A 71,607-nucleotide genomic window follows, 5' to 3' on the forward strand; every position below is an offset into this window, starting at 1 on the left:
GAAAAAGATTGGTATGGAAAAAGTCAGGCCAATATTCATGGGAAAAACTGTTTGGAAAAAGTCTGGTATGGAAAAAGAGAGGTCAAGTGTCAAGATAAATGTCTGAAGAAAAAGACTGGCCAAGTGTCAAGAAAAAAAAAGGAAACTGAAAAGGAAAATTTGATGGAAAAAAATGACAAGCCAAAATTCATGGGAAAAAACTGTTTGGAAAAAGAATGTATTATAAAAAGAATGGTATGGAAAAAGTCAGGCCAAGATTTATGGGGAAAACAGGCCAAGTTTAAGGGGAAAAAACTGGGGAAAGTCTGGTATGGAAAGAGAGAGGTCAAGTGTCAAGATAAACGTCTGAAGAAAAAGTCTGGCCAAGTGTCAAGAAAAAAAAAAGGAAAAAGACAGGCCAAATTTCATGGGAAAGAAATGATTGGAAAAATATTGGTATGGAAAAAGACAAGCCAATTGTCAAGACCAAAGAAAAATCACAAGGAACATTTTGTGGGGAAAACTATTTGGAAAAAGTCTGGTATGGAAAGAGAGAGTTCAAGTGTCAAGATAAAAGTCTGAAGAAAAAGACTGGCCAAGTGTCAAGAATAAAAAAGGAAACTGACAAGGAAATTTTCATGGGAAAAACTGTATGGAAAAAGACTGGTAAGGGAAAACTCAGGCCAAGTTTCAGAGGAAAAAAACTGGAAAAAGTCTGGTATGGAAAGAGAGAGGTCAAGTGTCAAGATAAATGTCTGAAGAAAAAGACTGGCCAAGTGTCAAGAAAAAAGAGAAAAGGAAAAAGGCAGGCCAAATTTCATGGGAAAGAAATGATTGGAAAAATATCGGTATGGAAAAAGACAAGCCAATTGTCAAGACAAAAGGAAAATCACAAGGAAAATTTTGTGGGGAAAAACAGTTTGGAAAAAGACTGGTAAGGAAAAAGACAGCCCAATTGTCAAGAAAAAGAGAAAAGGAAAAATTCAAGGAAAATTTCATGGGGAAATCTGTTTGGAAAAAGTCTGGTATGGAAAAAGAGGAGTGAAGTGTCAAGATAAATGTCTGAAGAAAAAGACTGGCCAAGTGTCAAGAAAAAAAAAGGGAACTGACAAGGAAAATTTCATGGAAAAAACTGTTTTGAAAAAGTTTGGAACGGAAAAAGAGTGGTCAAGTGTCAAGACAAACGTCTGAAGAAAAAGACTGGCCAAGAAGAAAGAGAAAAGGAAAAAGACATGGAAAATTTCATGGAAAAAACTGTTTGGAAAAAGACTGCCAATGAAAATGACAGGCCAAGATTTATGGGTAAAAGGAGTTTGGAAAAAGAATGGCAAGAAAAAAATTTCATGGGAAAAAACTCTTTGGAAAAAGAATATATTTTAAACAGACTGGTATGGAAAAATTCAGGCCAAGATTTATGGGAAAAACGGTTTGGAAAAAGAATGGCAAAAAAAATTTCATGGGAAAAAACTGTTTGGAAAAAGAATATATTGGAAAAAGACTGGTATGGAAAAAGTCAGGTCAAGATTTGTGGGAGAAAACGGTTTGGAAAAAGAATGGCAAGGAAAAAATTTCATGGTAAAAAAACTGTTTGGAAAAAGAATATATTGGAAAAAGACTGGTATGGAAAAAGTCAGGCCAAGATTTATGGGAAAAAACGGTTTGGAAAAAGACTGGTAAGGAAAAAGACAGACCAATTGTCAAGAAAAATAATGAAAAATAAATGAAATTTTCATGGGGAAAACTGTTTGGAAAAAGACTGGTAAGGGAAAACTCAGGCCAAGTTTCAGGGGAAAAAAACTGGAAAAAGTCTGGTATGGAAAGGGAGAGGTCAATGCAAAGATAAAAGTCTGAAGAAAAAGACAGGCCAAGTGTCAAGAAAAAAGAGAAAAGGAAAAAGACAACTAAATTTCATGGAAAAAATGTTAGGAAAAAGACTGGCAAGGAAAAAAGAATATATTGGAAAAAGACTGGTATGGAAAAAGTCAGGCCAAGATTTATGGGAAAAAACGGTTTGGAAAAATAATGGTAAGGAAAAAGACAGGCCAAAATTCATGGGGAAAAACTGTTTGGAAAAAGAATGTATTATAAAAAGAATGGTATGGAAAAAGTCAGGCCAAGATTTATGGGGAAAAAGGTTTGGAAAAAGTCTGGTATGGAAAGAGAGAGGTCAAGTATCAAGATAAAAGTCTGAAGAAAAAGACTGGCCAAGTGTCAAGAAAAAAGAGAAAACGAAAAAGACTTGCCAAGTGTCAAGAAAAAAGAGAAAACGAAAAAGACAGGCCAAATTTCATGAAAAGAAATGATTGGAGAAATATTGGTATGGAAAAAGGCCAATTGTCAAGACAAAAGGAAAATCACAAGGAAAATTTCATGGGGAAAACTGTTTGGAAAAATACTGGTAAGGGAAAGGTCAGGCCAGGTTTCCTGGGAAAAAACTGTTTGGAAAAAGTCTGGTACGGAAAAAGAGAGGTCAAGTGTTAAGATAAATGTCTGAAGAAAAAGACAGGCCAAGTGTCAAGAAAAAGAGAAAAGGAAAAATATAAGGAAAATTTCATTGGGAAAACTATTTGGAAAAAGTCTGGTATGGAAAAAGAGAGGTCAAGTGTCAAGATAAAAGTCTGAAGAAAGAGACAGGCCAAGTGTCAAGAAAAAAGAGAAAAGGAAAAAGACAACTCAATTTCATGGAAAAAATGTTAGGAAAAAGATTGGCTAGGAAAAAAATTCATGGGAAAAAACTGTTTGGAAAAAGAATGTATTGGAAAAAGATTGGTATGGAAAAAGTCAGGCCAATATTCATGGGAAAAACTGTTTGGAAAAAGTCTGGTATGGAAAAAGAGAGGTCAAGTGTCAAGATAAATGTCTGAAGAAAAAGACTGGCCAAATGTCAAGAAAAACAGAAAAGGAAAAAGACAAGGAAAATTTCATGGAAAAATTGTTTGGAAAAAGACTGCCAAGGAAAATGACAGGGCAAAATTCATGGGAAAAAACTGTTTGGAAAAAGAATGTATTGTAAAAAGACTGGTATGGAAAAAGTCAGGCCAAGATTTATGGGAAAAAACGGTTTGGAAAAAGAATATATTGGAAAAAGACTGGTATGGAAAAAGTCAGGCCAAGATTTTTGAAAAAAAAAACGGTTTGGAAAAATACTGGTAAGGAAAAAGACAGGCCAATTGTCATGAAAAAATGAAAAATACAAGGAAATTTTCATGGGAAAAACTGTATGGAAAAAGACTGGTATGGGAAAACTCAGGCCAAGTTTCAGGGGAAAAAACTGGAAAAAGTCTGGTATGGAAAGAGAGAGGTCAAGTGTCAAGATAAATGTCTGAAGAAAAAGACTGGCCAAGTGTCAAGAAAAAAAAGGAAACTGACAACGAAAATTTCATGGAAAAAACTGTTTGGAAGAAGTCTGGAACGGAAAAAGAGGTCAAGTGTCAAGATTAATGTCTGAAGAAAAAGTCTGGCCAAATGTCAAGAAAAAAGAGAAAAAGAAAAAGACAAGGAAAATTTCATGGAAAAATCTGTTTGGAAAAAGACTGCCAAGGAAAATGACAGGGCAAAATTCATGGGAAAAAACTGTTTGGAAAAAGAATGTATTGTAAAAAGACTGGTATGGAAAAAGTCAGGCCAAGATTTATGGGAAAAAACGGTTTGGAAAAATAATGGTAAGGAAAAAGACAGGCCAAAATTCATGGGGAAAAACTGTTTGGAAAAAGAATGTATTATAAAAAGAATGGTATGGAAAAAGTCAGGCCAAGATTTATGGGGAAAAAGGTTTGGAAAAAGTCTGGTATGGAAAGAGAGAGGTCAAGTATCAAGATAAAAGTCTGAAGAAAAAGACTGGCCAAGTGTCAAGAAAAAAGAGAAAACGAAAAAGACTTGCCAAGTGTCAAGAAAAAAGAGAAAACGAAAAAGACAGGCCAAATTTCATGAAAAGAAATGATTGGAGAAATATTGGTATGGAAAAAGGCCAATTGTCAAGACAAAAGGAAAATCACAAGGAAAATTTCATGGGGAAAACTGTTTGGAAAAATACTGGTAAGGGAAAGGTCAGGCCAGGTTTCCTGGGAAAAAACTGTTTGGAAAAAGTCTGGTACGGAAAAAGAGAGGTCAAGTGTTAAGATAAATGTCTGAAGAAAAAGACAGGCCAAGTGTCAAGAAAAAGAGAAAAGGAAAAATATAAGGAAAATTTCATTGGGAAAACTATTTGGAAAAAGTCTGGTATGGAAAAAGAGAGGTCAAGTGTCAAGATAAAAGTCTGAAGAAAGAGACAGGCCAAGTGTCAAGAAAAAAGAGAAAAGGAAAAAGACAACTCAATTTCATGGAAAAAATGTTAGGAAAAAGATTGGCTAGGAAAAAAATTCATGGGAAAAAACTGTTTGGAAAAAGAATGTATTGGAAAAAGATTGGTATGGAAAAAGTCAGGCCAATATTCATGGGAAAAACTGTTTGGAAAAAGTCTGGTATGGAAAAAGAGAGGTCAAGTGTCAAGATAAATGTCTGAAGAAAAAGACTGGCCAAATGTCAAGAAAAACAGAAAAGGAAAAAGACAAGGAAAATTTCATGGAAAAATTGTTTGGAAAAAGACTGCCAAGGAAAATGACAGGGCAAAATTCATGGGAAAAAACTGTTTGGAAAAAGAATGTATTGTAAAAAGACTGGTATGGAAAAAGTCAGGCCAAGATTTATGGGAAAAAACGGTTTGGAAAAAGAATATATTGGAAAAAGACTGGTATGGAAAAAGTCAGGCCAAGATTTTTGAAAAAAAAACGGTTTGGAAAAATACTGGTAAGGAAAAAGACAGGCCAATTGTCATGAAAAAATGAAAAATACAAGGAAATTTTCATGGGAAAAACTGTATGGAAAAAGACTGGTATGGGAAAACTCAGGCCAAGTTTCAGGGGAAAAAACTGGAAAAAGTCTGGTATGGAAAGAGAGAGGTCAAGTGTCAAGATAAATGTCTGAAGAAAAAGACTGGCCAAGTGTCAAGAAAAAAAAGGAAACTGACAACGAAAATTTCATGGAAAAAACTGTTTGGAAGAAGTCTGGAACGGAAAAAGAGGTCAAGTGTCAAGATTAATGTCTGAAGAAAAAGTCTGGCCAAATGTCAAGAAAAAAGAGAAAAAGAAAAAGACAAGGAAAATTTCATGGAAAAATCTGTTTGGAAAAAGACTGCCAAGGAAAATGACAGGGCAAAATTCATGGGAAAAAACTGTTTGGAAAAAGAATGTATTGTAAAAAGACTGGTATGGAAAAAGTCAGGCCAAGATTTATGGAAAAAAACGGTTTGGAAAAAGAATGGCAAGGAAAAAATTTCATGGGAAAAACCGGTTTGGAAAAAGAATATATTGGAATAATACTAGTATGGAAAAAGTCAGGCCAAGATTTATGGGAAAAAACGGTTTGGAAAAATACTGGTAAGGAAAAAGACAGGCCAATTGTCAAGAAAAAATGAAAAATACAAGGAAATTTTCATGGGAAAAGCTGTAAGGAAAAAGACTGGTAAGGGAAAACTCAGGCCAAGTTTCAGGGGAAAAAACTGGAAAAAGTCTGGTATGGAAAGAGAGAGGTCAAGTGTCAAGATAAATGTCTGAAGAAAAAGACTGGCCTAGTGTCAAGAAAAAAAAAGGAAACTGACAAGGAAAATTTCATGGGAAAAACTGTTTGGAAAAAGACTGGTAAGGGAAATGACGGGGCAAAATTCATGGGAAAAAACTGTTTGGAAAAAGAATGTATTGTAAAAAAACTGGTATGGAAAAAGTCAGGTCAAGATTTATGGGAAAAAACGGTTTGGAAAAAGAATGGCAAGGGAAAACTCAGGCCAAGTTTCAGGGGGAAAAACTGGAAAAAGTCTGGTATAGAAAGAGAGAGGTCAAGTGTCAAGATAAATGTCTGAAGGAAAAGACTTGCCAAGTGTCAAGAAAAAAGAGAAAAGGAAAAAGACAGGCCAAAATTCATGGGAAAAAATTGTTTGGAAAAAGACTTGTAAGGGAAAACAGGCCAAGTTTCAGGGGAAAAAACTGGGAAAAGTCTGGTATGTAAACAGAGAGGTCAAGTGTCAAGATAAACGTCTGAAGAAAAAGACTGGCCAAATGTCAAGAAAAAAGAGAAAAGGAAAAAGGCAAGGAAAATTTCATGGAAAAAACTGTTTGGAAAACAACTGCCAAGGAAAATGACAGGCCAAAATTCATGGGGAAAAACTGTTTGGAAAAAGAATGTATTATAAAAAGAATGGTATGGAAAAAGTCAGGCCAAGATTTATGGGGAAAAAGGTTTGGAAAAAGTCTGGTATGGAAAGAGAGAGGTCAAGTATCAAGATAAAAGTCTGAAGAAAAAGACTGGCCAAGTGTCAAGAAAAAAGAGAAAACGAAAAAGACTTGCCAAGTGTCAAGAAAAAAGAGAAAACGAAAAAGACAGGCCAAATTTCATGGAAAGAAATGATTGGAGAAATATTGGTATGGAAAAAGGCCAATTGTCAAGACAATTGTCAAGTCTGGTATGGAAACAGAGAGGTCAAGTGTCAAGATAAACGTCTGAAGAAAAAGACTGGCCAAGAAGAAAGAGAAAAGGAAAAAGACAAGGAAATTTTCAAGGAAAAAATTGTTTGGAAAAAAACTCCCAAGGAAAATGACAGGCCAAAATTCATGGGAAAAAAATGTTTGGAAAAAGAATGGCAAGGAAAAAATTTCATGGGAAAAAACTGTTTGGAAAAAGAATATATTGGAAAAAGACTGGTATGGAAAAAGTCAGGCCAAGATTTATGGGAAAAAACGGTTTGGAAAAAGACTGGTAAAGAAAAAGACAGCCCAATTATCAAGAAAAAATGAAAAAAACAAGGAAATTTTCATGTGAAAAACTGTTTGGAAAAAGACTGCCAAGGAAAATGACAGGCCAAAATTCATGGGAAAAAACTGTTTGGAAAAAGAATGTATTATAAAAAGAATGGTATGGAAAAAGTCAGGCCAAGATTTATGGGGAAAACAGACCAAGTTTCAGGGGAAAAAACTGGGGAAAGTCTGGTATGGAAAGAGAGAGGTTAAGTGTCAAGATAAACGTCTGAAGAAAAAGTCTGGCCAAGTGTCAAGAAAAAAAAAAGGAAAAAGACAGGCCAAATTTCATGGGAAAGAAATGATTGGAAAAATATTGGTATGGAAAAAGACAAGCCAATTGTCAAGACCAAAGGAAAATCACAAGGAACATTTTGTGGGGAAAACTATTTGGAAAAAGTCTGGTATGGAAAGAGAGAGTTCAAGTGTCAAGATAAAAGTCTGAAGAAAAAGACTGGCCAAGTGTCAAGAATAAAAAAGGAAACTGACAAGGAAATTTTCTTGGGAAAAACTGTATGGAAAAAGACTGGTAAGGGAAAACTCAGGCCAAGTTTCAGGGGAAAAAAACTGGAAAAAGTCTGGTATGGAAAGAGAGAGGTCAAGTGTCAAGATAAATGTCTGAAGAAAAAGACTGGCCAAGTGTCAAGAAAAAAGAGAAAAGGAAAAAGGCAGGCCAAATTTCATGGGAAAGAAATGATTGGAAAAATATCGGTATGGAAAAAGACAAGCCAATTGTCAAGACAAAAGGAAAATCACAAGGAAAATTTTGTGGGGAAAAACAGTTTGGAAAAAGACTGGTAAGGAAAAAGACAGCCCAATTGTCAAGAAAAAGAGAAAAGGAAAAATTCAAGGAAAATTTCATGGGGAAATCTGTTTGGAAAAATTCTGGTATGGAAAAAGAGAAGTGAAGTGTCAAGATAAATGTCTGAAGAAAAAGACTGGCCAAGTGTCAAGAAAAAAAAAGGAAACTGACAAGGAAAATTTCATGGAAAAAACTGTTTTGAAAAAGTTTGGAACGGAAAAAGAGTGGTCAAGTGTCAAGACAAACGTCTGAAGAAAAAGACTGGCCAAGAAGAAAGAGAAAAGGAAAAAGACATGGAAAATTTCATGGAAAAAACTGTTTGGAAAAAGACTGCCAATGAAAATGACAGGCCAAGATTTATGGGTAAAAGGAGTTTGGAAAAAGAATGGCAAGAAAAAAATTTCATGGGAAAAAACTCTTTGGAAAAAGAATATATTTTAAAAAGACTGGTATGGAAAAATTCAGGCCAAGATTTATGGGAAAAATGGTTTGGAAAAAGAATGGCAAAAAAAATTTCATGGGAAAAAACTGTTTGGAAAAAGAATATATTGGAAAAAGACTGGTATGGAAAAAGTCAGGTCAAGATTTGTGGGAGAAAACGGTTTGGAAAAAGAATGGCAAGGAAAAAATTTCATGGTAAAAAAACTGTTTGGAAAAAGAATATATTGGAAAAAGACTGGTATGGAAAAAGTCAGGCCAAGATTTATGGGAAAAAACGGTTTGGAAAAAGACTGGTAAGGAAAAAGACAGACCAATTGTCAAGAAAAATAATGAAAAATAAATGAAATTTTCATGGGGAAAACTGTTTGGAAAAAGACTGGTAAGGGAAAACTCAGGCCAAGTTTCAGGGGAAAAAACTGGAAAAAGTCTGGTATGGAAAGAGAGAGGTCAATGCAAAGATAAAAGTCTGAAGAAAAAGACAGGCCAAGTGTCAAGAAAAAAGAGAAAAGGAAAAAGACAACTAAATTTCATGGAAAAAATGTTAGGAAAAAGACTGGCAAGGAAAAAGAATATATTGGAAAAAGACTGGTATGGAAAAAGTCAGGCCAAGATTTATGGGAAAAAACGGTTTGGAAAAAAACTGGTAAAGAAAAAGACAGACCAATTGTCAAGAAAAAAATGAAAAATAAATGAAATTTTCATGGGGAAAACTGTTTGGAAAAAAATTTATTGGAATATACTGGAAAAAGACTGGTATGGAAAAAGTCAGGCCAAGATTTATGGGAAAAAACGGTTTGGAAAAATAATGGTATAGAAAAAGACAGGTCAATTGTCAAGAAAAAATGAAAAATACAAGGAAATTTTCATGGGAAAAGCTGTAAGGAAAAAGACTGTTAAGGGAAAACTCAGGCCAAGTTTCAGGGGAAAAAACTGTTTGGAAAAAGAATGTATTGTAAAAACACTGGTATGGAAAAAGTCAGGTCAAGATTTATGGGAAAAAACGGTTTGGAAAAAGAATGGCAAGGGAAAACTCAGGCCAAGTTTCAGGGGAAAGAACTGGAAAAAGTCTGGTATAGAAAGAGAGAGGTCAAGTGTCAAGATAAATATCTGAAGGAAAAGACTGGCCAAGTGTCAAGAAAAAAGAGAAAAGGAAAAAGACAACTAAATTTCATGGAAAAAATGTTGGGAAAAAGACTGGCAAGGAAAAAAATTCATGGGAAAAAACTTTGAAAAAAGAATGTACTGTAAAAAGATTGGTATGGAAAAAGTCAGGCCAATATTCATGGGTAAAAACTGTTTAGAAAAAGTCTGGTATGGAAAAAGAGAGGTCAAGTGTCAAGATAAATGTCTGAAGAAAAAGACTGGCCAAGTGTCAAGAATAAAAAAGAAAACTGACAAGGAAAATTTCATGGAAAAAACTGTTTGGAAAAAGACTTGTATGGAAAAAGACAGGCCAAGATTCATGGGAAAAAACGATTTGGAAAAACAATGGCAAGGAAAAAATTTCATGGGAAAAAACTGTTTGGAAAAAGAATATATTGGAAAAAGACTGGTATGGAAAAAGTCAGGCCAAGATTTATGGGAAAAATGGTTTGGAAGAAGTCTGGTATGGAAAGAGAGAGGTCAATGCAAAGATAAAAGTCTGAAGAAAAAGACAGGCCAAGTGTCAAGAAAAAAGAGAAAAGGAAAAAGACAACTAAATTTCATGGAAAAAATGTTAGGAAAAAGACTGGCAAGGAAAAAGAATATATTGGAAAAAGACTGGTATGGAAAAAGTCAGGCCAAGATTTATGGGAAAAAACGGTTTGGAAAAAAACTGGTAAAGAAAAAGACAGACCAATTGTCAAGAAAAAAATGAAAAATAAATGAAATTTTCATGGGGAAAACTGTTTGGAAAAAAATTTATTGGAATATACTGGAAAAAGACTGGTATGGAAAAAGTCAGGCCAAGATTTATGGGAAAAAACGGTTTGGAAAAATAATGGTATAGAAAAAGACAGGTCAATTGTCAAGAAAAAATGAAAAATACAAGGAAATTTTCATGGGAAAAGCTGTAAGGAAAAAGACTGTTAAGGGAAAACTCAGGCCAAGTTTCAGGGGAAAAAACTGTTTGGAAAAAGAATGTATTGTAAAAACACTGGTATGGAAAAAGTCAGGTCAAGATTTATGGGAAAAAACGGTTTGGAAAAAGAATGGCAAGGGAAAACTCAGGCCAAGTTTCAGGGGAAAGAACTGGAAAAAGTCTGGTATAGAAAGAGAGAGGTCAAGTGTCAAGATAAATATCTGAAGGAAAAGACTGGCCAAGTGTCAAGAAAAAAGAGAAAAGGAAAAAGACAACTAAATTTCATGGAAAAAATGTTGGGAAAAAGACTGGCAAGGAAAAAAATTCATGGGAAAAAACTTTGAAAAAAGAATGTACTGTAAAAAGATTGGTATGGAAAAAGTCAGGCCAATATTCATGGGTAAAAACTGTTTAGAAAAAGTCTGGTATGGAAAAAGAGAGGTCAAGTGTCAAGATAAATGTCTGAAGAAAAAGACTGGCCAAGTGTCAAGAATAAAAAAGAAAACTGACAAGGAAAATTTCATGGAAAAAACTGTTTGGAAAAAGACTTGTATGGAAAAAGACAGGCCAAGATTCATGGGAAAAAACGATTTGGAAAAACAATGGCAAGGAAAAAATTTCATGGGAAAAAACTGTTTGGAAAAAGAATATATTGGAAAAAGACTGGTATGGAAAAAGTCAGACCAAGATTTATGGGAAAAAATGGTTTGGAAAAAGTCTGGTATGGAAAGAGAGAGGCCAATTGTCAAGAAAAAATGAAAAAAACAAGGAAATTTTCATGTGAAAAACTGTTTGGAAAAAGACTGGTAAGGGAAAAAAGGCCAAGTTTCAGGGAAAAAAACTGGGGAAAGTCTGGTATGGAAAGAGAGAGGTCAAGTGTCAAGATAAAAGTCTGAAGAAAAAGACTGGCCAATAAGAAAGAGAAAAGGAAAAAGACATGGAAAATTTCATGGAAAAAACTGTTTGGAAAAAGACTGCCAATGAAAGTGACAGGCCAAAATTCATGGGAAAAAACTGTTTGGAAAAAGAATGGCAAGGAAAAAATTTCATGGGAAAAAACTGTTTGGAAAAAGAATATATTGGAAAAAGACTGGTATGGAAAAAGTCAGGCCAAGATTTATGGGAAAAAACGGTTTGGAAAAAAACTGGTAAAGAAAAAGACAGACCAATTGTCAAGAAAAAAATGAAAAATAAATGAAATTTTCATGGGGAAAACTGTTTGGAAAAAGTCTGGTAAGGGAAAACTCAGGCCAAGTTTCAGGGGAAAAAACTGGAAAAAGTCTGGTATGGAAAGTGAGAGGTCAAGTGCCAAGATAAAAGTCTGAAGAAAAAGACAGGCCAAGTGTCAAGAAAAAAGAGAAAAGGAAAAATACAGGACAAATTTCATGGGAAAAAACTGTTTTGAAAAAGTCTGGTATGGAAAAAGAGAGGTCAAGTGTCAAGATAAATGTCTGAAGAAAAAGACTGGCCAAGTGTCAAGAATAAAAAAGGAAACTGACAAGGAAAATTTCATGGAAAAAACTGTTTGGAAAAAGACTTGTATGGAAAAAGTCAGGCCAATATTCATGGGTAAAAACTGTCTCCAGATTCTAGCAGCAGGTTTTCTTACACTCTGACTTCTAGTGTGTTCTCAATACCCCAAGCCCATAGCAGGCATCCACTTCTCTCTGGGGCAACATAGGTGAGTGCTTTGTGATGTCATTTCATAGGTTTCCAGTTTCTAGCTGGAGGTTTTCTTACACTCTGACTACTAGTGTGTTCTGATATACCCCTAGCCCATAGCAGGCATCCACTTCTCTCTGGGGCAACATAGGTGAGTGCTTTGTGATGTCATTTCATAGGTCTCCAGATTCTAGCTGCAGGTTTTCTTACACTCTGACTTCTAGTGTGTTCTCAATACCCCAAGCCCATAGCAGCATCCACTTCTCTTTGGGGCAACATAGGTGAGTGCTTTGTGATGTCATTTCATAGGTCTCCAGATTCTAGCTGCAGGTTTTCTTACACTCTGACTTCTAGTGTGTTCTCAATACCCCAAGCCCATAGCAGGCATCCACTTCTCTTCGGGGCAAATGATGTGAGTGCTTTGTGACATCATTTCATAGGTCTCCAGATTCTAGCTGCAGGTTTTCTTACACTCTGACTTCTAGTGTGTTCTCAATACCCCAAGCCCATAGCAGGCATCCACTTCTCTTCGGGGCAAATGATGTGAGTGCTTTGTGACATCATTTCATAGGTCTCCAGATTCTAGCTGGAGGTTTTCTTACACTCTGACTTCTAGTGTGTTCTGATATACCCCAAGCCCATAGCAGGCATCCCCTTCTCTCCGGGGCAACATAGGCAAGCACTTTGTGATGTCATTTCATAGGTCTCCAGATTCTAGCTGCAGGTTTTCTAACTCTCTGACTTCTAGTGTGTTCTGTTATACCCCTAGCCCATAGCAGGCATCCCCTTCTCTCCGGGGCAACATAGGCAAGCACTTTGTGATGTCATTTCATAGGTTTCCAGTTTCTAGCTGGAGATTTTTTTACACTCTGATTTCTAGTGTGTTCTGATATACCCCAAGCCCATAGCAGGCATCCCCATCTCTCCCGGGCAACATAGGCAAGCACTTTGTGATGTAATTTCATAGGTCGCCAGATTCTAGCTGCAGGTTTTCTTACACTCTGACTTCTAGGGTATTCTCAATACCCCAAGCCCATAGCAGGCAAGCCCTTCTCTCCGGGGCAACTTAGGTGAGCACTTTGTGATGTCATTTCATAGGTCCCCAGTTTGTAGCTACGGGTTTTCTTTCACTCTGACTTCTAGTGTGTTCTGAATACCCCAAGCCCATAGCAGGCATCCCCTTCTCTCCGGGGCAACATAGATGTGTGCTTTGTGATGTCATTTCATAGGTTTCCAGTTTCTAGCTGGAGGATTTCTTACACTCTGACTACTAGTGTGTTCTGATATACCCCAAGGCCATAGCAGGCATCCCCTTCTATCCGGGGCAACATAGGTGAGTGCTTTGTGATGTCATTTCATAGGTCTCCAGATTCTAGCTGCAGGTTTTCTTACACTCTGACTTCTAGTGTGTTCTCAATACCCCAAGCCCATAGCAGGCATCCACTTCTCTTCGGGGCAAATGATGTGAGTGCTTTGTGACATCATTTCATAGGTCTCCAGATTCTAGCTGGAGGTTTTCTTACACTCTGACTTCTAGTGTGTTCTGATATACCCCAAGCCCATAGCAGGCATCCCCTTCTCTCCGGGGCAACATAGGCAAGCACTTTGTGATGTCATTTCATAGGTCTCCAGATTCTAGCTGCAGGTTTTCTAACTCTCTGACTTCTAGTGTGTTCTGATATACCCCTAGCCCATAGCAGGCATCCCCTTCTCTCTGGGGCAACTTAGGTGAGCACTTTGTGATGTCATTTCATAGGTTTCCAGTTTCTAGCTGGAGATTTTTTTACACTCTGATTTCTAGTGTGTTCTGATATACCCTAAGCCCATAGCAGGCATCCCCTTCTCTCCGGGGCAACATAGGCAAGCACTTTGTGATGTCATTTCATAGGTCGCCAGATTCTAACTGCAGGTTTTCTTACACTCTGACTTCTAGTGTGTTCTCAATACCCCAAGCCCATAGCAGGCATCCACTTCTCTCTGGGGCAACATAGGTGAGTGCTTTGTGATGTCATTTCATAGGTTTCCAGTTTCTAGCTGGAGGTTTTCTTACACTCTGACTTCTAGTGTGTTCTGATATACCCCTAGCCTATAGCAGGCATCCCCTTCTCTCCGGGGCAACTTAGGTGAGCACTTTGTGATGTCATTTCATAGGTTTCCAGTTTCTAGCTGGAGATTTTTTTACACTCTGATTTCTAGTGTGTTCTGATATACCCCAAGCCCATAGCAGGCATCCCCTTCTCTCCGGGGCAACATAGATTTGTGCTTTGTGATGTCATTTCATAGGTCTCCAGATTCTAGCTGGAGGTTTTCTTACACTCTGACTTCTAGTGTGTTCTGATATACCCCAAGCCCATAGCAGGCATCCCCTTCTCTCCGGGGCAACATAGGCAAGCACTTTGTGATGTCATTTCATAGGTCTCCAGATTCTAGCTGCAGGTTTTCTTACACTCTGACTTCTAGTGTGTTCTCAATACCGAGGCAACATAGGTGAGTGCTTTGTGATGTCATTTCATAGGTCTCCAGTTTCTAGCTGGAAGTTTTCTTACACTCTGACTACTAGTGTGTTCTGATATACCCCTAGCCCATTGCAGGCATCCCCTTCTCTCCAGGGCAACGTAGGCGAGGGCGTTGTAATGTCATTTCATAGGTCTCCAGTTTGTAGCTGGAGGTTTTCTTACACTCTGACTACTAGTGTTTTCTGATATACCCCTAGCCCATAGCAGGCATCCCCTTCTCTCCTGGGCAACATAGGTGAGTGCTTATTGATGTCATTTCATAGGTCTCCAGTTTGTAGCTGGAGGTTTTCTTACACTCTGACTACTAGTGTGTTCTGATATACCCCTAGCCCATAGCAGGCATCCCCTTCTCTCCGGGGCAACATAGGTGAGTGCTTTGTGATGTCATTTCATAGGTCTCCAGATTCTAGCTGGAGGTTTTCTTACACTCTGACTTCTAGAGTGTTCTGATATACCCCTAGCCAATAGCAGGCATCCCCTTCTCTCTGTGGCAACGTAGGTGAGGGCTTTGTGATGTCATTTCATAGGTCTCCGGTTTCTAGCTGGAGGTTTTGCTACACTCTGACTACTAGTGTGTTCTGATATACCCCACGTCCATAGCAGGGATCCCCTTCTCTCTGTGGCAACGTAGGCGAGCACTTTGTGATGTCATTTCATAGGTCTCCAGTTTCTAGCTGGAAGTTTTCTTACACTCTGACTACTAGTGTGTTCTGATATACCCCTAGCCCATAGCAGGCATCTCCTTATCTCCGGGGCAACATAGGTGAGTGCTTTGTGATGTCATTTCATAGGTTTCCAGTTTCTAGCTGGAGGTTTTGCTACACTCTGACTACTAGTGTGTTCTGATATACCCTAAGCCCATAGCAGGCATCCCCTTCTCTCCGGGGCAACATAGGTGAGTGCTTTGTGATGTCATTTCATAGGTTTCCAGTTTCTAGCTGGAGGTTTTCTTACACTCTGAATTCTAGTGTTTTCTGATATACCCCTAGCCCATTGCAGGCATCCCCTTCTATCCGGGGCAACATAGGTGAGTGCTTTGTGATGTCATTTCATAGGTTTCCAGTTTCTAGCTGGAGATTTTCTTACACTCTAACTTCTAGTGTGTTCTGATGTACCCCAAGCCCATAGCAGGCATCCCGTTCTCTCCGGGGCAACATAGATGAGTCCTTTGTGATGTAATTTCATAGGTTTCCAGTTTCTAGCTGGAGATTTTCTTACACTCTGACTACTAGTGTGTTCTGATACACCCCTAGCCCATACCCCTCCTCTCCGGGGCAAATTAGGCGAGCCCTTTGTGATGTCATTTCATAGGTCTCCAGTTTCTAGCTGGAGGTTTTCTTACGCTCTGACTACTAGTGTGTTCTGATATACCCCAAGCCCATAGCAGGCATTCCCTACCCTCCGGGGCAACATAGATGTGTGCTTTGTGATATCATTTCATAGGTTTCCAGTTTCTAGCTGGAGGTTTTCTTACACTCTGACTACTAGTGAGTTCTGATATACCCAGAGCCCATAGCAGGCATCCACTTCTCTCTGGGGCAACGTAGGCGAGGGCGTTGTGATGTCATTTCATAGGTCTCCAGTTTTTAGCTGGAGGTTTTCTTACACTCTGAATTCTAGTGTGTTCTGATATACCCCAAGCCCATAGCAGGCATCCCCTTCTCTCCGGGGCAACATAGGTGAGTGCTTTGTGATGTCATTTCATAGGTTTCCAGTTTCTAGCTGGAGGTTTTCTTACACTCTGACTTCTAGAGTGTTCTGATATACCCCTAGCCAATAGCAGGCATCCCCTTCTCTCTGTGGCAACGTAGGTGAGGGCTTTGTGATGTCATTTCATAGGTCTCCGGTTTCTATCTGGAGGTTTTGCTACACTCTGACTTCTAGTGTGTTCTGATATACCCCAAGTCCATAGCAGGCATCCCCTTCTCTCTGTGGCAACGTAGGCGAGCGCTTTGTGATGTCATTTCATAGGTCTCCAGTTTCTAGCTGGAGGTTTTCTTACACTCTGACTACTAGTGTGTTCTAATATACCCCTAGCCCATAGCAGGCATCCCCTTCTCTCCGGGGCAACGTAGGGGAAGGCGTTGTAATATCATTTCATAGGTCTCCAGTTTCTAGCTGGAGGTTTTCTTACACTCTGACTACTAGTGTGTTCTGATATACCCCTAGCCCATAGCAGGCATCCCCTTCTCTCCAGGGCAACGTAGGCGAGTGCTTTGTGATGTCATTTCATAGGTCTCCAGTTTCTAGCTGGAGATTTTCTTACACTCTAACTTCTAGTGTGTTCTGATGTACCCCAAGCCCATAGCAGGCATCCCCTTCTCTCCGGGGCAACGTAGGCGAGCGCTTTGTGATGTCATTTCATAGGTCTCCAGTTTCTAGCTGGAGGTTTTCTTACACTCTGACTTCTAGTGTGTTCTGATATACCCTAAGCCCATAGCAGGCATCCCCTTCTCTCCGGGGCAACATAGGTGAGTGCTTTGTGATGTCATTTCATAGGTTTCCAGTTTCTAGCTGGAGGTTTTCTTACACTCTGAATTCTAGTGTTTTCTGATATACCCCTAGCCCATTGCAGGCATCCCCTTCTATCCGGGGCAACATAGGTGAGTGCTTTGTGATGTCATTTCATACGTTTCCAGTTTCTAGCTGGAGGTTTTCTTACACTCTGACTTCTAGAGTGTTCTGATATACCCCAAGCCAATAGCAGGCATCCCCTTCTCTCTGTGGCAACGTAGGTGAGGGCTTTGTGATGTCATTTCATAGGTCTCCGGTTTCTATCTGGAGGTTTTGCTACACTCTGACTTCTAGTGTGTTCTGATATACCCCAAGTCCATAGCAGGCATCCCCTTCTCTCTGTGGCAACGTAGGCGAGCGCTTTGTGATGTCATTTCATAGGTCTCCAGTTTCTAGCTGGAAGTTTTCTTACACTCTGACTACTAGTGTGTTCTGATATACCCCTAGCCCATAGCAGACATCCCCTTCTCTCCGGGGCAACATAGGTGAGTGCTTTGTGATGTCATTTCATAGGTCTCCAGTTTCTAGCTGGAGGTTTTCTTACACTCTGACTACTAGTGTGTTCTGATATACCCCTAGCCCATAGCAGGCATCCCCTTCTCTCCGGGGCAACGTAGGCGAGCGCTTTGTGATGTCATTTCATAGGTCTCCAGTTTCTAGCTGGAGGTTTTCTTACACTCTGACTTCTAGTGTGTTCTGATATACCCCTAGCCCATAGCAGACATCCCCTTCTCTCCGGGGCAACATAGGTGAGTGCTTTGTGATGTCATTTCATAGGTCTCCAGTTTCTAGCTGGAGGTTTTCTTACACTCTGACTACTAGTGTGTTCTGATATACCCCTAGCCCATAGCAGGCATCCCCTTCTCTCCGGGGCAACGTAGGCGAGCGCTTTGTGATGTCATTTCATAGGTCTCCAGTTTCTAGCTGGAGGTTTTCTTACACTCTGACTTCTAGTGTGTTCTGATATACTCCAAGCCCATAGCAGGCATCCCCTTCTCTCCGGGGCAACATAGGTGAGTGCTTTGTGATGTCATTTCATAGGTTTCCAGTTTCTAGCTGGAGATTTTCTTACACTCTAACTTCTAGTGTGTTCTGATGTACCCCAAGCCCATAGCAGGCATCCCGTTCCCTCCGGGGCAACATAGATTAGTCCTTTGTGATGTAATTTCATAGGTTTCCAGTTTCTAGCTGGAGATTTTCTTACACTCTGACTACTAGTGTGTTCTGATATACCCCTAGCCCATACCCCTCCTCTCTGGGGCAAATTAGGTGAGCCCTTTGTGATGTCATTTCATAGGTCTCCAGTTTCTAGCTGGAGGTTTTCTTACACTCTGACTACTAGTGTGTTCTGATATACCCCTAGCCCATAGCAGGCATTCCCTTCCCTCCGGGGCAACATAGATGTGTGCTTTGTGATGTCATTTCATAGGTTTCCAGTTTCTAGCTGGAGGTTTTCTTACACTCTGACTACTAGTGTGTTCTGATATACCCAGAGCCCATAGCAGGCATCCACTTCTCTCTGGGGCAACGTAGGCGAGGGCGTTGTGATGTCATTTCATAGGTCTCCAGTTTTTAGCTGGAGGTTTTCTTACACTCTGAGTTCTAGAGTGTTCTGATATACCCCTAGCCCATAGCAGGCATTCCCTTCCCTCCGGGGCAACATAGATGTGTGCTTTGTGATGTCATTTCATAGGTTTCCAGTTTCTAGCTGGAGGTTTTCTTACACTCTGACTACTAGTGTGTTCTGGTATACCCAGAGCCCATAGCAGGCATCCCCTTCTCTCCGGGGCAACATAGGTGAGTGCTTTGTGATGTCATTTCATAGGTCTCCAGTTTCTAGCTGGAGGTTTTCTTACACTCTGACTTCTAGTGTGTTCTGATATACCCCTAGCCCATAGCAGACATCCCCTTCTCTCCGGGGCAACATAGGTGAGTGCTTTGTGATGTCATTTCATAGGTCTCCAGTTTCTAGCTGGAGGTTTTCTTACACTCTGACTACTAGTGTGTTCTGATATACCCCTAGCCCATAGCAGGCATCCCCTTCTCTCCGGGGCAACGTAGGCGAGCGCTTTGTGATGTCATTTCATAGGTCTCCAGTTTCTAGCTGGAGGTTTTCTTACACTCTGACTTCTAGTGTGTTCTGATATACTCCAAGCCCATAGCAGGCATCCCCTTCTCTCCGGGGCAACATAGGTGAGTGCTTTGTGATGTCATTTCATAGGTTTCCAGTTTCTAGCTGGAGATTTTCTTACACTCTAAGTTCTAGTGTGTTCTGATGTACCCCAAGCCCATAGCAGGCATCCCGTTCCCTCCGGGGCAACATAGATGAGTCCTTTGTGATGTAATTTCATAGGTTTCCAGTTTCTAGCTGGAGATTTTCTTACACTCTGACTACTAGTGTGTTCTGATATACCCCTAGCCCATACCCCTCCTCTCTGGGGCAAATTAGGTGAGCCCTTTGTGATGTCATTTCATAGGTCTCCAGTTTCTAGCTGGAGGTTTTCTTACACTCTGACTACTAGTGTGTTCTGATATACCCCTAGCCCATAGCAGGCATTCCCTTCCCTCCGGGGCAACATAGATGTGTGCTTTGTGATGTCATTTCATAGGTTTCCAGTTTCTAGCTGGAGGTTTTCTTACACTCTGACTACTAGTGTGTTCTGATATACCCAGAGCCCATAGCAGGCATCCACTTCTCTCTGGGGCAACGTAGGCGAGGGCGTTGTGATGTCATTTCATAGGTCTCCAGTTTTTAGCTGGAGGTTTTCTTACACTCTGAGTTCTAGAGTGTTCTGATATACCCCTAGCCCATAGCAGGCATTCCCTTCCCTCCGGGGCAACATAGATGTGTGCTTTGTGATGTCATTTCATAGGTTTCCAGTTTCTAGCTGGAGGTTTTCTTACACTCTGACTACTAGTGTGTTCTGGTATACCCAGAGCCCATAGTAGGCATCCACTTCTCTCTGGGGCAACGTAGGCGAGGGCGTTGTGATGTCATTTCATAGGTCTCCAGTTTCTAGCTGGAAGTTTTCTTACACTCTGACTACTAGTGTGTTCTGATATACCCCTAGCCCATAGCAGACATCCCCTTCTCTCCGGGGCAACGTAGGGGAAGGCGTTGTAATGTCATTTCATAGGTCTCCAGTTTCTAGCTGGAGGTTTTCTTACACTCTGACTACTAGTGTGTTCTGATATACCCCTAGCCCATAGCAGGCATCCCCTTCTCTCCGGGGCAACGTAGGCGAGCGCTTTGTGATGTCATTTCATAGGTCTCCAGTTTCTAGCTGGAGGTTTTGTTACACTCTGACTTCTAGTGTGTTCTGATATACTCCAAGCCCATAGCAGGCATCCCCTTCTCTCCGGGGCAACATAGGTGAGTGCTTTGTGATGTCATTTCATAGGTTTCCAGTTTCTAGCTGGAGATTTTCTTACACTCAAACTTCTAGTGTGTTCTGATGTACCCCAAGCCCATAGCAGGCATCCCGTTCCCTCCGGGGCAACATAGATGAGTCCTTTGTGATGTAATTTCATAGGTTTCCAGTTTCTAGCTGGAGATTTTCTTACACTCTGACTACTAGTGTGTTCTGATATACCCCTAGCCCATACCCCTCCTCTCCGGGGCAAATTAGGTGAGCCCTTTGTGATGTCATTTCATAGGTCTCCAGTTTCTAGCTGGAGGTTTTCTTACACTCTGACTACTAGTGTGTTCTGATATACCCCTAGCCCATAGCAGGCATTCCCTTCCCTCCGGGGCAACATAGATGTGTGCTTTGTGATGTCATTTCATAGGTTTCCAGTTTCTAGCTGGAGGTTTTCTTACACTCTGACTACTAGTGTGTTCTGATATACCCAGAGCCCATAGCAGGCATCCACTTCTCTCTGGGGCAACGTAGGCGAGGGCGTTGTGATGTCATTTCATAGGTCTCCAGTTTTTAGCTGGAGGTTTTCTTACACTCTGAGTTCTAGAGTGTTCTGATATACCCCTAGCCCATAGCAGGCATTCCCTTCCCTCCGGGGCAACATAGATGTGTGCTTTGTGATGTCATTTCATAGGTTTCCAGTTTCTAGCTGGAGGTTTTCTTACACTCTGACTACTAGTGTGTTCTGGTATACCCAGAGCCCATAGCAGGCATCCACTTCTCTCTGGGGCAACGTAGGCGAGGGCGTTGTGATGTCATTTCATAGGTCTCCAGTTTTTAGCTGGAGGTTTTCTTACACTCTGAATTCTAGTGTGTTCTGATATACCCCAAGCCCATAGCAGGCATCCCCTTCTCTCCGGGGCAACATAGGTGAGTGCTTTGTGATGTCATTTCATAGGTTTCCAGTTTCTAGCTGGAGGTTTTCTTACACTCTGACTTCTAGAGTTTTCTGATATACCCCTAGCTAATAGCAGGCATCCCCTTCTCTCTGTGGCAACGTAGGTGAGGGCTTTGTGATGTCATTTCATAGGTCTCCGGTTTCTAGCTGGAGGTTTTGCTACACTTTGACTTCTAGTGTGTTCTGATATACCCCAAGTCCATAGCAGGCATCCCCTTCTCTCTGTGGCAACGTAGGCGAGCGCTTTGTGATGTCATTTCATAGGTCTCCAGTTTCTAGCTGGAAGTTTTCTTACACTCTGACTACTAGTGTGTTCTGATATACCCCTAGCCCATAGCAGACATCCCCTTCTCTCCGGGGCAACGTAGGGGAAGGAGTTGTAATGTCATTTCATAGGTCTCCAGTTTCTAGCTGGAGGTTTTCTTACACTCTGACTACTAGTGTGTTCTGATATACCCCTAGCCCATAGCAGGCATCCCCTTCTCTCCGGGGCAACGTAGGCGAGCGCTTTGTGATATCATTTCATAGGTCTCCAGTTTCTAGCTGGAGGTTTTCTTACACTCTGACATCTAGTGTGTTCTGATATACCCCAAGCCCATAGCAGGCATCCCCTTCTCTCCGGGGCAACATAGGTGAGTGCTTTGTGATGTTATTTCATAGGTTTCCTGTTTCTAGCTGGAGGTTTTCTCACACTCTGAATTCTAGTGTTTTCTGATATACCCCTAGCCCATAGCAGGCATCCCCTTCTCTCCGGGGCAAATTAGGTGAGTGCTTTGTGATGTCATTTCATAGGTCTACAGTTTCTAGCTGAAGGTTTTCTTACACTCTGAGTTCTAGAGTGTTCTGATATACCCCTAGCCCATAGCAGGCATCCCCTTCTCTCCGGGGCAACGTAGGCGAGGGCGTTGTGATGTCATTTCATAGGTCTCCGGTTTCTATCTGGAGGTTTTGCTACACTCTGACTTCTAGTGTGTTCTGATAGACCCCAAGTCCATAGCAGGCATCCCCTTCTCGATGTGGCAACGTAGGCGAGCGCTTTGTGATGTCATTTCATAGGTTTCCAGTTTCTAGCTGGAGGTTTTCTTACACTCTGACTACTAGTGTGTTCTGATATACCCCTAGCCCATAGCAGGCATCCCCTTCTCTCCGGGGCAACGTAGGCGAGCGCTTTGTGATGTCATTTCATAGGTCTCCAGTTTCTAGCTGGAGGTTTTCTTACACTCTGACTTCTAGTGTGTTCTGATATACTCCAAGCCCATAGCAGGCATCCCCTTCTCTCCGGGGCAACATAGGTGAGTGCTTTGTGATGTCATTTCATAGGTTTCCAGTTTCTAGCTGGAGATTTTCTTACACTCTAACTTCTAGTGTGTTCTGATGTACCCCAAGCCCATAGCAGGCATCCCGTTCCCTCCGGGGCAACATAGATGAGTCCTTTGTGATGTAATTTCATAGGTTTCCAGTTTCTAGCTGGAAATTTTCTTACACTCTGACTACTAGTGTGTTCTGATATACCCCTAGCCCATACCCCTCCTCTCCGGGGCAAATTAGGTGAGCCCTTTGTGATGTCATTTCATAGGTCTCCAGTTTCTAGCTGGAGGTTTTCTTACACTCTGACTACTAGTGTGTTCTGATATACCCCTAGCCCATAGCAGGCATTCCCTTCCCTCCGGGGCAACATAGATGTGTGCTTTGTGATGTCATTTCATAGGTTTCCAGTTTCTAGCTGGAGGTTTTCTTACACTCTGACTACTAGTGTGTTCTGATATACCCAGAGCCCATAGCAGGCATCCACTTCTCTCTGGGGCAACGTAGGCGAGGGCGTTGTGATGTCATTTCATAGGTCTCCAGTTTTTAGCTGGAGGTTTTCTTACACTCTGAGTTCTAGAGTGTTCTGATATACCCCTAGCCCATAGCAGGCATTCCCTTCCCTCCGGGGCAACATAGATGTGTGCTTTGTGATGTCATTTCATAGGTTTCCAGTTTCTAGCTGGAGGTTTTCTTACACTCTGACTACTAGTGTGTTCTGGTATACCCAGAGCCCATAGCAGGCATCCACTTCTCTCTGGGGCAACGTAGGCGAGGGCGTTGTGATGTCATTTCATAGGTCTCCAGTTTTTAGCTGGAGGTTTTCTTACACTCTGAATTCTAGTGTGTTCTGATATACCCCAAGCCCATAGCAGGCATCCCCTTCTCTCCGGGGCAACATAGGTGAGTGCTTTGTGATGTCATTTCATAGGTTTCCAGTTTCTAGCTGGAGGTTTTCTTACACTCTGACTTCTAGAGTTTTCTGATATACCCCTAGCTAATAGCAGGCATCCCCTTCTCTCTGTGGCAACGTAGGTGAGGGCTTTGTGATGTCATTTCATAGGTCTCCGGTTTCTAGCTGGAGGTTTTGCTACACTTTGACTTCTAGTGTGTTCTGATATACCCCAAGTCCATAGCAGGCATCCCCTTCTCTCTGTGGCAACGTAGGCGAGCGATTTGTGATGTCATTTCATAGGTCTCCAGTTTCTAGCTGGAAGTTTTCTTACACTCTGACTACTAGTGTGTTCTGATATACCCCTAGCCCATAGCAGACATCCCCTTCTCTCCGGGGCAACGTAGGGGAAGGAGTTGTAATGTCATTTCATAGGTCTCCAGTTTCTAGCTGGAGGTTTTCTTACACTCTGACTACTAGTGTGTTCTGATATACCCCTAGCCCATAGCAGGCATCCCCTTCTCTCCGGGGCAACGTAGGCGAGCGCTTTGTGATATCATTTCATAGGTCTCCAGTTTCTAGCTGGAGGTTTTCTTACACTCTGACATCTAGTGTGTTCTGATATACCCCAAGCCCATAGCAGGCATCCCCTTCTCTCCGGGGCAACATAGGTGAGTGCTTTGTGATGTTATTTCATAGGTTTCCTGTTTCTAGCTGGAGGTTTTCTCACACTCTGAATTCTAGTGTTTTCTGATATACCCCTAGCCCATAGCAGGCATCCCCTTCTCTCCGGGGCAAATTAGGTGAGTGCTTTGTGATGTCATTTCATAGGTCTACAGTTTCTAGCTGAAGGTTTTCTTACACTCTGAGTTCTAGAGTGTTCTGATATACCCCTAGCCCATAGCAGGCATCCCCTTCTCTCCGGGGCAACGTAGGCGAGGGCGTTGTGATGTCATTTCATAGGTCTCCGGTTTCTATCTGGAGGTTTTGCTACACTCTGACTTCTAGTGTGTTCTGATAGACCCCAAGTCCATAGCAGGCATCCCCTTCTCGATGTGGCAACGTAGGCGAGCGCTTTGTGATGTCATTTCATAGGTTTCCAGTTTCTAGCTGGAGGTTTTCTTACACTCTGACTACTAGTGTGTTCTGATATACCCCTAGCCCATAGCAGGCATCCCCTTCTCTCCGGGGCAACGTAGGCGAGCGCTTTGTGATGTCATTTCATAGGTCTCCAGTTTCTAGCTGGAAGTTTTCTTACACTCTGACTACTAGTGTGTTCTGATATACCCCTAGCCCATAGCAGACATCCCCTTCTCTCCGGGGCAACGTAGGGGAAGGAGTTGTAATGTCATTTCATAGGTCTCCAGTTTCTAGCTGGAGGTTTTCTTACACTCTGACTACTAGTGTGTTCTGATATACCCCTAGCCCATAGCAGGCATCCCCTTCTCTCCGGGGCAACGTAGGCGAGCGCTTTGTGATATCATTTCATAGGTCTCCAGTTTCTAGCTGGAGGTTTTCTTACACTCTGACATCTAGTGTGTTCTGATATACCCCAAGCCCATAGCAGGCATCCCCTTCTCTCCGGGGCAACATAGGTGAGTGCTTTGTGATGTTATTTCATAGGTTTCCTGTTTCTAGCTGGAGGTTTTCTCACACTCTGAATTCTAGTGTTTTCTGATATACCCCTAGCCCATAGCAGGCATCCCCTTCTCTCCGGGGCAAATTAGGTGAGTGCTTTGTGATGTCATTTCATAGGTCTACAGTTTCTAGCTGAAGGTTTTCTTACACTCTGAGTTCTAGAGTGTTCTGATATACCCCTAGCCCATAGCAGGCATCCCCTTCTCTCCGGGGCAACGTAGGCGAGGGCGTTGTGATGTCATTTCATAGGTCTCCGGTTTCTATCTGGAGGTTTTGCTACACTCTGACTTCTAGTGTGTTCTGATAGACCCCAAGTCCATAGCAGGCATCCCCTTCTCGATGTGGCAACGTAGGCGAGCGCTTTGTGATGTCATTTCATAGGTTTCCAGTTTCTAGCTGGAGGTTTTCTTACACTCTGACTACTAGTGTGTTCTGATATACCCCTAGCCCATAGCAGGCATCCCCTTCTCTCCGGGGCAACGTAGGCGAGCGCTTTGTGATGTCATTTCATAGGTCTCCAGTTTCTAGCTGGAGGTTTTCTTACACTCTGACTTCTAGTGTGTTCTGATATACTCCAAGCCCATAGCAGGCATCCCCTTCTCTCCGGGGCAACATAGGTGAGTGCTTTGTGATGTCATTTCATAGGTTTCCAGTTTCTAGCTGGAGATTTTCTTACACTCTAACTTCTAGTGTGTTCTGATGTACCCCAAGCCCATAGCAGGCATCCCGTTCCCTCCGGGGCAACATAGATGAGTCCTTTGTGATGTAATTTCATAGGTTTCCAGTTTCTAGCTGGAAATTTTCTTACACTCTGACTACTAGTGTGTTCTGATATACCCCTAGCCCATACCCCTCCTCTCCGGGGCAAATTAGGTGAGCCCTTTGTGATGTCATTTCATAGGTCTCCAGTTTCTAGCTGGAGGTTTTCTTACACTCTGACTACTAGTGTGTTCTGATATACCCCTAGCCCATAGCAGGCATTCCCTTCCCTCCGGGGCAACATAGATGTGTGCTTTGTGATGTCATTTCATAGGTTTCCAGTTTCTAGCTGGAGGTTTTCTTACACTCTGACTACTAGTGTGTTCTGATATACCCAGAGCCCATAGCAGGCATCCACTTCTCTCTGGGGCAACGTAGGCGAGGGCGTTGTGATGTCATTTCATAGGTCTCCAGTTTTTAGCTGGAGGTTTTCTTACACTCTGAGTTCTAGAGTGTTCTGATATACCCCTAGCCCATAGCAGGCATTCCCTTCCCTCCGGGGCAACATAGATGTGTGCTTTGTGATGTCATTTCATAGGTTTCCAGTTTCTAGCTGGAGGTTTTCTTACACTCTGACTACTAGTGTGTTCTGGTATACCCAGAGCCCATAGCAGGCATCCACTTCTCTCTGGGGCAACGTAGGCGAGGGCGTTGTGATGTCATTTCATAGGTCTCCAGTTTTTAGCTGGAGGTTTTCTTACACTCTGAATTCTAGTGTGTTCTGATATACCCCAAGCCCATAGCAGGCATCCCCTTCTCTCCGGGGCAACATAGGTGAGTGCTTTGTGATGTCATTTCATAGGTTTCCAGTTTCTAGCTGGAGGTTTTCTTACACTCTGACTTCTAGAGTTTTCTGATATACCCCTAGCTAATAGCAGGCATCCCCTTCTCTCTGTGGCAACGTAGGTGAGGGCTTTGTGATGTCATTTCATAGGTCTCCGGTTTCTAGCTGGAGGTTTTGCTACACTTTGACTTCTAGTGTGTTCTGATATACCCCAAGTCCATAGCAGGCATCCCCTTCTCTCTGTGGCAACGTAGGCGAGCGATTTGTGATGTCATTTCATAGGTCTCCAGTTTCTAGCTGGAAGTTTTCTTACACTCTGACTACTAGTGTGTTCTGATATACCCCTAGCCCATAGCAGACATCCCCTTCTCTCCGGGGCAACGTAGGGGAAGGAGTTGTAATGTCATTTCATAGGTCTCCAGTTTCTAGCTGGAGGTTTTCTTACACTCTGACTACTAGTGTGTTCTGATATACCCCTAGCCCATAGCAGGCATCCCCTTCTCTCCGGGGCAACGTAGGCGAGCGCTTTGTGATATCATTTCATAGGTCTCCAGTTTCTAGCTGGAGGTTTTCTTACACTCTGACATCTAGTGTGTTCTGATATACCCCAAGCCCATAGCAGGCATCCCCTTCTCTCCGGGGCAACATAGGTGAGTGCTTTGTGATGTTATTTCATAGGTTTCCTGTTTCTAGCTGGAGGTTTTCTCACACTCTGAATTCTAGTGTTTTCTGATATACCCCTAGCCCATAGCAGGCATCCCCTTCTCTCCGGGGCAAATTAGGTGAGTGCTTTGTGATGTCATTTCATAGGTCTACAGTTTCTAGCTGAAGGTTTTCTTACACTCTGAGTTCTAGAGTGTTCTGATATACCCCTAGCCCATAGCAGGCATCCCCTTCTCTCCGGGGCAACGTAGGCGAGGGCGTTGTGATGTCATTTCATAGGTCTCCGGTTTCTATCTGGAGGTTTTGCTACACTCTGACTTCTAGTGTGTTCTGATAGACCCCAAGTCCATAGCAGGCATCCCCTTCTCGATGTGGCAACGTAGGCGAGCGCTTTGTGATGTCATTTCATAGGTTTCCAGTTTCTAGCTGGAGGTTTTCTTACACTCTGACTACTAGTGTGTTCTGATATACCCCTAGCCCATAGCAGGCATCCCCTTCTCTCCGGGGCAACGTAGGCGAGCGCTTTGTGATGTCATTTCATAGGTCTCCAGTTTCTAGCTGGAGGTTTTCTTACACTCTGACTTCTAGTGTGTTCTGATATACTCCAAGCCCATAGCAGGCATCCCCTTCTCTCCGGGGCAACATAGGTGAGTGCTTTGTGATGTCATTTCATAGGTTTCCAGTTTCTAGCTGGAGATTTTCTTACACTCTAACTTCTAGTGTGTTCTGATGTACCCCAAGCCCATAGCAGGCATCCCGTTCCCTCCGGGGCAACATAGATGAGTCCTTTGTGATGTAATTTCATAGGTTTCCAGTTTCTAGCTGGAAATTTTCTTACACTCTGACTACTAGTGTGTTCTGATATACCCCTAGCCCATACCCCTCCTCTCCGGGGCAAATTAGGTGAGCCCTTTGTGATGTCATTTCATAGGTCTCCAGTTTCTAGCTGGAGGTTTTCTTACACTCTGACTACTAGTGTGTTCTGATATACCCCTAGCCCATAGCAGGCATTCCCTTCCCTCCGGGGCAACATAGATGTGTGCTTTGTGATGTCATTTCATAGGTTTCCAGTTTCTAGCTGGAGGTTTTCTTACATTCTGACTACTAGTGTGTTCTGATATACCCAGAGCCCATAGCAGGCATCCACTTCTCTCTGGGGCAACGTAGGCGAGGGCGTTGTGATGTCATTTCATAGGTCTCCAGTTTTTAGCTGGAGGTTTTCTTACACTCTGAATTCTAGTGTGTTCTGATATACCCCAAGCCCATAGCAGGCATCCCCTTCTCTCCGGGGCAACATAGGTGAGTGCTTTGTGATGTCATTTCATAGGTTTCCATTTTCTAGCTGGAGGTTTTCTTACACTCTGACTTCTAGAGTGTTCTGATATACCCCTAGCCAATAGCAGGCATCCCCTTCTCTCTGTGGCAACGTAGGTGAGGGCTTTGTGATGTCACTTCATAGGTCTCCGGTTTCTAGCTGGAGGTTTTGCTACACTTTGACTTCTAGTGTGTTCTGATATACCCCAAGTCCATAGCAGGCATCCCCTTCTCTCTGTGGCAACGTAGGTGAGCGCTTTGTGATGTCATTTCATAGGTCTCCAGTTTCTAGCTGGAGGTTTTCTTACACTCTGACTACTAGTGTGTTCTGATATACCCCTAGCCCATAGCAGGCATCCCCTTCTCTCCGGGGCAACGTAGGCGAGCGCTTTGTGATGTCATTTCATAGGTCTCCAGTTTCTAGCTGGAGGTTTTCTTACACTCTGACATCTAGTGTGTTCTGATATACCCCAAGCCCATAGCAGGCATCCCCTTCTCTCCGGGGCAACATAGGTGAGTGCTTTGTGATGTCATTTCATAGGTTTCCAGTTTCTAGCTGGAGGTTTTCTCACACTCTGAATTCTAGTGTTTTCTGATATACCCCTAGCCCATAGCAGGCATCCCCTTCTCTCCGGGGCAAATTAGGTGAGTGCTTTGTGATGTCATTTCATAGGTCTCCAGTTTCTAGCTGGAGGTTTTCTTACACTCTGAGTTCTAGAGTGTTCTGATATACCCCTAGCCCATAGCAGGCATTCCCTTCCCTCCGGGGCAACATAGATGTGTGCTTTGTGATGTCATTTCATAGGTTTCCAGTTTCTAGCTGGAGGTTTTCTTACACTCTGACTACTAGTGTGTTCTGATATACCCAGAGCCCATAGCAGGCATCCACTTCTCTCTGGGGCAACGTAGGCGAGGGCGTTGTGATGTCATTTCATAGGTCTCCAGTTTTTAGCTGGAGGTTTTCTTACACTCTGAATTCTAGTGTGTTCTGATATACCCCAAGCCCATAGCAGGCATCCCCTTCTCTCCGGGGCAACATAGGTGAGTGCTTTGTGATGTGATTTCATAGGTTTCCAGTTTCTAGCTGGAGGTTTTCTTACACTCTGACTTCTAGAGTGTTCTGATATACCCCTAGCCAATAGCAGGCATCCCCTTCTCTCTGTGGCAACGTAGGTGAGGGCTTTGTGATGTCATTTCATAGGTCTCCGGTTTCTAGCTGGAGGTTTTGCTACACTTTGACTTCTAGTCTGTTCTGATATACCCCAAGTCCATAGCAGGCATCCCCTTCTCTCTGTGGCAACGTAGGCGAGCGCTTTGTGATGTCATTTCATAGGTCTCCAGTTTCTAGCTGGAAGTTTTCTTACACTCTGACTACTAGTGTGTTCTGATATACCCCTAGCCCATAGCAGACATCCCCTTCTCTCCGGGGCAACGTAGGGGAAGGAGTTGTAATGTCATTTCATAGGTCTCCAGTTTCTAGCTGGAGGTTTTCTTACACTCTGACTACTAGTGTGTTCTGATATACCCCTAGCCCATAGGAGGCATCCCCTTCTCTCCGGGGCAACGTAGGCGAGCGCTTTGTGATGTCATTTCATAGGTCTCCAGATTCTAGCTGGAGGTTTTCTTACACTCTGACATCTAGTGTGTTCTGATATACCCCAAGCCCATAGCAGGCATCCCCTTCTCTCCGGGGCAACATAGGTGAGTGCTTTGTGATGTCATTTCATAGGTTTCCAGTTTCTAGCTGGAGGTTTTCTCACACTCTGAATTCTAGTGTTTTCTGATATACCCCTAGCCCATAGCAGGCATCCCCTTCTCTCCGGGGCAAATGAGGTGAGTGCTTTGTGATGTCATTTCATAGGTCTCCAGTTTCTAGCTGGAGGTTTTCTTACACTCTGAGTTCTAGAGTGTTCTGATATACCCCTAGCCCATAGCAGGCATCCCCTTCTCTCCGGGGCAAATTAGGTGAGTGCTTTGTGATGTCATTTCATAGGTCTCCAGTTTCTAGCTGGAGGTTTTATTACACTCTGAGTTCTAGAGTGTTCTGATATACCCCTAGCCCATAGCAGGCATTCCCTTCCCTCCGGGGCAACATAGATGTGTGCTTTGTGATGTCATTTCATAGGTTTCCAGTTTCTAGCTGGAGGTTTTCTTACACTCTGACTACTAGTGTGTTCTGATATACCCAGAGCCCATAGCAGGCATCCACTTCTCTCTGGGGCAACGTAGGCGAGGGCGTTGTGATGTCATTTCATAGGTCTCCAGTTTTTAGCTGGAGGTTTTCTTACACTCTGAATTCTAGTGTGTTCTGATATACCCCAAGCCCATAGCAGGCATCCCCTTCTCTCCGGGGCAACATAGGTGAGTGCTTTGTGATGTGATTTCATAGGTTTCCAGTTTCTAGCTGGAGGTTTTCTTACACTCTGACTTCTAGAGTGTTCTGATATACCCCTAGCCAATAGCAGGCATCCCCTTCTCTCTGTGGCAACGTAGGTGAGGGCTTTGTGATGTCATTTCATAGGTCTCCGGTTTCTAGCTGGAGGTTTTGCTACACTTTGACTTCTAGTCTGTTCTGATATACCCCAAGTCCATAGCAGGCATCCCCTTCTCTCTGTGGCAACGTAGGCGAGCGCTTTGTGATGTCATTTCATAGGTCTCCAGTTTCTAGCTGGAAGTTTTCTTACACTCTGACTACTAGTGTGTTCTGATATACCCCTAGCCCATAGCAGACATCCCCTTCTCTCCGGGGCAACGTAGGGGAAGGAGTTGTAATGTCATTTCATAGGTCTCCAGTTTCTAGCTGGAGGTTTTCTTACACTCTGACTACTAGTGTGTTCTGATATACCCCTAGCCCATAGGAGGCATCCCCTTCTCTCCGGGGCAACGTAGGCGAGCGCTTTGTGATGTCATTTCATAGGTCTCCAGTTTCTAGCTGGAGGTTTTCTTACACTCTGACATCTAGTGTGTTCTGATATACCCCAAGCCCATAGCAGGCATCCCCTTCTCTCCGGGGCAAATGAGGTGAGTGCTTTGTGATGTCATTTCATAGGTCTCCAGTTTCTAGCTGGAGGTTTTCTTACACTCTGAGTTCTAGAGTGTTCTGATATACCCCTAGCCCATAGCAGGCATCCCCTTCTCTCCGGGGCAACGTAGGCGAGGGCGTTGTGATGTCATTTCATAGGTCTCCAGTTTCTAGCTGGAGGTTTTCTTACACTCTGACTTCTAGTGTTTTCTGATATACCCCAAGCCCATAGCAGGAATTCCCTTCTCTCTGGGGCAACATAGATGTGTGCTTTGTGATGTCATTTCATAGTTTTCCAGTTTCTAGCTGGAGGTTTTCTTACACTCTGACTACTAGTGTGTTCTGATATACCCCTAGCCCATAGCAGGCATCCCCTTCTCTCCGGGGCAACATAGGTGAGTGCTTTGTGATGTCATTTCATAGGTCTCCAGTTTCTAGCTGGAGGTTTTCTTACACTCTGAGTACTAGAGTGTTCTCCTATACCCCTAGCCCATAGCAGGGATCCCCTTCTCTCCGGGGCAACGTAGGCGAGGGCGTTGTGATGTCATTTCATAGGTCTCCAGTTTCTAGCTGGAGGTTTTCTTACACTCTCTTCTAGTGTTTTCTGATATACCCCAAGCCCATAGCAGGCATCCCCTTCTCTCTGTGGCAACGTAGGCGAGCGCTTTGTGATGTCATTTCATAGGTCTCCAGTTTCTAGCTGGAAGTTTTCTTACACTCTGACTACTAGTGTGTTCTGATATACCCCTAGCCCATAGCAGACATCCCCTTCTCTCCGGGGCAACGTAGGGGAAGGCGTTGTAATGTCATTTCATAGGTCTCCAGTTTCTAATGGAGGTTTTCTTACACTCTGACTACTAGTGTGTTCTGATATACCCCTAGCCCATAGCAGGCATCCCCTTCTCTCCGGGGCAACGTAGGCGAGCGCTTTGTGATGTCATTTCATAGGTCTCCAGTTTCTAGCTGGAAGTTTTCTTACACTCTGACTACTAGTGTGTTCTGATATACCCCTAGCCCATAGCAGACATCCCCTTCTCTCCGGGGCAACGTAGGGGAAGGCGTTGTAATGTCATTTCATAGGTCTCCAGTTCCTAGCTGGAGGTTTTCTTACACTCTGACTACTAGTGTGTTCTGATATACCCCTAGCCCATAGCAGGCATCCCCTTCTCTCCGGGGCAACGTAGGCGAGCGCTTTGTGATGTCATTTCATAGGTCTCCAGTTTCTAGCTGGAGGTTTTCTTACACTCTGACTTCTAGTGTTTTCTGATATACCCCAAGCCCATAGCAGGAATTCCCTTCTCTCCGGGGCAACATAGGTGAGTGCTTTGTGATGTCATTTCATAGGTCTCCAGTTTCTAGCTGGAGGTTTTCTTACACTCTGAGTACTAGAGTGTTCTGCTATACCCCCAACCCATAGCAGGCATCCCCTTCTCTCCGGGGCAACGTAGGCGAGGTCGTTGTGATGTCATTTCATAGGTCTCCAGTTTCTAGCTGGAGGTTTTCTTACACTCTCTTCTAGTGTGTTCTGATATACCCCAAGCCCATAGCAGGAATTCCCTTCTCTCCGGGGCAACATAGATGTGTGCTTTGTGATGTCATTTCATAGTTTTCCAGTTTCTAGCTGGAGGTTTTCTTACACTCTGACTTCTAGTGTGTTCTGATATGCCCCAAGCCCATAGCAGGCATCCCCTTCTCTCCGGGGCAACATAGATGTGTGCTTTGTGATGTCATTTCATAGTTTTCCAGTTTCTAGCTTGAGGTTTTCTTACACTCTGACTTCTAGTGTGTTCTGATATGCCCCAAGCCCATAGCAGGAATTCCCTTCTCTCCGGGGCAACATAGATGTGTGCTTTGTGATGTCATTTCATAGGTTTCCAGTTTCTAGCTGGAGATTTTCTTACACTCTAACTTCTAGTGTGTTCTGATGTACCCCAAGCCCATAGCAGGCATCCCATTCTCTCCGGGGCAACATAGATGAGTCCTTTGTGATGTAATTTCATAGGTTTCCAGTTTCTAGCAGGAGATTTTCTTACACTCTGACTACTAGTGTGTTCTGATACACCCCTAGCCCATACCCCTCCTCTCCGGGGCAAATTAGGCGAGCCCTTTGTGATGTCATTTCATAGGTCTCCAGTTTCTAGCTGGAGGTTTTCTTACGCTCTGACTACTAGTGTGTTCTGATACACCCCAAGCCCAAAGCAGGCATTCCCTTCCCTCCGGGGCAACATAGATGTGTGCTTTGTGATGTCATTTCATAGGTTTCCAGTTTCTAGCTGGAGGTTTTCTTACACTCTGACTACTAGTGAGTTCTGATATACCCAGAGCCCATAGCAGGCATCCACTTCTCTCTGGGGCAACGTAGGCGAGGGCGTTGTGATGTCATTTCATAGGTCTCCAGTTTTTAGCTGGAGGTTTTCTTACACTCTGAATTCTAGTGTGTTCTGATATACCCCAAGCCCATAGCAGGCATCCCCTTCTCTCTGTGGCAACGTAGGCGAGCGCTTTGTGATGTCATTTCATAGGTCTCCAGTTTCTAGCTGGAAGTTTTCTTACACTCTGACTACTAGTGTGTTCTGATATACCCCTAGCCCATAGCAGGCATCCCCTTCTCTCCGGGGCAACGTAGGGGAAGGCGTTGTAATGTCATTTCATAGGTCTCCAGTTTCTAGCTGGAGGTTTTCTTACACTCTGACTTCTAGTGTGTTCTGATATACTCCAAGCCCATAGCAGGCATCCCCTTCTCTCCGGGGCAACATAGGTGAGTGCTTTGTGATGTCATTTCATAGGTTTCCAGTTTCTAGCTGGAGGTTTTCTTACACTCTGAATTCTAGTGTTTTCTGATATACCCTTAGCCCATAGCAGGCATCCCCTTCTCTCCGGGGCAACATAGGTGAGTGCTTTGTGATGTCATTTCATAGGTTTCCAGTTTCTAGCTGGAGATTTTCTTACACTCTAACTTCTAGTGTGTTCTGATGTACCCCAAGCCCATAGCAGGCATCCCGTTCCCTCCGGGGCAACATAGATGAGTCCTTTGTGATGTAATTTCATAGGTTTCCAGTTTCTAGCTGGAGATTTTCTTACACTCTGACTACTAGTGTGTTCTGATATACCCCTAGCCCATACCCCTCCTCTCCGGGGCAAATTAGGTGAGCCCTTTGTGATGTCATTTCATAGGTCTCCAGTTTCTAGCTGGAGGTTTTCTTACACTCTGACTACTAGTGTGTTCTGATATACCCCTAGCCCATAGCAGGCATTCCCTTCCCTCCGGGGCAACATAGATGTGTGCTTTGTGATGTCATTTCATAGGTTTCCAGTTTCTAGCTGGAGGTTTTCTTACATTCTGACTACTAGTGTGTTCTGATATACCCAGAGCCCATAGCAGGCATCCCCTTCTCTCTGGGGCAACGTAGGCGAGGGCGTTGTGATGTCATTTCATAGGTCTCCAGTTTTTAGCTGGAGGTTTTCTTACACTCTGAATTCTAGTGTGTTCTGATATACCCCAAGCCCATAGCAGGCATCCCCTTCTCTCCGGGGCAACATAGGTGAGTGCTTTGTGATGTCATTTCATAGGTTTCCATTTTCTAGCTGGAGGTTTTCTTACACTCTGACTTCTAGAGTGTTCTGATATACCCCTAGCCAATAGCAGGCATCCCCTTCTCTCTGTGGCAACGTAGGTGAGGGCTTTGTGATGTCACTTCATAGGTCTCCGGTTTCTAGCTGGAGGTTTTGCTACACTTTGACTTCTAGTGTGTTCTGATATACCCAGGGTCCATAGCAGGCATCCCCTTCTCTCTGTGGCAACGTAGGCGAGCGCTTTGTGATGTCATTTCATAGGTCTCCAGTTTCTAGCTGGAAGTTTTCTTACACTCTGACTACTAGTGTGTTCTGATATACCCCTAGCCAATAGCAGACATCCCCTTCTCTCCGGGGCAACGTAGGGGAAGGAGTTGTAATGTCATTTCATAGGTCTCCAGTTTCTAGCTGGAGGTTTTCTTACACTCTGACTACTAGTGTCTTCTGATATACCCCTAGCCCATAGCAGGCATCCCCTTCTCTCCGGGGCAACGTAGGCGAGCGCTTTGTGATGTCATTTCATAGGTCTCCAGTTTCTAGCTGGAGTTTTTCTTACACTCTGACATCTAGTGTGTTCTGATATACCCCAAGCCCATAGCAGGCATCCCCTTCTCTCCGGGGCAACATAGGTGAGTGCTTTGTGATGTCATTTCATAGGTTTCCAGTTTCTAGCTGGAGGTTTTCTCACACTCTGAATTCTAGTGTTTTCTGATATACCCGTAGCCCATAGCAGGCATCCCCTTCTCTCCGGGGCAAATTAGGTGAGTGCTTTGTGATGTCATTTCATAGGTCTCCAGTTTCTAGCTGGAGGTTTTCTTACACTCTGAGTTCTAGAGTGTTCTGATATACCCCTAGCCCATAGCAGGCATTCCCTTCCCTCCGGGGCAACATAGATGTGTGCTTTGTGATGTCATTTCATAGGTTTCCAGTTTCTAGCTGGAGGTTTTCTTACACTCTGACTACTAGTGTGTTCTGATATACCCAGAGCCCATAGCAGGCATCCACTTCTCTCTGGGGCAACGTAGGCGAGGGCGTTGTGATGTCATTTCATAGGTCTCCAGTTTTTAGCTGGAGGTTTTCTTACACTCTGAATTCTAGTGTGTTCTGATATACCCCAAGCCCATAGCAGGCATCCCCTTCTCTCCGGGGCAACATAGGTGAGTGCTTTGTGATGTCATTTCATAGGTTTCCAGTTTCTAGCTGGAGGTTTTCTTACACTCTGACTTCTAGAGTGTTCTGATATACCCCTAGCCAATAGCAGGCATCCCCTTCTCTCTGTGGCAACGTAGGTGAGGGCTTTGTGATGTCATTTCATAGGTCTCCGGTTTCTAGCTGGAGGTTTTGCTACACTTTGACTTCTAGTCTGTTCTGATATACCCCAAGTCCATAGCAGGCATCCCCTTCTCTCTGTGGCAACGTAGGCGAGCGCTTTGTGATGTCATTTCATAGGTCTCCAGTTTCTAGCTGGAAGTTTGCTTACACTCTGACTACTAGTGTGTTCTGATATACCCCTAGCCCATAGCAGACATCCCCTTCTCTCCGGGGCAAATGAGGTGAGTGCTTTGTGATGTCATTTCATAGGTCTCCAGTTTCTAGCTGGAGGTTTTCTTACACTCTGAGTTCTAGAGTGTTCTGATATACCCCTAGCCCATAGCAGGCATCCCCTTCTCTCCGGGGCAACGTAGGCGAGGGCGTTGTGATGTCATTTCATAGGTCTCCAGTTTCTAGCTGGAGGTTTTCTTACACTCTCTTCTAGTGTTTTCTGATATACCCCAAGCCCATAGCAGGAATTCCCTTCTCTCCGGGGCAACATAGATGTGTGCTTTGTGATGTCATTTCATAGTTTTCCAGTTTCTAGCTGGAGGTTTTCTTACACTCTGACTTCTAGTGTGTTCTGATATGCCCCAAGCCCATAGCAGGCATCCCCTTCTCTCTGTGGCAACGTAGGCGAGCGCTTTGTGATGTCATTTCATAGGTCTCCAGTTTCTAGCTGGAAGTTTTCTTACACTCTGACTACTAGTGTGTTCTGATATACCCCTAGCCCATAGCAGACATCCCCTTCTCTCCGGGGCAACGTAGGAGAAGGCGTTGTAATGTCATTTCATAGGTGTCCAGTTTCTAATGGAGGTTTTCTTACACTCTGACTACTAGTGTGTTCTGATATACCCCTAGCCCATAGCAGGCATCCCCTTCTCTCCGGGGCAACGTAGGCGAGCGCTTTGTGATGTCATTTCATAGGTCTCCAGTTTCTAGCTGGAAGTTTTCTTACACTCTGACTACTAGTGTGTTCTGATATACCCCTAGCCCATAGCAGACATCCCCTTCTCTCCGGGGCAACGTAGGGGAAGGCGTTGTAATGTCATTTCATAGGTCTCCAGTTCCTAGCTGGAGGTTTTCTTACACTCTGACTACTAGAGTGTTCTGATATACCCCTAGCCCATAGCAGGCATCACCTTCTCTCCGGGGCAACGTAGGTGAGTGCTTTGTGATGTCATTTCATAGGTCTCCAGTTTCTAGCTGGAGGTTTTCTTACAATCTGACTTCTAGTGTTTTCTGATATACCCCAAGCCCATAGCAGGAATTCCCTTCTCTCCGGGGCAACATAGGTGAGTGCTTTGTGATGTCATTTCATAGGTCTCCAGTTTCTAGCTGGAGGTTTTCTTACACTCTGAGTACTAGAGTGTTCTGCTATACCCCCAACCCATAGCAGGCATCCCCTTCTCTCCGGGGCAACGTAGGCGAGGTCGTTGTGATGTCATTTCATAGGTCTCCAGTTTCTAGCTGGAGGTTTTCTTACACTCTCTTCTAGTGTGTTCTGATATACCCCAAGCCCATAGCAGGAATTCCCTTCTCTCCGGGGCAACATAGATGTGTGCTTTGTGATGTCATTTCATAGTTTTCCAGTTTCTAGCTGGAGGTTTTCTTACACTCTGACTTCTAGTGTGTTCTGATATGCCCCAAGCCCATAGCAGGCATCCCCTTCTCTCCGGGGCAACATAGATGTGTGCTTTGTGATGTCATTTCATAGTTTTCCAGTTTCTAGCTTGAGGTTTTCTTACACTCTGACTTCTAGTGTGTTCTGATATGCCCCAAGCCCATAGCAGGAATTCCCTTCTCTCCGGGGCAACATAGATGTGTGCTTTGTGATGTCATTTCATAGTTTTCCAGTTTCTAGCTGGAGGTTTTCTTACACTCTGACTTCTAGTGTGTTCTGATATGCCCCGAGCCCATAGCAGGCATCCCCTTCTCTCCGGGGCAACATAGGTGAGTGCTTTGTGATGTCATTTCATAGGTTTCCAGTTTCTAGCTGGAGATTTTCTTACACTCTAACTTCTAGTGTGTTCTGATGTACCCCAAGCCCATAGCAGGCATCCCGTTCTCTCCGGGGCAACATAGATGAGTCCTTTGTGATGTAATTTCATAGGTTTCCAGTTTCTAGCTGGAGATTTTCTTACACTCTGACTACTAGTGTGTTCTGATACACCCCTAGCCCATACCCCTCCTCTCCGGGGCAAATTAGGCGAGCCCTTTGTGATGTCATTTCATAGGTCTCCAGTTTCTAGCTGGAGGTTTTCTTACGCTCTGACTACTAGTGTGTTCTGATACACCCCAAGCCCAAAGCAGGCATTCCCTTCCCTCCGGGGCAACATAGATGTGTGCTTTGTGATGTCATTTCATAGGTTTCCAGTTTCTAGCTGGAGGTTTTCTTACACTCTGACTACTAGTGAGTTCTGATATACCCAGAGCCCATAGCAGGCATCCACTTCTCTCTGGGGCAACGTAGGCGAGGGCGTTGTGATGTCATTTCATAGGTCTCCAGTTTTTAGCTGGAGGTTTTCTTACACTCTGAATTCTAGTGTGTTCTGATATACCCCAAGCCCATAGCAGGCATCCCCTTCTCTCTGTGGCAACGTAGGCGAGCGCTTTGTGATGTCATTTCATAGGTCTCCAGTTTCTAGCTGGAAGTTTTCTTACACTCTGACTACTAGTGTGTTCTGATATACCCCTAGCCCATAGCAGGCATCCCCTTCTCTCCGGGGCAACGTAGGGGAAGGCGTTGTAATGTCATTTCATAGGTCTCCAGTTTCTAGCTGGAGGTTTTCTTACACTCTGACTTCTAGTGTGTTCTGATATACTCCAAGCCCATAGCAGGCATCCCCTTCTCTCCGGGGCAACATAGGTGAGTGCTTTGTGATGTCATTTCATAGGTTTCCAGTTTCTAGCTGGAGGTTTTCTTACACTCTGAATTCTAGTGTTTTCTGATATACCCTTAGCCCATAGCAGGCATCCCCTTCTCTCCGGGGCAACATAGGTGAGTGCTTTGTGATGTCATTTCATAGGTTTCCAGTTTCTAGCTGGAGATTTTCTTACACTCTAACTTCTAGTGTGTTCTGATGTACCCCAAGCCCATAGCAGGCATCCCGTTCCCTCCGGGGCAACATAGATGAGTCCTTTGTGATGTAATTTCATAGGTTTCCAGTTTCTAGCTGGAGATTTTCTTACACTCTGACTACTAGTGTGTTATGATATACCCCTAGCCCATACCCCTCCTCTCCGGGGCAAATTAGGTGAGCCCTTTGTGATGTCATTTCATAGGTCTCCAGTTTCTAGCTGGAGGTTTTCTTACACTCTGACTACTAGTGTGTTCTGATATACCCCTAGCCCATAGCAGGCATTCCCTTCCCTCCGGGGCAACATAGATGTGTGCTTTGTGATGTCATTTCATAGGTTTCCAGTTTCTAGCTGGAGGTTTTCTTACATTCTGACTACTAGTGTGTTCTGATATACCCAGAGCCCATAGCAGGCATCCCCTTCTCTCTGGGGCAACGTAGGCGAGGGCGTTGTGATGTCATTTCATAGGTCTCCAGTTTCTAGCTGGAGGTTTTCTTACACTCTGAATTCTAGTGTGTTCTGATATACCCCAAGCCCATAGCAGGCATCCCCTTCTCTCCGGGGCAACATAGGTGAGTGCTTTGTGATGTCATTTCATAGGTTTCCATTTTCTAGCTGGAGGTTTTCTTACACTCTGACTTCTAGAGTGTTCTGATATACCCCTAGCCAATAGCAGGCATCCCCTTCTCTCTGTGGCAACGTAGGTGAGGGCTTTGTGATGTCACTTCATAGGTCTCCGGTTTCTAGCTGGAGGTTTTGCTACACTTTGACTTCTAGTGTGTTCTGATATACCCCAAGTCCATAGCAGGCATCCCCTTCTCTCTGTGGCAACGTAGGCGAGCGCTTTGTGATGTCATTTCATAGGTCTCCAGTTTCTAGCTGGAAGTTTTCTTACACTCTGACTACTAGTGTGTTCTGATATACCCCTAGCCAATAGCAGACATCCCCTTCTCTCCGGGGCAACGTAGGGGAAGGAGTTGTAATGTCATTTCATAGGTCTCCAGTTTCTAGCTGGAGGTTTTCTTACACTCTGACTACTAGTGTCTTCTGATATACCCCTAGCCCATAGCAGGCATCCCCTTCTCTCCGGGGCAACGTAGGCGAGCGCTTTGTGATGTCATTTCATAGGTCTCCAGTTTCTAGCTGGAGGTTTTCTTACACTCTGACATCTAGTGTGTTCTGATATACCCCAAGCCCATAGCAGGCATCCCCTTCTCTCCGGGGCAACATAGGTGAGTGCTTTGTGATGTCATTTCATAGGTTTCCAGTTTCTAGCTGGAGGTTTTCTCACACTCTGAATTCTAGTGTTTTCTGATATACCCGTAGCCCATAGCAGGCATCCCCTTCTCTCCGGGGCAAATTAGGTGAGTGCTTTGTGATGTCATTTCATAGGTCTCCAGTTTCTAGCTGGAGGTTTTCTTACACTCTGAGTTCTTGAGTGTTCTGATATACCCCTAGCCCATAGCAGGCATTCCCTTCCCTCCGGGGCAACATAGATGTGTGCTTTGTGATGTCATTTCATAGGTTTCCAGTTTCTAGCTGGAGGTTTTCTTACACTCTGACTACTAGTGTGTTCTGATATACCCAGAGCCCATAGCAGGCATCCACTTCTCTCTGGGGCAACGTAGGCGAGGGCGTTGTGATGTCATTTCATAGGTCTCCAGTTTTTAGCTGGAGGTTTTCTTACTCTCTGAATTCTAGTGTGTTCTGATATACCCCAAGCCCATAGCAGGCATCCCCTTCTCTCCGGGGCAACATAGGTGAGTGCTTTGTGATGTCATTTCATAGGTTTCCAGTTTCTAGCTGGAGGTTTTCTTACACTCTGACTTCTAGAGTGTTCTGATATACCCCTAGCCAATAGCAGGCATCCCCTTCTCTCTGTGGCAACGTAGGTGAGGGCTTTGTGATGTCATTTCATAGGTCTCCGGTTTCTAGCTGGAGGTTTTGCTACACTTTGACTTCTAGTCTGTTCTGATATACCCCAAGTCCATAGCAGGCATCCCCTTCTCTCTGTGGCAACGTAGGCGAGCGCTTTGTGATGTCATTTCATAGGTCTCCAGTTTCTAGCTGGAAGTTTGCTTACACTCTGAGTTCTAGAGTGTTCTGATATACCCCTAGCCCATAGCAGACATCCCCTTCTCTCCGGGGCAAATGAGGTGAGTGCTTTGTGATGTCATTTCATAGGTCTCCAGTTTCTAGCTGGAGGTTTTCTTACACTCTGAGTTCTAGAGTGTTCTGATATACCCCTAGCCCATAGCAGGCATCCCCTTCTCTCCGGGGCAACGTAGGCGAGGGCGTTGTGATGTCATTTCATAGGTCTCCAGTTTCTAGCTGGAGGTTTTCTTACACTCTCTTCTAGTGTTTTCTGATATACCCCAAGCCCATAGCAGGAATTCCCTTCTCTCCGGGGCAACGTAGGCGAGGGCGTTGTGATGTCATTTCATAGGTCTCCAGTTTCTAGCTGGAGGTTTTCTTACACTCTCTTCTAGTGTTTTCTGATATACCCCTAGCCCATAGCAGACATCCCCTTCTCTCCGGGGCAACGTAGGGGAAGGCGTTGTAATGTCATTTCATAGGTCTCCAGTTCCTAGCTGGAGGTTTTCTTACACTCTGACTACTAGTGTGTTCTGATATACCCCTAGCCCATAGCAGGCATCCCCTTCTCTCCGGGGCAACGTAGGCGAGCGCTTTGTGATGTCATTTCATAGGTCTCCAGTTTCTAGCTGGAGGTTTTCTTACACTCTGAGTACTAGAGTGTTCTGCTATACCCCCAACCCATAGCAGGCATCCCCTTCTCTCCGGGGCAACGTAGGCGAGGTCGTTGTGATGTCATTTTATAGGTCTCCAGTTTCTAGCTGGAGGTTTTCTTACACTCTCTTCTAGTGTGTTCTGATATACCCCAAGCCCATAGCACGAATTCCCTTCTCTCCGGGGCAACATAGATGTGTGCTTTGTAATGTCATTTCATAGTTTTCAAGTTTCTAGCTGGAGGTTTTCTTACACTCTGACTTCTAGTGTGTTCTGATATGCCCCAAGCCCATAGCAGGCATCCCCTTCTCTCCGGGGCAACATAGATGTGTGCTTTGTGATGTCATTTCATAGTTTTCCAGTTTCTAGCTTGAGGTTTTCTTACACTCTGACTTCTAGTGTGTTCTGATATGCCCCAAGCCCATAGCAGGAATTCCCTTCTCTCCGGGGCAACATAGATGTGTGCTTTGTGATGTCATTTCATAGTTTTCCAGTTTCTAGCTGGAGGTTTTCTTACACTTTGACTTCTAGTGTGTTCTGATATGCCCCAAGCCCATAGCAGGCATCCCCTTCTCTCTGTGGCAACGTAGGCGAGCGCTTTGTGATGTCATTTCATAGGTTTCCAGTTTCTAGCTGGAGATTTTCTTACACTCTAACTTCTAGTGTGTTCTGATGTACCCCAAGCCCATAGCAGGCATCCCGTTCTCTCCGGGGCAACATAGATGAGTCCTTTGTGATGTCATTTCATAGGTTTCCAGTTTCTAGCTGGAGATTTTCTTACACTCTGACTACTAGTGTGTTCTGATACACCCCTAGCCCATACCCCTCCTCTCCGGGGCAAATTAGGCGAGCCCTTTGTGATGTCATTTCATAGGTCTCCAGTTTCTAGCTGGAGGTTTTCTTACGCTCTGACTACTAGTGTGTTCTGATACACCCCAAGCCCATAGCAGGCATTCCCTTCCCTCCGGGGCAACATAGATGTGTGCTTTGTGATGTCATTTCATAGGTCTCCAGTTTTTAGCTGGAGGTTTTCTTACACTCTGAATTCTAGTGTGTTCTGATATACCCCAAGCCCATAGCAGGCATCCCCTTCTCTCTGTGGCAACGTAGGCGAGCGCTTTGTGATGTCATTTCATAGGTCTCCGGTTTCTAGCTGGAAGTTTTCTTACACTCTGACTACTAGTGTGTTCTGATATACCCCTAGCCCATAGCAGGCATCCCCTTCTCTCCGGGGCAACGTAGGGGAAGGCGTTGTAATGTCATTTCATAGGTCTCCAGTTTCTAGCTGGAGGTTTTCTTACACTCTGACTACTAGTGTGTTCTGACATACCCCTAGCCCATAGCAGGCATCCCCTTCTCTCCGGGGCAACGTAGGCGAGCGCTTTGTGATGTCATTTCATAGGTCTCAAGTTTCTAGCTGGAGGTTTTCTTACACTCTGAATTCTAGTGTTTTCTGATATACCCCTAGCCCATAGCAGGCATCCCCTTCTCTCCGGGGCAACATAGGTGAGTGCTTTGTGATGTCATTTCATAGGTTTCCAGTTTCTAGCTGGAGATTTTCTTACACTCTAACTTCTAGTGTGTTCTGATGTACCCCAAGCCCATAGCAGGCATCCCGTTCCCTCCGGGGCAACATAGATGAGTACTTTGTGATGTTATTTCATAGGTTTCCAGTTTCTAGCTGGAGATTTTCTTACACTCTGACTACTAGTGTGTTCTGATATACCCCTAGCCCATACCCCTCCACTCCGGGGCAAATTAGGTGAGCCCTTTGTGATGTCATTTCATAGGTCTCCAGTTTCTAGCTGGAGGTTTTCTTACACTCTGACTACTAGTGTGTTCTGATGTACCCCAAGCCCATAGCAGGCATTCCCTTCCCTCCGGGGCAACATAGATGTGTGCTTTGTGATGTCATTTCATAGGTTTCCAGTTTCTAGCTGGAGGTTTTCTTACACTCTGACTACTAGTGTGTTCTGATATACCCAGAGCCCATAGCAGGCATCCACTTCTCTCTGGGGCAACGTAGGCGAGGGCGTTGTGATGTCATTTCATAGGTCTCCACTTTTTAGCTGGAGGTTTTCTTACACTCTGAATTCTAATGTGTTCTGATATACCCCAAGCCCATAGCAGGCATCCCCTTCTCTCCGGGGCAACATAGGTGAGTGCTTTGTGATGTCATTTCATAGGTTTCCAGTTTCTAGCTTGAGGTTTTCTTACACTCTGACTTCTAGAGTGTTCCGATATACCCCTAGCCAATAGCAGGCATCCCCTTCTCTCTGTGGCAACGTAGGTGAGGGCTTTGTGATGTCATTTCATAGGTCTCCGGTTTCTAGCTGGAGGTTTTGCTACACTTTGACTTCTAGTGTGTTCTGATATACCCCAAGTCCATAGCAGGCATCCCCTTCTCTCTGTGGCAACGTAGGCGAGCGCTTTGTGATGTCATTTCATAGGTTTCCAGTTTCTAGCTGGAGATTTTCTTACACTCTAACTTCTAGTGTGTTCTGATGTACCCCAAGCCCATAGCAGGCATCCCGTTCTCTCCGGGGCAACATAGATGAGTCCTTTGTGATGTCATTTCATAGGTTTCCAGTTTCTAGCTGGAGATTTTCTTACACTCTGACTACTAGTGTGTTCTGATACACCCCTAGCCCATACCCCTCCTCTCCGGGGCAAATTAGGCGAGCCCTTTGTGATGTCATTTCATAGGTCTCCAGTTTCTAGCTGGAGGTTTTCTTACGCTCTGACTACTAGTGTGTTCTGATACACCCCAAGCCCATAGCAGGCATTCCCTTCCCTCCGGGGCAACATAGATGTGTGCTTTGTGATGTCATTTCATAGGTCTCCAGTTTTTAGCTGGAGGTTTTCTTACACTCTGAATTCTAGTGTGTTCTGATATACCCCAAGCCCATAGCAGGCATCCCCTTCTCTCTGTGGCAACGTAGGCGAGCGCTTTGTGATGTCATTTCATAGGTCTCCAGTTTCTAGCTGGAAGTTTTCTTACACTCTGACTACTAGTGTGTTCTGATATACCCCTAGCCCATAGCAGGCATCCCCTTCTCTCCGGGGCAACGTAGGGGAAGGCGTTGTAATGTCATTTCATAGGTCTCCAGTTTCTAGCTGGAGGTTTTCTTACACTCTGACTACTAGTGTGTTCTGACATACCCCTAGCCCATAGCAGGCATCCCCTTCTCTCCGGGGCAACGTAGGCGAGCGCTTTGTGATGTCATTTCATAGGTCTCAAGTTTCTAGCTGGAGGTTTTCTTACACTCTGAATTCTAGTGTTTTCTGATATACCCCTAGCCCATAGCAGGCATCCCCTTCTCTCCGGGGCAACATAGGTGAGTGCTTTGTGATGTCATTTCATAGGTTTCCAGTTTCTAGCTGGAGATTTTCTTACACTCTAACTTCTAGTGTGTTCTGATGTACCCCAAGCCCATAGCAGGCATCCCGTTCCCTCCGGGGCAACATAGATGAGTACTTTGTGATGTTATTTCATAGGTTTCCAGTTTCTAGCTGGAGATTTTCTTACACTCTGACTACTAGTGTGTTCTGATATACCCCTAGCCCATACCCCTCCTCTCCGGGGCAAATTAGGTGAGCCCTTTGTGATGTCATTTCATAGGTCTCCAGTTTCTAGCTGGAGGTTTTCTTACACTCTGACTACTAGTGTGTTCTGATGTACCCCAAGCCCATAGCAGGCATTCCCTTCCCTCCGGGGCAACATAGATGTGTGCTTTGTGATGTCATTTCATAGGTTTCCAGTTTCTAGCTGGAGGTTTTCTTACACTCTGACTACTAGTGTGTTCTGATATACCCAGAGCCCATAGCAGGCATCCACTTCTCTCTGGGGCAACGTAGGCGAGGGCGTTGTGATGTCATTTCATAGGTCTCCAGTTTTTAGCTGGAGGTTTTCTTACACTCTGAATTCTAATGTGTTCTGATATACCCCAAGCCCATAGCAGGCATCCCCTTCTCTCCGGGGCAACATAGGTGAGTGCTTTGTGATGTCATTTCATAGGTTTCCAGTTTCTAGCTTGAGGTTTTCTTACACTCTGACTTCTAGAGTGTTCCGATATACCCCTAGCCAATAGCAGGCATCCCCTTCTCTCTGTGGCAACGTAGGTGAGGGCTTTGTGATGTCATTTCATAGGTCTCCGGTTTCTAGCTGGAGGTTTTGCTACACTTTGACTTCTAGTGTGTTCTGATATACCCCAAGTCCATAGCAGGCATCCCCTTCTCTCTGTGGCAACGTAGGCGAGCGCTTTGTGATGTCATTTCATAGGTCTCCAGTTTCTAGCTGGAAGTTTTCTTACACTCTGACTACTAGTGTGTTCTGATATACCCCTAGCCCATAGCAGACATTCCCTTCTCTCCGGGGCAACGTAGGGGAAGGAGTTGTAATGTCATTTCATAGGTCTCCAGTTTCTAGCTGGAGGTTTTCTTACACTTTGACTTCTAGTGTGTTCTGATATACCCCAAGTCCATAGCAGGCATCCCCTTCTCTCTGTGGCAACGTAGGCGAGCGCTTTGTGATGTCATTTCATAGGTCTCCAGTTTCTAGCTGGAAGTTTTCTTACACTCTGACTACTAGTGTGTTCTGATATACCCCTAGCCCATAGCAGACATTCCCTTCTCTCCGGGGCAACGTAGGGGAAGGAGTTGTAATGTCATTTCATAGGTCTCCAGTTTCTAGCTGGAGGTTTTCTTACACTCTGACTTCTAGTGTGTTCTGATATACCCCAAGCCCATAGCAGGCATCCCCTTCTCTCCGGGGCAACATAGGTGAGTGCTTTGTGATGTCATTTCATAGGTTTCCAGTTTCTAGCTGGAGGTTTTCTTAAACTCTGAATTCTAGTGTTTTCTGATATACCCCTAGCCCATAGCAGGCATCCCCTTCTCTCCGGGCAACAGAGGTGAGTGCTTTGTGATGTCATTTCATAGGTTTCCAGTTTCTAGCTGGAGATTTTCTTACACTCTAACTTCTAGTGTGTTCTGATGTACCCCAAGCCCATAGCAGGCATCCCGTTCCCTCCGGGGCAACATAGATGAGTCCTTTGTGATGTCATTTCAGAGGTTTCCAGTTTCTAGCTGGAGATTTTCTTACACTCTGACTACTAGTGTGTTCTGATATACCCCTAGCCCATACCCCTCCTCTCCGGGGCAAATTAGGTGAGCCCTTTGTGATGTCATTTCATAGGTCTCCAGTTTCTAGCTGGAGGTTTTCTTACACTCTGACTACTAGTGTGTTCTGATATACCCCTAGCCCATAGCAGGCATTCCCTTCCCTCCAGGGCAACATAGATGTGTGCTCTGTGATGTCATTTCATAGGTTTCCAGTTTCTAGCTGGAGGTTTTCTTACACTCTGACTACTAGTGTGTTCTGATATACCCATAGCCCATAGCAGGCATCCACTTCTCTCTGGGGCAACGTAGGCGAGGGCGTTGTGATGTCATTTCATAGGTCTCCAGTTTTTAGCTGGAGGTTTTCTTACACTCTGAATTCTAGTGTGTTCTGATATACCCCAAGCCCATAGCAGGCATCCCCTTCTCTCCGGGGCAACATAGGTGAGTGCTTTGTGATGTCATTTCATAGGTTTCCAGTTTCTAGCTGGAGGTTTTCTTACACTCTGACTTCTAGAGTGTTCTGATATACCCCTAGCCAATAGCAGGCATCCCCTTCTATCTGTGGCAACGTAGGTGAGGGCTTTGTGATGTCACTTCATAGGTCTCCGGTTTCTAGCTGGAGGTTTTGCTACACTTTGACTTCTAGTGTGTTCTGATATACCCCAAGTCCATAGCAGGCATCCCCTTCTCTCTGTGGCAACGTAGGCGAGCGCTTTGTGATGTCATTTCATAGGTCTCCAGTTTCTAGCTGGAAGTTTTCTTACACTCTGACTACTAGTGTGTTCTGATATACCCCTAGCCCATAGCAGACATCCCCTTCTCTCCGGGGCAACGTAGGGGAAGGAGTTGTAATGTCATTTCATAGGTCTCCAGTTTCTAGCTGGAGGTTTTCTTACACTCTGACTACTAGTGTGTTCTGATATACCCCTAGCCCATAGCAGGCATCCCCTTCTCTCCGGGGCAACGTAGGCGAGCGCTTTGTGATGTCATTTCATAGGTCTCCAGTTTCTAGCTGGAGGTTTTCTTACACTCTGACATCTAGTGTGTTCTGATATACCCCAAGCCCATAGCAGGCATCCCCTTCTCTCCGGGGCAACATAGGTGAGTGCTTTGTGATGTCATTTCATAGGTTTCCAGTTTCTAGCTGGAGGTTTTCTCACACTCTGAATTCTAGTGTTTTCTGATATACCCCTAGCCCATAGCAGGCATCCCCTTCTCTCCGGGGCAAATTAGGTGAGTGCTTTGTGATGTCATTTCATAGGTCTCCAGTTTCTAGCTGGAGGTTTTCTTACACTCTGAGTTCTAGAGTGTTCTGATATACCCCTAGCCCATAGCAGGCATTCCCTTCCCTCCGGGGCAACATAGATGTGTGCTTTGTGATGTCATTTCGTAGGTTTCCAGTTTCTAGCTGGAGGTTTTCTTACAATCTGACTACTAGTGTGTTCTGATATACCCCAAGCCCATAGCAGGCATCCCCTTCTCTCCGGGGCAACATAGGTGAGTGCTTTGTGATGTCATTTCATAGGTTTCCAGTTTCTAGCTGGAGGTTTTCTTACACTCTGACATCTAGTGTGTTCTGATATACCCCAAGCCCATAGCAGGCATCCCCTTCTCTCCGGGGCAAATTAGGTGAGTGCTTTGTGATGTCATTTCATAGGTCTCCAGTTTCTAGCTGGAGGTTTTCTTACACTCTGAGTTCTAGAGTGTTCTGATATACCCATAGCCCATAGCAGGCATCCCCTTCTCTCCGGGGCAACGTAGGCGAGGGCGTTGTGATGTCATTTCATAGGTCTCCGGTTTCTATCTGGAGGTTTTGCTACACTCTGACTTCTAGTGTGTTCTGATAGACCCCAAGTCCATAGCAGGCATCCCCTTCTCTCTGTGGCAACGTAGGCGAGCGCTTTGTGATGTCATTTCATAGGTTTCCAGTTTCTAGCTGGAGGTTTTCTTACACTCTGACTACTAGTGTGTTCTGATATACCCCTAGCCCATAGCAGGCATCCCCTTCTCTCCGGGGCAACGTAGGCGAGCGCTTTGTGATGTCATTTCATAGGTCTCCAGTTTCTAGCTGGAGGTTTTCTTACACTCTGACTTCTAGTGTGTTCTGATATACTCCAAGCCCATAGCAGGCATCCCCTTCTCTCCGGGGCAACATAGGTGAGTGCTTTGTGATGTCATTTCATAGGTTTCCAGTTTCTAGCTGGAGGTTTTCTTACACTCTGAATTCTAGTGTTTTCTGATATACCCCTAGCCCATAGCAGGCATCCCCTTCTCTCCGGGCAACATAGGTGAGTGCTTTGTGATGTCATTTCATAGGTTTCCAGTTTCTAGCTGGAGATTTTCTTACACTCTAACTTCTAGTGTGTTCTGATGTACCCCAAGCCCATAGCAGGCATCCCGTTCCCTCCGGGGCAACATAGATGAGTCCTTTGTGATGTCATTTCATAGGTTTCCAGTTTCTAGCTGGAGATTTTCTTACACTCTGACTACTAGTGTGTTCTGATATACCCCTAGCCCATACCCCTCCCCTCCGGGGCAAATTAGGTGAGCCCTCTGTGATGTCATTTCATAGGTCTCCAGTTTCTAGCTGGAGGTTTTCTTACACTCTGACTACTAGTGTGTTCTGATATACCCCTAGCCCATAGCAGGCATTCCCTTCCCTCCGGGGCAACATAGATGTGTGCTCTGTGATGTCATTTCATAGGTTTCCAGTTTCTAGCTGGAGGTTTTCTTACACTCTGACTACTAGTGTGTTCTGATATACCCATAGCCCATAGCAGGCATCCACTTCTCTCTGGGGCAACGTAGGCGAGGGCGTTGTGATGTCATTTCATAGGTCTCCAGTTTTTAGCTGGAGGTTTTCTTACACTCTGAATTCTAGTGTGTTCTGATATACCCCAAACCCATAGCAGGCATCCCCTTCTCTCCGGGGCAACATAGGTGAGTGCTTTGTGATGTCATTTCATAGGTTTCCAGTTTCTAGCTGGAGGTTTTCTTACACTCTGACTTCTAGAGTGTTCTGATATACCCCTAGCCAATAGCAGGCATCCCCTTCTCTCTGTGGCAACGTAGGTGAGGGCTTTGTGATGTCACTTCATAGGTCTCCGGTTTCTAGCTGGAGGTTTTGCTACACTTTGACTTCTAGTGTGTTCTGATATACCCCAAGTCCATAGCAGGCATCCCCTTCTCTCTGTGGCAACGTAGGCGAGCGCTTTGTGATATCATTTCATAGGTCTCCAGTTTCTAGCTGGAGGTTTTCTTACACTCTGACTACTAGTGTGTTCTGATATACCCCTAGCCCATAGCAGACATCCCCTTCTCTCCGGGGCAACGTAGGGGAAGGAGTGGTAATGTCATTTCATAGGTCTCCAGTTTCTAGCTGGAGGTTTTCTTACACTCTGACTACTAGTGTGTTCTGATATACCCCTAGCCCATAGCAGGCATTCCCTTCCCTCCGGGGCAACATAGATGTGTGCTCTGTGATGTCATTTCATAGGTTTCCAGTTTCTAGCTGGAGGTTTTCTTACACTCTGACTACTAGTGTGTTCTGATATACCCATAGCCCATAGCAGGCATCCACTTCTCTCTGGGGCAACGTAGGCGAGGGCGTTGTGATGTCATTTCATAGGTCTCCAGTTTTTAGCTGGAGGTTTTCTTACACTCTGAATTCTAGTGTGTTCTGATATACCCCAAACCCATAGCAGGCATCCCCTTCTCTCCGGGGCAACATAGGTGAGTGCTTTGTGATGTCATTTCATAGGTTTCCAGTTTCTAGCTGGAGGTTTTCTTACACTCTGACTTCTAGAGTGTTCTGATATACCCCTAGCCAATAGCAGGCATCCCCTTCTCTCTGTGGCAACGTAGGTGAGGGCTTTGTGATGTCACTTCATAGGTCTCCGGTTTCTAGCTGGAGGTTTTGCTACACTTTGACTTCTAGTGTGTTCTGATATACCCCAAGTCCATAGCAGGCATCCCCTTCTCTCTGTGGCAACGTAGGCGAGCGCTTTGTGATATCATTTCATAGGTCTCCAGTTTCTAGCTGGAAGTTTTCTTACACTCTGACTACTAGTGTGTTCTGATATACCCCTAGCCCATAGCAGACATCCCCTTCTCTCCGGGGCAACGTAGGGGAAGGAGTGGTAATGTCATTTCATAGGTCTCCAGTTTCTAGCTGGAGGTTTTCTTACACTCTGAATACTAGTGTGTTCTGATATACCCCTAGCCCATAGCAGGCATCCCCTTCTCTCCGGGGCAACGTAGGCGAGCGCTTTGTGATGTCATTTCATAGGTCTCCAGTTTCTAGCTGGAGGTTTTCTTACACTCTGACATCTAGTGTGTTCTGATATACCCCAAGCCCATAGCAGGCATCCCCTTCTCTCCGGGGCAACATAGGTGAGTGCTTTGTGATGTCATTTCATAGGTTTCCAGTTTCTAGCTGGAGGTTTTCTCACACTCTGAATTCTAGTGTTTTCTGATATACCCCAAGCCCATAGCAGGCATCCCCTTCTCTCCGGGGCAACATAGGTGAGTGCTTTGTGATGTCATTTCATAGGTTTCCAGTTTCTAGCTGGAGGTTTTCTTACACTCTGACTTCTAGAGTGTTCTGATATACCCCTAGCCAATAGCAGGCATCCCCTTCTCTCTGTGGCAACGTAGGTGAGGGCTTTGTGATGTCACTTCATAGGTCTCCGGTTTCTAGCTGGAGGTTTTGCTACACTTTGACTTCTAGTGTGTTCTGATATACCCCAAGTCCATAGCAGGCATCCCCTTCTCTCTGTGGCAACGTAGGCGAGCGCTTTGTGATGTCATTTCATAGGTCTCCAGTTTCTAGCTAGAAGTTTTCTTACACTCTGACTACTAGTGTGTTCTGATATACCCCTAGCCCATAGCAGACATCCCCTTCTCTCCGGGGCAACGTAGGGGAAGGAGTTGTAATGTCATTTCATAGGTCTCCAGTTTCTAGCTGGAGGTTTTCTTACACTCTGACTACTAGTGTGTTCTGATATACCCCTAGCCCATAGCAGGCATCCCCTTCTCTCCGGGGCAACGTAGGTGAGGGCTTTGTGATGTCATTTCATAGGTCTCCGGTTTCTAGCTGGAGGTTTTGCTACACTTTGACTTCTAGTCTGTTCTGATATACCCCAAGTCCATAGCAGGCATCCCCTTCTCTCTGTGCCAACGTAGGCGAGCGCTTTGTGATGTCATTTCATAGGTCTCCAGTTTCTATCTGGAAGTTTTCTTACACTCTGACTACTAGTGTGTTCTGATATACCCCTAGCCCATAGCAGACATCCCCTTCTCTCCGGGGCAACTTAGGGGAAGGAGTTGTAATGTCATTTCATAGGTCTCCAGTTTCTAGCTGGAGGTTTTCTTACACTCTGACTACTAGTGTGTTCTGATATACCCCTAGCCCATAGCAGGCATCCCCTTCTCTCCGGGGCAACGTAGGCGAGCGCTTTGTGATGTCATTTCATAGGTCTCCAGTTTCTAGCTGGAGGTTTTCTCACACTCTGAATTCTATTGTTTTCTGATATACCCCTAGCCCATAGCAGGCATCCCCTTCTCTCCGGGGCAACGTAGGCGAGGGCGTTGTGATGTCATTTCATAGGTCTCCAGTTTCTAGTTGGAGGTTTTCTTACACTCTCTTCTAGTGTTTTCTGATATACCCCAAGCCCATAGCAGGAATTCCCTTCTCTCCGGGGCAACATAGATGTGTGCTTTGTGATGTCATTTCATAGTTTTCCAGTTTCTAGCTGGAGGTTTTCTTACACTCTGACTACTAGTGTGTTCTAATATACCCCTAGCCCATAGCAGGCATCCCCTTCTCTCCGGGGCAACATAGGTGAGTGCTTTGTGATGTCATTTCATAGGTCTCCAGTTTCTAGCTGGAGGTTTTCTTACACTCTGAGTACTAGAGTGTTCTGCTATACCCCCAGCCCATAGCAGGCATCCCCTTCTCTCCGGGGCAACGTAGGCGATGTCGTTGTGATGTCATTTCATAGGTCTCCAGTTTCTAGCTGGAGGTTTTCTTACACTCTCTTCTAGTGTGTTCTGATATACCCCAAGCCCATAGCAGGAATTCCCTTCTCTCCGGGGCAACATAGATGTGTGCTTTGTGATGTCATTTCATAGTTTTCCAGTTTCTAGCTGGAGGTTTTCTTACACTCTGACTTCTAGTGTGTTCTGATATGCCCCAAGCCCATAGCAGGCATCCCCTTCTCTCTGTGGCAACGTAGGCGAGCGCTTTGTGATGTCATTTCATAGGTCTCCAGTTTCTAGCTGGAAGTTTTCTTACACTCTGACTACTAGTGTGTTCTGATATACCCCTAGCCCATAGCAGACATCCCCTTCTCTCCGGGGCAACGTAGGGGAAGGCGTTGTAATGTCATTTCATAGGTCTCCAGTTTCTAATGGAAGTTTTCTTACACTCTGACTACTAGTGTGTTCTGATATACCCCTAGCCCATAGCAGGCATCCCCTTCTCTCCGGGGCAACGTAGGTGAGCGCTTTGTGATGTCATTTCATAGGTCTCCAGTTTCTAGCTGGAAGTTTTCTTACACTCTGACTACTAGTGTGTTCTGATATACCCCTAGCCCATAGCAGACATCCCCTTCTCTCCGGGGCAACGTAGGGGAAGGCGTTGTAATGTCATTTCATAGGTCTCCAGTTTCTAATGGAAGTTTTCTTACACTCTGACTACTAGTGTGTTCTGATATACCCCTAGCCCATAGCAGGCATCCCCTTCTCTCCGGGGCAACGTAGGTGAGCGCTTTGTGATGTCATTTCATAGGTCTCCAGTTTCTAGCTGGAGGTTTTCTTACACTCTGACATCTAGTGTGTTCTGATATACCCCAAGCCCATAGCAGGCATCCCCTTCTCTCCGGGGCAACATAGGTGAGTGCTTTGTGATGTCATTTCATAGGTTTCCAGTTTCTAGCTGGAGGTTTTCTCACACTCTGAATTCTAGTGTTTTCTGATATACCCCTAGCCCATAGCAGGCATCCCCTTCTCTCCGGGGCAAATTAGGTGAGTGCTTTGTGATGTCATTTCATAGGTCTCCAGTTTCTAGCTGGAGGTTTTCTTACACTCTGACTACTAGTGTGTTCTGATATACCCCTAGCCCATACCCCTCCCCTCCGGGGCAAATTAGGTGAGCCCTCTGTGATGTCATTTCATAGGTCTCCAGTTTCTAGCTGGAGGTTTTCTTACACTCTGACTACTAGTGTGTTCTGATATACCCCTAGCCCATAGCAGGCATCCCCTTCTCTCCGGGGCAACGTAGGCGAGCGCTTTGTGATGTCATTTCATAGGTCTCCAGTTTCTAGCTGGAGGTTTTCTTACACTCTGACATCTAGTGTGTTCTGATATACCCCAAGCCCATAGCAGACATCCCCTTCTCTCCGGGGCAACGTAGGGGAAGGAGTTGTAATGTCATTTCATAGGTCTCCAGTTTCTAGCTGGAGGTTTTCTTACACTCTGACTACTAGTGTGTTCTGATATACCCCTAGCCCATAGCAGGCATCCCCTTCTCTCCGGGGCAACGTAGGCGAGCGCTTTGTGATGTCATTTCATAGGTCTCCAGTTTCTAGCTGGAGGTTTTCTTACACTCTGACATCTAGTGTGTTCTGATATACCCCAAGCCCATAGCAGGCATCCCCTTCTCTCCGGGGCAACGTAGGTGAGTGCTTTGTGATGTCATTTCATAGGTTTCCAGTTTCTAGCTGGAGGTTTTCTCACACTCTGAATTCTAGTGTTTTCTGATATACCCCTAGCCCATAGCAGGCATCCCCTTCTCTCCGGGGCAAATTAGGTGAGTGCTTTGTGATGTCATTTCATAGGTCTCCAGTTTCTAGCTGGAGGTTTTCTTACACTCTGAGTTCTAGAGTGTTCTGATATACCCCTAGCCCATAGCAGGCATTCCCTTCCCTCCGGGGCAACATAGATGTGTGCTTTGTGATGTCATTTCATAGGTTTCCAGTTTCTAGCTGGAGGTTTTCTTACAATCTGACTACTAGTGTGTTCTGATATACCCAGAGCCCATAGCAGGCATCCACTTCTCTCTGGGGCAACATAGGCGAGGGCGTTGTGATGTCATTTCATAGGTCTCCAGTTTTTAGCTGGAGGTTTTCTTACACTCTGAATTCTAGTGTGTTCTGATATACCCCAAGCCCATAGCAGGCATCCCCTTCTCTCCGGGGCAACATAGGTGAGTGCTTTGTGATGTCATTTCATAGGTTTCCAGTTTCTAGCTGGAGGTTTTCTTACACTCTGACTTCTAGAGTGTTCTGATATACCCCTAGCCAATAGCAGGCATCCCCTTCTCTCTGTGGCAACGTAGGTGAGGGCTTTGTGATGTCATTTCATAGGTCTCCGGTTTCTAGCTGGAGGTTTTGCTACACTTTGACTTCTAGTCTGTTCTGATATACCCCAAGTCCATAGCAGGCATCCTCTTCTCTCTGTGGCAACGTAGGCGAGCGCTTTGTGATGTCATTTCATAGGTCTCCAGTTTCTATCTGGAAGTTTTCTTACACTCTGACTACTAGTGTGTTCTGATATACCCCTAGCCCATAGCAGACATCCCCTTCTCTCCGGGGCAACTTAGGGGAAGGAGTTGTAATGTCATTTCATAGGTCTCCAGTTTCTAGCTGGAGGTTTTCTTACACTCTGACTACTAGTGTGTTCTGATATACCCCTAGCCCATAGCAGGCATCCCCTTCTCTCCGGGGCAACGTAGGCGAGCGCTTTGTGATGTCATTTCATAGGTCTCCAGTTTCTAGCTGGAGGTTTTCTCACACTCTGAATTCTATTGTTTTCTGATATACCCCTAGCCCATAGCAGGCATCCCCTTCTCTCCGGGGCAACGTAGGCGAGGGCGTTGTGATGTCATTTCATAGGTCTCCAGTTTCTAGCTGGAGGTTTTCTTACACTCTCTTCTAGTGTTTTCTGATATACCCCAAGCCCATAGCAGGAATTCCCTTCTCTCCGGGGCAACATAGATGTGTGCTTTGTGATGTCATTTCATAGTTTTCCAGTTTCTAGCTGGAGGTTTTCTTACACTCTGACTACTAGTGTGTTCTAATATACCCCTAGCCCATAGCAGGCATCCCCTTCTCTCCGGGGCAACATAGGTGAGTGCTTTGTGATGTCATTTCATAGGTCTCCAGTTTCTAGCTGGAGGTTTTCTTACACTCTGAGTACTAGAGTGTTCTGCTATACCCCCAGCCCATAGCAGGCATCCCCTTCTCTCCGGGGCAACGTAGGCGAGGTCGTTGTGATGTCATTTCATAGGTCTCCAGTTTCTAGCTGGAGGTTTTCTTACACTCTCTTCTAGTGTGTTCTGATATACCCCAATTCCATAGCAGGAATTCCCTTCTCTCCGGGGCAACATAGATGTGTGCTTTGTGATGTCATTTCATAGTTTTCCAGTTTCTAGCTGGAGGTTTTCTTACACTCTGACTTCTAGTGTGTTCTGATATGCCCCAAGCCCATAGCAGGCATCCCCTTCTCTCTGTGGCAACGTAGGCGAGCGCTTTGTGATGTCATTTCATAGGTCTCCAGTTTCTAGCTGGAAGTTTTCTTACACTCTGACTACTAGTGTGTTCTGATATACCCCTAGCCCATAGCAGACATCCCCTTCTCTCCGGGGCAACGTAGGGGAAGGCGTTGTAATGTCATTTCATAGGTCTCCAGTTTCTAATGGAAGTTTTCTTACACTCTGACTACTAGTGTGTTCTGATATACCCCTAGCCCATAGCAGGCATCCCCTTGTCTCCGGGGCAACGTAGGTGAGCGCTTTGTGATGTCATTTCATAGGTCTCCAGTTTCTAGCTGGAAGTTTTCTTACACTCTGACTACTAGTGTGTTCTGATATACCCCTAGCCCATAGCAGACATCCCCTTCTCTCCGGGGCAACGTAGGGGAAGGCGTTGTAATGTCATTTCATAGGTCTCCAGTTCCTAGCTGGAGGTTTTCTTACACTCTGACTACTAGTGTGTTCTGATATACCCCTAGCCCATAGCAGGCATCCCCTTCTCTCCGGGGCAACGTAGGCGAGCGCTTTGTGATGTCATTTCATAGGTCTCCAGTTTCTAGCTGGAGGTTTTCTTACACTCTGACTTCTAGTGTTTTCTGATATACCCCAAGCCCATAGCAGGAATTCCCTTCTCTCCGGGGCAACATAGATGTGTGCTTTGTGATGTCATTTCATAGTTTTCCAGTTTCTAGCTGGAGGTTTTCTTACACTCTGACTATTGGTGTGTTCTAATATACCCCTAGCCCATAGCAGGCATCCCCTTCTCTCCGGGGCAACATAGGTGAGTGCTTTGTGATGTCATTTCATAGGTCTCCAGTTTCTAGCTGGAGGTTTTCTTACACTCTGAGTACTAGAGTGTTCTGCTATACCCCCAGCCCATAGCAGGCATCCCCTTCTCTCCGGGGCAACGTAGGCGAGGTCGTTGTGATGTCATTTCATAGGTCTCCAGTTTCTAGCTGGAGGTTTTCTTACACTCTCTTCTAGTGTGTTCTGATATACCCCAAGCCCATAGCAGGAATTCCCTTCTCTCCGGGGCAACATAGATGTGTGCTTTGTGATGTCATTTCATAGTTTTCCAGTTTCTAGCTGGAGGTTTTCTTACACTCTGACTTCTAGTGTGTTCTGATATGCCCCAAGCCCATAGCAGGCATCCCCTTCTCTCTGTGGCAATGTAGGCGAGCACTTTGTGATGTCATTTCATAGGTCTCCAGTTTCTAGCTGGAAGTTTTCTTACACTCTGACTACTAGTGTGTTCTGATATACCCCTAGCCCATAGCAGACATCCCCTTCTCTCCGGGGCAACGTAGGGGAAGGCGTTGTAATGTCATTTCATAGGTCTCCAGTTTCTAATGGAAGTTTTCTTACACTCTGACTACTAGTGTGTTCTGATATACCCCTAGCCCATAGCAGGCATCCCCTTCTCTCCGGGGCAACGTAGGCGAGCGCTTTGTGATGTCATTTCATAGGTCTCCAGTTTCTAGCTGGAAGTTTTCTTACACTCTGACTACTAGTGTGTTCTGATATACCCCTAGCCCATAGCAGACATCCCCTTCTCTCCGGGGCAACGTAGGGGAAGGCGTTGTAATGTCATTTCATAGGTCTCCAGTTCCTAGCTGGAGGTTTTCTTACACTCTGACTACTAGTGTGTTCTGATATACCCCTAGCACATAGCAGGCATCCCCTTCTCTCCGGGGCAACGTAGGCGAGTGCTTTGTGATGTCATTTCATAGGTCTCCAGTTTCTAGCTGGAGGTTTTCTTACACTCTGACTTCTAGTGTTTTCTGATATACCCCAAGCCCATAGCAGGAATTCCCTTCTCTCCGGGGCAACATAGATGTGTGCTTTGTGATGTCATTTCATAGTTTTCCAGTTTCTAGCTGGAGGTTTTCTTACACTCTGACTTCTATTGTGTTCTAATATACCCCTAGCCCATAGCAGGCATCCCCTTCTCTCCGGGGCAACATAGGTGAGTGCTTTGTGATGTCATTTCATAGGTCTCCAGTTTCTAGCTGGAGGTTTTCTTACACTCTGAGTACTAGAGTGTTCTGCTATACCCCCAGCCCATAGCAGGCATCCCCTTCTCTCCGGGGCAACGTAGGCGAGGTCGTTGTGATGTCATTTCATAGGTCTCCAGTTTCTAGCTGGAGGTTTTCTTACACTCTCTTCTAGTGTGTTCTGATATACCCCAAGCCCATAGCAGGAATTCCCTTCTCTCCGGGGCAACATAGATGTGTGCTTTGTGATGTCATTTCATAGTTTTCCAGTTTCTAGCTGGAGGTTTTCTTACACTCTGACTTCTAGTGTGTTCTGATATGCCCCAAGCCCATAGCAGGCATCCCCTTCTCTCCGGGGCAACATAGATGTGTGCTTTGTGATGTCATTTCATAGTTTTCCAGTTTCTAGCTTGAGGTTTTCTTACACTCTGACTTCTAGTGTGTTCTGATACGCCCCAAGCCCATAGCAGGAATTCCCTTCTCTCCGGGGCAACATAGATGTGTGCTTTGTGATGTCATTTCATAGTTTTCCAGTTTCTAGCTGGAGGTTTTCTTACACTCTGACTTCTAGTGTGTTCTGATATGCCCCAAGCCCATAGCAGGCATCCCCTTCTCTCTGTGGCAACGTAGGCGAGCGCTTTGTGATGTCATTTCATAGGTCTCCAGTTTCTAGCTGGAAGTTTTCTTACACTCTGACTACTAGTGTGTTCTGATATACCCCTAGCCCATAGCAGGCATCCCCTTCTCTCCGGGGCAACGTAGGCGAGCGCTTTGTGATGTCATTTCATAGGTCTCCAGTTTCTAGCTGGAGGTTTTCTTACACTCTGACTTCTAGTGTGTTCTGATATACCCCAAGCCCATAGCAGGCATCCCCTTCTCTCCGGGGCAACATAGGTGAGTGCTTTGTGATGTCATTTCATAGGTTTCCAGTTTCTAGCTGGAGGTTTTCTCACACTCTGAATTCTATTGTTTTCTGATATACCCCTAGCCCATAGCAGGCATCCCCTTCTCTCCGGGGCAAATTAGGTGAGTTCTTTGTGATGTCATTTCATAGGTCTCCAGTTTCTAGCTGGAGGTTTTCTTACACTCTGACTTCTAGTGTGTTCTGCTATACCCCTAGCCCATAGCAGGCATCCCCTTCTCTCCGGGGCAACGTAGGCGAGGGCGTTGTGATGTCATTTCATAGGTCTCCAGTTTCTAGCTGGAGGTTTTCTTACACTCTCTTCTAGTGTTTTCTGATATACCCCAAGCCCATAGCAGGAATTCCCTTCTCTCCGGGGCAACATAGATGTGTGCTTTGTGATGTCATTTCATAGTTTTCCAGTTTCTAGCTGGAGGTTTTCTTACACTCTGACTTCTAGTGTGTTCTGATATGCCCCAAGCCCATAGCAGGCATCCCCTTCTCTCCGGGGCAACGTAGGTGAGTGCTTTGTAATGTCATTTCATAGGTTTCCAGTTTCTAGCTGGAGATTTTCTTACATTCTGACTTCTAGTGTGTTCTGATGTACCCCAAGCCCATAGGAGGCATCCCCTTCTCTCCGGGGCAACATAGGTGAGTGCTTTGTGATGTCATTTCATAGGTTTCCAGTTTCTAGCTGGAGATTTTCTTACAATCTGACTACTAGTGTGTTCTGATATACCCCTAGCCCATACCCCTCCTCTCCGGGGCAAATTAGGCGAGCCCTTTGTGATGTCATTTCATAGGTCTCCAGTTTCTAGCTGGAGGTTTTCTTACGCTCTGACTACTAGTGTGTTCTGATATACCCAGAGCCCATAGCAGGCATCCACTTCTCTCTGGGGCAACGTAGGCGAGGGCGTTGTGATGTCATTTCATAGGTCTCCAGTTCTTAGCTGGAGGTTTTCTTACACTCTGAATTCTAGTGTGTTCTGATATACCCCAAGCCCATAGCAGGCATCCCCTTCTCTCCGGGGCAACATAGGTGAGTGCTTTGTGATGTCATTTCATAGGTTTCCAGTTTCTAGCTGGAGGTTTTCTTACACTCTGACTTCTAGAGTGTTCTGATATACCCCTAGCCAATAGCAGGCATCCCCTTCTCTCTGTGGCAACGTATGTGAGGGCTTTGTGATGTCATTTCATAGGTCTCCGGTTTCTAGCTGGAGGTTTTGCTACACTCTTACTTCTAGTGTGTTCTGATATACCCCAAGTCCATAGCAGGCATCCCCTTCTCTCTGTGGCAACGTAGGCGAGCGCTTTGTGATGTCATTTCATAGGTCTCCATTTTCTAGCTGGAAGTTTTCTTACACTCTGACTACTAGTGTGTTCTGATATACCCCTAGCCCATAGCAGACATCCCCTTCTCTCCGGGGCAACATCGGGGAAGGCGTTGTAATGTCATTTCATAGGTCTCCAGTTTCTAGCTGGAGGTTTTCTTACACTCTGACTACTAGTGTGTTCTGATATACCCCTAGCCCATAGCAGGCATCCCCTTCTCTCCGGGGCAACGTAGGCGAGGGCCTTGTGATGTCATTTCATAGGTCTCCAGTTTCTAGCTGGAGGTTTTCTTACACTCTGACTTCTAGTGTTTTCTGATATACCCCAAGCCCATAGCAGGAATTCCCTTCTCTCCGGGGCAACATAGATGTGTGCTTTGTGATGTCATTTAATAGTTTTCCAGTTTCTAGCTGGAGGTTTTCTTACACTCTGACTTCTCGTGTGTTCTGATATGCCCCAAGCCCATAGCAGGCATCCCCTTCTCTCCGGGGCAACGTAGGTGAGTGCTTTGTGATGTCATTTCATAGGTCTCCAGTTTCTAGCTGGAGGTTTTCTTACACTCTGAGTACTAGAGTGTTCTGCTATACCCCCAGCCCATAGCAGGCATCCCCTTCTCTCCGGGGCAACGTAGGCGAGGTCGTTGTGATGTCATTTCATAGGTCTCCAGTTTCTAGCTGGAGGTTTTCTTACACTCTCTTCTAGTGTGTTCTGATATACCCCAAGCCCATAGCAGGAATTCCCTTCTCTCCGGGGCAACATAGATGTGTGCTTTGTGATGTCATTTCATAGTTTTCCAGTTTCTAGCTGGAGGTTTTCTTACACTCTGACTTCTAGTGTGTTCTGATATGCCCCAAGCCCATAGCAGGCATCCCCTTCTCTCCGGGGCAACATAGATGTGTGCTTTGTGATGTCATTTCATAGTTTTCCAGTTTCTAGCTTGAGGTTTTCTTACACTCTGACTTCTAGTGTGTTCTGATACGCCCCAAGCCCATAGCAGGAATTCCCTTCTCTCCGGGGCAACATAGATGTGTGCTTTGTGATGTCATTTCATAGTTTTCCAGTTTCTAGCTGGAGGTTTTCTTACACTCTGACTTCTAGTGTGTTCTGATATGCCCCAAGCCCATAGCAGGCATCCCCTTCTCTCTGTGGCAACGTAGGCGAGCGCTTTGTGATGTCATTTCATAGGTCTCCAGTTTCTAGCTGGAAGTTTTCTTACACTCTGACTACTAGTGTGTTCTGATATACCCCTAGCCCATAGCAGGCATCCCCTTCTCTCCGGGGCAACGTAGGCGAGCGCTTTGTGATGTCATTTCATAGGTCTCCAGTTTCTAGCTGGAGGTTTTCTTACACTCTGACTTCTAGTGTGTTCTGATATACCCCAAGCCCATAGCAGGCATCCCCTTCTCTCCGGGGCAACATAGGTGAGTGCTTTGTGATGTCATTTCATAGGTTTCCAGTTTCTAGCTGGAGGTTTTCTCACACTCTGAATTCTATTGTTTTCTGATATACCCCTAGCCCATAGCAGGCATCCCCTTCTCTCCGGGGCAAATTAGGTGAGTTCTTTGTGATGTCATTTCATAGGTCTCCAGTTTCTAGCTGGAGGTTTTCTTACACTCTGACTTCTAGTGTGTTCTGCTATACCCCTAGCCCATAGCAGGCATCCCCTTCTCTCCGGGGCAACGTAGGCGAGGGCGTTGTGATGTCATTTCATAGGTCTCCAGTTTCTAGCTGGAGGTTTTCTTACACTCTCTTCTAGTGTTTTCTGATATACCCCAAGCCCATAGCAGGAATTCCCTTCTCTCCGGGGCAACATAGATGTGTGCTTTGTGATGTCATTTCATAGTTTTCCAGTTTCTAGCTGGAGGTTTTCTTACACTCTGACTTCTAGTGTGTTCTGATATACCCCAAGCCCATAGCAGGCATCCCCTTCTCTCCGGGGCAACGTAGGTGAGTGCTTTGTAATGTCATTTCATAGGTTTCCAGTTTCTAGCTGGAGATTTTCTTACATTCTGACTTCTAGTGTGTTCTGATGTACCCCAAGCCCATAGGAGGCATCCCCTTCTCTCCGGGGCAACATAGGTGAGTGCTTTGTGATGTCATTTCATAGGTTTCCAGTTTCTAGCTGGAGATTTTCTTACAATCTGACTACTAGTGTGTTCTGATATACCCCTAGCCCATACCCCTCCTCTCCGGGGCAAATTAGGCGAGCCCTTTGTGATGTCATTTCATAGGTCTCCAGTTTCTAGCTGGAGGTTTTCTTACGCTCTGACTACTAGTGTGTTCTGATATACCCAGAGCCCATAGCAGGCATCCACTTCTCTCTGGGGCAACGTAGGCGAGGGCATTGTGATGTCATTTCATAGGTCTCCAGTTCTTAGCTGGAGGTTTTCTTACACTCTGAATTCTAGTGTGTTCTGATATACCCCAAGCCCATAGCAGGCATCCCCTTCTCTCCGGGGCAACATAGGTGAGTGCTTTGTGATGTCATTTCATAGGTTTCCAGTTTCTAGCTGGAGGTTTTCTTACACTCTGACTTCTAGAGTGTTCTGATATACCCCTAGCCAATAGCAGGCATCCCCTTCTCTCTGTGGCAACGTATGTGAGGGCTTTGTGATGTCATTTCATAGGTCTCCGGTTTCTAGCTGGAGGTTTTGCTACACTCTGACTTCTAGTGTGTTCTGATATACCCCAAGTCCATAGCAGGCATCCCCTTCTCTCTGTGGCAACGTAGGCGAGCGCTTTGTGATGTCATTTCATAGGTCTCCATTTTCTAGCTGGAAGTTTTCTTACACTCTGACTACTAGTGTGTTCTGATATACCCCTAGCCCATAGCAGACATCCCCTTCTCTCCGGGGCAACGTCGGGGAAGGCGTTGTAATGTCATTTCATAGGTCTCCAGTTTCTAGCTGGAGGTTTTCTTACACTCTGACTACTAGTGTGTTCTGATATACCCCTAGCCCATAGCAGGCATCCCCTTCTCTCCGGGGCAACGTAGGCGAGGGCCTTGTGATGTCATTTCATAGGTCTCCAGTTTCTAGCTGGAGGTTTTCTTACACTCTGACTTCTAGTGTTTTCTGATATACCCCAAGCCCATAGCAGGAATTCCCTTCTCTCCGGGGCAACATAGATGTGTGCTTTGTGATGTCATTTAATAGTTTTCCAGTTTCTAGCTGGAGGTTTTCTTACACTCTGACTTCTAGTGTGTTCTGATATGCCCCAAGCCCATAGCAGGCATCCCCTTCTCTCCGGGGCAACGTAGGTGAGTGCTTTGTGATGTCATTTCATAGGTTTCCAGTTTCTAGCTGGAGGTTTTCTTACACTCTGAATTCTAGTGTGTTCTGATATACCCCTAGCCAATAGCAGGCATCCCCTTCTCTCCGGGGCAACATAGATGAGTCTTTTGTGATGTCATTTCATAGGTTTCCAGTTTCTAGCTGGAGGTTTTCTTACACTCTGACTACTAGTGTGTTCTGATATACCGAGAGCCCATAGCAGGCATCCCCTTCTTTCCGGGGCAACGTAGGCGAGCGCTTTGTGATGTCATTTCATAGGTCTCCAGTTTCTAGCTGGAGGTTTTCTTACACTCTGACTTCTAGTGTGTTCTGATATACCCCTAGCCAATAGCAGTCATCCCCTTCTCTCCGGGGCAACATAGGTGAGTGCTTTGTGAAGTCATTTCATTGGTCTCCAGTTTCTAGCTGGAGGTTTTGCTACATTCTGACTTCTAGTGTGTTCTGATATACCCCAAGTCCATAGCAGGCATCCCCATCTCTCTGTGGCAACGTTGGCGAGCGCTTTGTGATGTCATTTCATAGGTCTCCAGTTTCTAGCTGGAAGTTTTCTTACACTCTGACTACTAGTGTGTTCTGATATACCCCTAGCCCATAGCAGACATCCCCTTCTCTCCGGGGCAACGTAGGTGAGTGCTTTGTGATGTCATTTCATAGGTTTCCAGTTTCTAGCTGGAGGTTTTCTTACACTCTGAATTCTAGTGTGTTCTGATATACCCCTAGCCAATAGCAGGCATCCCCTTCTCTCCGGGGCAACATAGATGAGTCTTTTGTGATGTCATTTCATAGGTTTCCAGTTTCTAGCTGGAGGTTTTCTTACACTCTGACTACTAGTGTGTTCTGATATACCGAGAGCCCATAGCAGGCATCCCCTTCTTTCCGGGGCAACGTAGGCGAGCGCTTTGTGATGTCATTTCATAGGTCTCCAGTTTCTAGCTGGAGGTTTTCTTACACTCTGACTTCTAGTGTGTTCTGATATACCCCTAGCCAATAGCAGTCATCCCCTTCTCTCCGGGGCAACATAGGTGAGTGCTTTGTGAAGTCATTTCATAGGTCTCCAGTTTCTAGCTGGAGGTTTTGCTACATTCTGACTTCTAGTGTGTTCTGATATACCCCAAGTCCATAGCAGGCATCCCCTTCTCTCTGTGGCAACGTTGGCGAGCGCTTTGTGATGTCATTTCATAGGTCTCCAGTTTCTAGCTGGAAGTTTTCTTACACTCTGACTACTAGTGTGTTCTGATATACCCCTAGCCCATAGCAGACATCCCCTTCTCTCCGGGGCAATGTAGGGGAAGGCGTTGTAATGTCATTTCATAGGTCTCCAGTTTCTAGCTGGAGGTTTTCTTACACTCTGACTACTAGTGTGTTCTGATATACCCCTAGCCCATAGCAGGCATCCCCTTCTCTCCGGGGCAACATAGGTGAGTGCTTTGTGATGTCATTTCATAGGTCTCCAGTTTCTAGCTGGAGGTTTTCTTACACTCTGAGTACTAGAGTGTTCTGATATACCCCTAGCCCATAGCAGGCATCCCCTTCTCTCCGGGGCAACGTAGGCGAGGGCGTTGTGATGTCATTTCATAGGTCTCCAGTTTCTAGCTGGAGGTTTTCTTACACTCTGACTACTAGTGTGTTCTGATATACCCCTAGCCCATAGCAGGCATCCCCTTCTCTCCGGGGCAACGTAGGCGAGCGCTTTGTGATGTCATTTCATAGGTCTCCAGTTTCTAGCTGGAGGTTTTCTTACACTCTGACTTCTAGTGTGTTCTGATATACCCCAAGCCCATAGCAGGCATCCCCTTCTCTCCGGGGCAACGTAGGCGAGCGCTTTGTGATGTCATTTCATAGGTCTCCAGTTTCTAGCTGGAGGTTTTCTTACACTCTGACTACTAGTGTGTTCTGATATACCCCTAGCCCATAGCAGGCATCCCCTTCTCTCCGGGGCAACGTAGGCGAGCGCTTTGTGATGTCATTTCATAGGTTTCCAGTTTCTAGCTGGAGGTTTTCTCACACTCTGAATTCTAGTGTTTTCTGATATACCCCTAGCCCATAGCAGGCATCCCCTTCTCTCCGGGGCAAATTAGGTGAGTTCTTTGTGATGTCATTTCATAGGTCTCCAGTTTCTAGCTGGAGGTTTTCTTACACTCTGAGTACTAGAGTGTTCTGCTATACCCCTAGCCCATAGCAGGCATCCCCTTCTCTCCGGGGCAACGTAGGCGAGGGCGTTGTGATGTCATTTCATAGGTCTCCAGTTTCTAGCTGGAGGTTTTCTTACACTCTGACTACTAGTGTGTTCTGATATACCCCTAGCCCATAGCAGGCATCCCCTTCTCTCCGGGGCAACATAGGTGAGTGCTTTGTGATGTCATTTCATAGGTCTCCAGTTTCTAGCTGGAGGTTTTCTTACACTCTGAGTACTAGAGTGTTCTGATATACACCAAGCCCATAGCAGGCATCCCCTTCTCTCCGGGGCAACATAGATGTGTGCTTTGTGATGTCATTTCATAGTTTTCCAGTTTCTAGCTTGAGGTTTTCTTACACTCTGACTTCTAGTGTGTTCTGATATGCCCCAAGCCCATAGCAGGAATTCCCTTCTCTCCGGGGCAACATAGATGTGTGCTTTGTGATGTCATTTCATAGTTTTCCAGTTTCTAGCTGGAGGTTTTCTTACACTCTGACTTCTAGTGTGTTCTGATATGCCCCAAGCCCATAGCAGGCATCCCCTTCTCTCTGTGGCAACGTAGGCGAGCGCTTTGTGATGTCATTTCATAGGTCTCCAGTTTCTAGCTGGAGGTTTTCTTACACTCTGAATTCTAGTGTGTTCTGATATACCCCTAGCCAATAGCAGGCATCCCCTTCTCTCCGGGGCAACTTAGGCGAGAGCATTGTGATGTCATTTCATAGGTTTCCGGTTTCTAGCTGGAGATTTTCTTACACTCTGACTTCTAGTGTGTTCTGATGTACCCCAAGCCCATAGGAGGCATCCCCTTCTCTCCGGGGCAACATAGATAAGTCTTTTGTGATATCATTTCATAGGTTTCCAGTTTCTAGCTGGAGGTTTTCTCACACTCTGAATTCTATTGTTTTCTGATATACCCCTAGCCCATAGCAGATGTGTGCTTTGTGATGTCATTTCCTAGGTCTCCAGTTTCTAGCTGGAGGTTTTCTTACACTCTGACTACTAGTGTGTTCTGATATACCCCTAGCCCATAGCAGGCATCCCCTTCTCTCCGGGGCAACGTAGGCGAGCGCTTTGTGATGTCATTTCATAGGTCTCCAGTTTCTAGCTGGAGGTTTTCTTACACTCTGACTTCTAGTGTGTTCTGATATACCCCAAGCCCATAGCAGGCATCCCCTTCTCTCCGGGGCAACGTAGGCGAGCGCTTTGTGATGTCATTTCATAGGTCTCCAGTTTCTAGCTGGAGGTTTTCTTACACTCTGACTTCTAGTGTGTTCTGATATACCCCTAGCCCATAGCAGGCATCCCCTTCTCTCCGGGGCAACGTAGGCGAGCGCTTTGTGATGTCATTTCATAGGTTTCCAGTTTCTCGCTGGAGGTTTTCTCACACTCTGAATTCTAGTGTTTTCTGATATACCCCTAGCCCATAGCAGGCATCCCCTTCTCTCCGGGGCAAATTAGGTGAGTTCTTTGTGATGTCATTTCATAGGTCTCCAGTTTCTAGCTGGAGGTTTTCTTACACTCTGAGTACTAGAGTGTTCTGCTATACCCCTAGCCCATAGCAGGCATCCCCTTCTCTCCGGGGCAACGTAGGCGAGGGCGTTGTGATGTCATTTCATAGGTCTCCAGTTTCTAGCTGGAGGTTTTCTTACACTCTGACTACTAGTGTGTTCTGATATACCCCTAGCCCATAGCAGGCATCCCCTTCTCTCCGGGGCAACATAGGTGAGTGCTTTGTGATGTCATTTCATAGGTCTCCAGTTTCTAGCTGGAGGTTTTCTTACACTCTGAGTACTAGAGTGTTCTGATATACACCAAGCCCATAGCAGGCATCCCCTTCTCTCCGGGGCAACATAGATGTGTGCTTTGTGATGTCATTTCATAGTTTTCCAGTTTCTAGCTTGAGGTTTTCTTACACTCTGACTTCTAGTGTGTTCTGATATGCCCCAAGTCCATAGCAGGCATCCCCTTCTCTCTGGGGCAACATAGATGTGTGCTTTGTGATGTCATTTCATAGGTCTCCATTTTCTAGCTGGAAGTTTTCTTACACTCTGACTACTAGTGTGTTCTGATATACCCCTAGCCCATAGCAGACATCCCCTTCTCTCCGGGGCAACGTCGGGGAAGGCGTTGTAATGTCATTTCATAGGTCTCCAGTTTCTAGCTGGAGGTTTTCTTACACTCTGACTACTAGTGTGTTCTGATATACCCCTAGCCCATAGCAGGCATCCCCTTCTCTCCGGGGCAACGTAGGCGAGGGCCTTGTGATGTCATTTCATAGGTCTCCAGTTTCTAGCTGGAGGTTTCCTTACACTCTGACTTCTAGTGTTTTCTGATATACCCCAAGCCCATAGCAGGAATTCCCTTCTCTCCGGGGCAACATAGATGTGTGCTTTGTGATGTCATTTCATAGTTTTCCAGTTTCTAGCTGGAGGTTTTCTTACACTCTGACTTCTAGTGTGTTCTGATATGCCCCAAGCCCATAGCAGGCATCCCCTTCTCTCCGGGGCAACGTAGGTGAGTGCTTTGTGATGTCATTTCATAGGTTTCCAGTTTCTAGCTGGAGGTTTTCTTACACTCTGAATTCTAGTGTGTTCTGATATACCCCTAGCCAATAGCAGGCATCCCCTTCTCTCCGGGGCAACATAGATGAGTCTTTTGTGATGTCATTTCATAGGTTTCCAGTTTCTAGCTGGAGGTTTTCTTACACTCTGACTACTAGTGTGTTCTGATATACCGAGAGCCCATAGCAGGCATCCCCTTCTTTCCGGGGCAACGTAGGCGAGCGCTTTGTGATGTCATTTCATAGGTCACCAGTTTCTAGCTGGAGGTTTTCTTACACTCTGACTTCTAGTGTGTTCTGATATACCCCTAGCCAATAGCAGTCATCCCCTTCTCTCCGGGGCAACATAGGTGAGTGCTTTGTGAAGTCATTTCATTGGTCTCCAGTTTCTAGCTGGAGGTTTTGCTACATTCTGACTTCTAGTGTGTTCTGATATACCCCAAGTCCATAGCAGGCATCCCCTTCTCTCTGTGGCAACGTTGGCGAGCGCTTTGTGATGTCATTTCATAGGTCTCCAGTTTCTAGCTGGAAGTTTTCTTACACTCTGACTACTAGTGTGTTCTGATATACCCCTAGCCCATAGCAGACATCCCCTTCTCTCCGGGGCAACGTAGGTGAGTGCTTTGTGATGTCATTTCATAGGTTTCCAGTTTGTAGCTGGAGGTTTTCTTACACTCTGAATTCTAGTGTGTTCTGATATACCCCTAGCCAATAGCAGGCATCCCCTTCTCTCCGGGGCAACATAGATGAGTCTTTTGTGATGTCATTTCATAGGTTTCCAGTTTCTAGCTGGAGGTTTTCTTACACTCTGACTACTAGTGTGTTCTGATATACCCCTAGCCCATAGCAGGCATCCCCTTCTCTCCGGGGCAACATAGGTGAGTGCTTTGTGATGTCATTTCATAGGTCTCCAGTTTCTAGCTGGAGGTTTTCTTACACTCTGACTACTAGTGTGTTCTGATATACCCATAGCCCATAGCAGGCATCCCCTTCTCTCCGGGGCAACATAGGTGAGTGCTTTGTGATGTCATTTCATAGGTCTCCAGTTTCTAGCTGGAGGTTTTCTTACACTCTGAGTACTAGAGTGTTCTGATATACACCAAGCCCATAGCAGGCATCCCCTTCTCTCCGGGGCAACATAGATGTGTGCTTTGTGATGTCATTTCATAGTTTTCCAGTTTCTAGCTGGAGGTTTTCTTACACTCTGACTTCTAGTGTGTTCTGATATGCCCCAAGCCCATAGCAGGCATCCCCTTCTCTCTGTGGCAACGTAGGCGAGCGCTTTGTGATGTCATTTCATAGGTCTCCAGTTTTTAGCTGGAAGTTTTCTTACACTCTGACTACTAGTGTGTTCTGATATACCCCTAGCCCATAGCAGGCATCCCCTTCTCTCCGGGGCAACGTAGGCGAGCGCTTTGTGATGTCATTTCATAGGTCTCCAGTTTCTAGCTGGAGGTTTTCTTACACTCTGACTACTAGTGTGTTCTGATATACCCCTAGCCCATAGCAGGCATCCCCTTCTCTCCGGGGCAACGTAGGCGACCGCTTTGTGATGTCATTTCATAGGTCTCCAGTTTCTAGCTGGAGGTTTTCTTACACTCTGACTTCTAGTGTGTTCTGATATACCCCAAGCCCATAGCAGGCATCCCCTTCTCTCCGGGGCAACGTAGGCGAGCGCTTTGTGATGTCATTTCATAGGTCTCCAGTTTCTAGCTGGAGGTTTTCTTACACTCTGACTACTAGTGTGTTCTGATATACCCCTAGCCCATAGCAGGCATCCCCTTCTCTCCGGGGCAACGTAGGCGAGCGCTTTGTGATGTCATTTCATAGGTTTCCAGTTTCTAGCTGGAGGTTTTCTCACACTCTGAATTCTAGTGTTTTCTCATATACCCCTAGCCCATAGCAGGCATCCCCTTCTCTCCGGGGCAAATTAGGTGAGTTCTTTGTGATGTCATTTCATAGGTCTCCAGTTTCTAGCTGGAGGTTTTCTTACACTCTGAGTACTAGAGTGTTCTGCTATACCCCTAGCCCATAGCAGGCATCCCCTTCTCTCCGGGGCAACGTAGGCGAGGGCGTTGTGATGTCATTTCATAGGTCTCCAGTTTCTAGCTGGAGGTTTTCTTACACTCTGACTACTAGTGTGTTCTGATATACCCCTAGCCCATAGCAGGCATCCCCTTCTCTCCGGGGCAACATAGGTGAGTGCTTTGTGATGTCATTTCATAGGTCTCCAGTTTCTAGCTGGAGGTTTTCTTACACTCTGAGTACTAGAGTGTTCTGATATACACCAAGCCCATAGCAGGCATCCCCTTCTCTCCGGGGCAACATAGATGTGTGCTTTGTGATGTCATTTCATAGTTTTCCAGTTTCTAGCTTGAGGTTTTCTTACACTCTGACTTCTAGTGTGTTCTGATATGCCCCAAGCCCATAGCAGGAATTCCCTTCTCTCCGGGGCAACATAGATGTGTGCTTTGTGATGTCATTTCAT

The sequence above is a fragment of the Paroedura picta genome, chromosome 8 (genome assembly GCF_049243985.1).
Source record: "Paroedura picta isolate Pp20150507F chromosome 8, Ppicta_v3.0, whole genome shotgun sequence".
NCBI classification, from domain to species: domain Eukaryota; kingdom Metazoa; phylum Chordata; class Lepidosauria; order Squamata; family Gekkonidae; genus Paroedura; species Paroedura picta.